The sequence below is a fragment of the Hibiscus syriacus genome, unplaced genomic scaffold, assembly GCF_006381635.1.
Source record: "Hibiscus syriacus cultivar Baekdansim isolate YM2019G1 unplaced genomic scaffold, ASM638163v2 tig00112498_pilon, whole genome shotgun sequence".
NCBI classification, from domain to species: domain Eukaryota; kingdom Viridiplantae; phylum Streptophyta; class Magnoliopsida; order Malvales; family Malvaceae; genus Hibiscus; species Hibiscus syriacus.
In genome coordinates, this window is record NW_024063347.1 from 784,753 (window position 1) to 856,841 (window position 72,089).

Below are 72,089 nucleotides of genomic sequence, written 5' to 3' on the forward strand. Positions count from 1 at the left end.
TTAATGGGTATGAATTCCATTAGATGTGTTTTCTTTATGCCTCACTAAGTTATCGACTTAGCGTGTGAGTGTTTCACACGCAGGTTACAGAAAGTGAATATGGAAGCAGTGAGGAGCAATACAGGTCAGCATCTCCCTTACAAGATTTCAGATCAGAAAATAGATGAGTTAAATGATTTTTGTTATTTTGAATATAGTTGGCATGTACTAATTGATTGAGTTAAATATGCTCTGGTCGATTTTGGTTATTGTGGTCAAATTATATAACTAAACTGCTTTTACTCTAAGGAAAGTTTTAATTTTTCTTTGAATTTTGTCAATAGTCAAAGTTTGAAAAGTCAATGTGACACCTCAGACTCATATCCGGGTCGGGTACGGGTTGGAGGTGTTACATTTAATGGTATCAGAGCTAAGGTTTAGCCGATTCTCGGCATAAACCGAAGTCCAAAGTGTCATAAAATGTGTACATGCCTACATAGAGTGAAAAATTTCTGATCTGATAGTGTAAGAAGTATGTTGTCTTGCTAATAGAATAAGAATAATTTAATACAGTAGAAATTCGATCGTGATAATTTCGAAGTAAGTGAAAGGTGATATTCCTGACTGTGATAGCTATTCACCTGCCCTGGCCAGGCAGGATGAAGAGCAGACACCTCAGGAAATGCCTAGTAAGATTAAAAGTTGATTTCAGAAAGCTGAAATCATATCTGAATAATGATAGAAAATTTTCATTGTTTTGAATCAGAAACACGATATTGAGTAGTTTTGTTATTATGTGGATAAGATAGAATATGGTAAACAAGTGTCACTATAAGATTGTTAAAAAGATCAAGGGATGTGGTGAATATTTGTATAAGAATTTAAGAATAGATGCATCAGTGACAAGTGTATAAGAGATATGGAGATAGAGTTTATGAATTTAAGACAAAGGGATAATATTGTGTATAAGCAAGAGTGTGGTTATAATAAGGGTTTGCATTCTAGATGAAAAGAGTTAGCATTGACTAACCAGATTATGTGATGGAAAATGTATGTGAATTATAAGATTTTGAGATATTGTCAGAACAGAAAAACCAAAGATGAGGTGGATCTGGATGCAGTTGTATATTTGAATCATAATAAATGTGGATTTGATAAGTTAAGTAAACTATTGCTGAGATAATTCCGACTGGAATGAATGTATATGAATGGTTCGATGAAGGTTTATGCTTTAGATTGGAATAATTGGTGGTGGCTAACAGAATTATGTGATGGTAAGTGTATCAAAGGTAAAGGATTAGAAGATGATGTCAGGGTAAATTAATTAAGTAGGGTGTGAATTGAGACACGATTATGTATTTTGATCATGGAAATGTAAGGTAATAGAGGAAACAAGAGAATAATATTGTATACGGATAAGAGTGTGGGCTGGATAAGTGAGTAAATTGCACTGATAGGATTTCAACTGAGAAGATGAATATGATTAGTCTGATTAGGGCTTATGCCCTAAATTGGAAAAGTTGTGACTGATTAATTGTAATAGTATGGATAATAAAGTTCTAAGATTTGAAGAAAATATAAAGTTAAGTTAATCAAGTATGATGTAGATTTGGATATGGTTTTGATCATATAAATATGATGTAGGCAAGGAAATAAGTATTGGTATGTTTAAAAAGGAGCTTTGAGGAAGAAAATACAAGTACAAGAGATGGTAAAAAAATGAGATTCTGTATAAGTAAAGTAGATTATCAAATTTATGAAGATGCGATGAAGATCAGTAATCAGGGATAAGTATAAACGATATGAAAAGAGTATGAGAGCCTGAAGAAAAGATGTGATCTATGTTATAAGGAGATTGTGATGTTGGAAGGAATGAAAGAATAAAGGGATAGGAAAAGACAAAGATGGAGGTTAAACGATCAAGTAAGACAAGAGGTATATTGAGATATAAGTTATAAGTTGATATTGAAATAATACAATTTTCAATTATTAGAAGAACGAGAATGGGTGATTATTATTTGAACAAATACATAAGGGTTATATGAAAATATTGGGTGTATAATAATACTTACAAGAATTAAGAAATGAGCAAAAACTTGATTTATGTGCAGAGCACATAGAGAATGATGAAAAAGATCAATTTATCCATAATAGTGAGGATTAAGGATTTGGGGTTGCTATCTATATAATGAATAATATTATATGGACTTATAAAGATGTGGACGTATATGAAGAATTGCGTATGGGAAAATGGTAGGTTGTAGCGGTGGCAGGAAATATTAAGGGAAGTAACATAAAAATATTAGAAGACGTGATATTATAAAGGCATGCAATGAAAATTCGAGGATGAATTTTCTTTAAAGGGGGGAAGATTTGTAACATCCTAAATCAGGGTCAGTGACTAAATTACAAACTTTGAAAGTTTTGTGTTCAATTTAGAAATGAAATTAAAAGTCTCGGGATATAAGTAAAGAATTTTAATATTGGATTAAATAGCAAATATGGATGAACTAAAGGGGCAAAATGGTCTTTTCATGGGAAAGATTTTTATCTTCCTTTTTGAGTATTATAAACGTGGGAAATATGAGAGAGTTCCAGACTTCTCTTCTTCATTCTCTTTCTTTTCCACCGTGAAGCCATAAGCAAAGGTAAGTTTCTTCATTAGTTGATTATTTGTTCAACTAAAGGTTTGGTTATGATTATTGGATGATAATTAAGCTTAAGGAAAGCTTAAATCATCTTAAAAACAAAGGATAGTGGAATTAGGAGGGATTAAAGATTAAGAGTTTTTGAATGAAATTCTGGAATAGAGTTCTTTACTCAAATTGGAAGATAAATTTGACTTGTCAATGGTTGAATTAAGAGATATGAAGTGATGGAATTGAATTTAGAACAAGAAGAAAAATTAGTGTGATTCTTGAATTCTATGTAGAGAATTAGATTTTGAAGTTAAAGATGTATTGAATGAGTAGTAATGAGTTTAAGCATGTATATATGTAAGTTAAGAATAAGAAAGGGGATGATATATGAAGTGTTTGAGAGGAAATGAAGTAATTTTCGTGCTGAAAAATGATTTATGGGTTAGGGGGAATCGGTACCCATTCAAAGGGGTACCGATATCCTCTCAAACGACAGAATTCCAGAATGTCATGAGAGTATCGATACCCCCAGTAGGGAATCGATACCCCCTAAAGGAAAATTGTGAATATAGGTTTAATAAGTTTGTTTAAGTTGCTAGTATCCAATTACAAGGTGTAGGTATCTAATGATTGCCTCAAAATGTACATTTATGTAGATTCTGCGCGTAAAGCAATTCCGAAACATTTGGCAAGTAAGATCGATCAAGGGAAAGATAAGATATTGGAATTGACTAGTGAGGCCAAGGTGAGTGCATATTCAATAGTATATGGTGTGATGGGAATAAGACTTGCGATGAGTCTATTTCCTGAAGTGTTACATATGAATTCATGATTAAAGGCACGAGTTGAATATGAGTGTATGTATGTTTGATTATCTGAATTGATATGTTTTGTATGTGCCATGTGGTTTATGTAAAAACATGATTAAGTGTTATTAAGAGAATATAAAATAAGTTATGAAATTATAGGAATATAGAAGATAAGTCGAGAGATGTAGGGAAATAGAAATAGATATTTATTAAGAGTCATAAGAGAACAAATATAAGTAATATGATGATAAAATATAAGACTATGTGAATACATGGTTATGAGATAAAATATGTAATAATAGGAAAATATGATGAAAGTGAGTTTATGAGAAGTGATATGAACTAGGTAAACATGGGTAACAGTATATGCATAATGGAAACATGAGTTGGACAAGTACATAGTGGTATGATTTATTATGAGAATTAGTATAATGGAGCTATATGAAAAGATTATAATGAATATATGAAATTGAATTAAGTAAAGAGATTAAATTTGTACCTAAATAAAAATACTATTAAATGATATATGTTTAGAAGTACGATATAATTTATAATCTAAGGGAATACAAAGAAATGGAGCATAAAGTAGATAATATGATATCCGTTATTATATATCTATATGATATATGTCATCAGGTAATATGAAAGGACTCTGAAAATTGATATAAGCTATGAGAAAGTGTTCTAGGTGTTTCTATGTGTTATATGAAGCATATATGATCATATGTGAACAAGATATGATATGTATGTTTATATGAATATCTGAGAAATGATCTAAGCTATATGATATGATATATGTGATTATGTGCACTTTGAGATATATGTTATATGATATGGATCTATGTAACTACGTGAGAAAGTATATAAGATATGTGACATGTTAATGTGACTCATATGAAAATGTTCTATGAGTAATTGAACTATGTGTTATGTGAAATGATAAGTATAAAGGAAAATGCCTATGTTATGTGTCTTGAGAGCTAGGGGTATAGTTGGCATGCCAAAAGTCGAGGGTCTACGCGATTCTTCGGGACACATATGTATTCTTTGGAACACGTGTGAAGTCTGGTGAGACACATACTTGATCCTTGGCATATGTATATGATTCTTAAGGAATGATATGTGGTCCTTCGGGACATATATATATTTCTTTGGAACATGTGTAAAGTCTGGTGAGACACATACTTGATCCCTAGTATATGTATATGATTCTTAAGGAATGATATGTGGTCCTTATGGACATTATTATATGGCACTACGGTGCAATTCTACGCGGCACTCCGGTGCAATTCTACGTGTCACTTCGATGCAATTATACGAGCTGTGGTGACAACATAGTGCACAACCTCTATAGACTCACATATCTATAGTTCTCATATGTGTACATGGGCTTTGAAAAGAGAACATAATTTGATATAATGATATGTGTATTTCTCGTGACATGGTAGAAGTACATATATGTCATGGTGATATGAGATGCTATGTGTTTATATATTATATGATTATAGAAATTAGTAATGTATTGTGGTTTATTAAAAATATATATAATATGTTTATATTCATTATATGCTCATATGACGGAATTGAAGTAATGACAAGGGAATTAGTAAGGATAAACAGGTTGGTGATATGAGAACAATGTATGTGATATATGTATATGATGTGTGATATGATGTGTGCATGATATGATATATGTGTGATAGGGGTTATGGTATCTGTTACATAATATACATGAATATATGTTGATGTATATGTAAACGAGTTGTATAATTTGATAGCATAAAACAATCATGCATGATTAGTGGGTATGAATTCCATTAGATGTGTTTTCTTTATGCCTCACTAAGTCATCGACTTAGCGTGTGAGTGTTTCACACGCAAGTTACAGAAAGTGAATATGGAAGTTGTGAGGAGCAATACATGTCAGCATCTCCCTTACAAGATTTCAGATCAGAAAATAGATGAGTTAAATGATTTTTGTTATTTTGAATATAGTTGGCATGTACTAATTGATTGAGTTAAATATGCTCTGATCGATTTTGGTTATTGTGGTCAAATTATGTAACTAAACTGCTTTTACTATAAGGAAAGTTTTAAATTTTCTTTGAATTTTGTCAAGAGTCAAAGTTTGAAAAGTCAATGTGACACCTCATACTCGTATACGGGTCGGGTACGGGTTGGGGGTGTTACAAAACATCCATAAATTCAAACAAATTCAAAGTCAAACAATCCACAAATTCAAACATTCCAAAATATCCAAAATGTTAAAACAATAAGTTTGAAGTTTTGATCCATTAAAGATAAGCAAGAACAGGGCCTAATCGTCCATCGGTGCATCAGGAGGAGATAAATGTGAACAAACATTGGTCACATCACGTGAAAGTGCATCGACCCTTTCGTCCAACGAATCAAAACGATGATTCATCGTTTCGGTGGTAGCATTCAGATTTGAATCGATAGATGTAAGCCTCAAATCAATGTTCTCCATAAAAGATCGAAAGTATGGAGGCATTTGATACTCTGGACGAGGTTGTTCCTCTGGAGGTGCTTGTTCCTTGTGCTGCTCTGGCTCATTGTCAGCGTCGTTTTCTTCCGGAGGTTGCTCACTGGTACGAACCCAAAGACCAGTTTCTTCATTGATCTTCCATCCCGATTTAGTTAAAGAAAATATATTGATTTGGTTTTTGAGGGGAAAGAAAGCATCAAGACCAACTTTAAGCCCAACCTTCTTAAACAGATTACTAAGAATACAACCGTAAACTAAAGAAGAACATAATTTCTTATTGGGAACAAGATTTACGGTTTCGACAAGTTCATCAAAAATAATCTGTGGAAGGTTAATTTTGAGATTATTTTGGACACAATGAAGCCAAAATATATCTAAGGCTAGAAGAGTAGAGTAACGGCCTCCGGATGGTCGAAACCACCAAGAGATCATTAGGTGAAGAAAACGGTCATGAAGGTCTAGAACACTTGCACTATCCCTTCACTTATACTGAGATCCTACCGTATGTTTTTCATTGTCTAACCCTTCATTATCTAATCCTAATGCTTTGGCAATGGATTCCGAGTCAAGATGAAAGAATCATCATAGAAGATAGGATCGGATTCCTATGGTTAAGGTTTTCTCTCGGTTTTTAATGTAAACGACATTAGAGTAGAAGATACAAACAAGTTGATGGTAGACAATTGGTTCAAGCTCGAAGAGTTTGTCAAATTTCCACTCATGAAGAGTAAAAAGATGATGGAAATTGATGTCTAACATGGCTTGAAGAGATGGGATACGTTATTCCCGAATTTTTTAGGACTCAAAGTATTGACAAAACCTAAAGTAGAGATTTTGTTTACGATCGGGTTCATTGAAACAAGAATTGCGAATGGTCATGTTTGGATCATTGGGATTAGGAATAGGAATTTGTGAGATAGGTGGAGGATTTGGAGGTGAGTTTGGAGGTTGGCTAGAACAACTAGAGGAGGCCCTAGAACATTTATGAGACATGATTTAAGATAATCGGAATGAAAAGATAACCTGCAATTTTTAAAAACATATGTATGCAAAATAATCAATCCCAAAACTCATTTGAATTCTTAATATTTCAAGGTTCTTTATACCAATCATAATAGGCAAAGTTTTTTAAAACCATTGAAAAATAATGTTTTGAGAGTCAATATATGTATAGTTTTCATAACAACAACATAATTCAATCAAAACACAATAATTTGAAAAACAGTTTTTCCCCCCGAAAATTTCAAAGAACTTTGGAAAATTCTTGTGTTTTTGATGAAATTAGTTGTAAAATCTAGTTTCTAATCACTAAACAATCAATGCCCGATCTAAAGTTCAACCTAGAACTAATTAAAACTAGTTCTAAAATCAAAAATTGATGAAAAAGAAGTTTTAGAAAAATACCTTGAAGATTTTCGGATTTGAGTGAGATTAGATGAAGTTTGCACGATTTTGATGATTCCAACAGGTTTAGGAGATGATATTTGAAGAGAATTCCGATTAAAAATGTTGTTTTGATGAAATATGGAGGTAGGGAGAGAGTATAGAGAGGAAAGGTGATAAGAGAGAAGAGAGGGTTTGAGGTTTGGGGGTGTTCTGCCCGTGTTAAAAAAACATAACCCCAGTGGGTATCGATTCCCCTACAGGGGGAATCGGTTCCCCTTCAAAGGGGGAATCGGTTCCCCTTCAAGGGGGTATCGATTCCCTCTGCACCAAAACTGATAAAATCTGATTTTAAACACTCAAAATGCTAAATTAATTTTCTCTAGTGGTATTGGCAACTCATATATTGAAAATTAATCATGTTCAATCAATCAAATTTATCATTAAAATTTATTTGAACATAAAGTTAATTTTCACCAAGAATCATAAACTCCCCCTAACTAAAAGTAATGAATGCGATCAAAAATACTATTATATGCATTTTTCATTTGTTCTTAAAAGTGCTAAAATTATTTTAAACACTAAGTGAAGATAGGTCAGTTAAACCTAATTCTCTCCTAAGTGTACAAAAACGTTCATTGTCTAAAGGTTTTGTAAAGATATCCGCTAATTGATGCAAAGTATCAAACAATTCTAGAACTACATCTTCCTTAGTGACATGGTCTCTAATGAAGTGATATCTTATTTCAATGTGCTTAGTTCTAGAGTGTTGGATGAGATTTTTAGTGAGACAAATAGCACTAGTATTGTCACACTTGATAGGAATGGTACCTACTTCAATTCCATAATCAAAAAGTTGTTGTTTTATCCATACAACTTGTGCACAATAACTACCAGCTGAAATGTATTCGGCTTCAGTGGTAGATAATGCAACACAATTTTGTTTCTTTGAAAACCAAGAAATCAGTATATTTCCAAGGAATTGACAAGTACCGGAGGTGCTTTTCCTATCTAATTTGCATCATCCATAATCCGCATCAGAAAATACATGCAAGCTAAAGATAGAGTCTCTAGGATACCAAAGTCCTAAACTAGGAGTGTCCTTAAGGTATCTAAAGATTCTCTTAACACCTAGTAAATGTGATTCCTTAGGGCATGATTGAAATCTAGCACATAAGCAAACACTAAACATAATGTCTAGTCTACTTGCAGTTAGATAAAGTAAAAATCCAATCATTGACCTATATGATTTAACATCCACACATTTATATCCTTCATCTAAGTCAAGCTTTGTTGATGAGCTCATTGGAGTGTCATAAGGTTTTCCATTTTCCAGCCCAAACTTGTTGAGCATATCTTTAACGTACTTAGCTTGATTGATGAAGATGCCATCTTTTCTTTGCTTGATTTGGAGTCCCAAGAAAAATGAGAGCTCCCTATCATGCTCATTTCGAATTGGCTTTGCATTAGCTTAGAAAAATCTTGGCAAAGAACATCATTAATAGAACCAAATATTATATATCATCAACATAAATTTGAACTACTAATAAATCTTTACCTTTATGCTTTAAAAACAATGTAGTGTCAACCTTCCCTTTTGAAAAACTTTTTTCAATTAAAAAGTTTGACAGTCTTTCATACCAAGCTCTAGGAGCTTGTTTTAAACCATAAAGTGCTTTTGTCAATGTTTTTGTCAATTTAAGAACATGATCCGAAAATTTTGAATCTTCAAAACCTGGAGGTTGTTCCACATACACTTCTTCTTTAATAAAACCATTTAAAAATGCACTTTTAGCATCCATTTGATATAATTTAAATTCATAAAAAATGCCTTGTTTCTCACTATATTACCACTCTCATCAAGCTTATTCCTAAATACCCATCTAGTACCTACAATAGATTTATTACTAGGTCTTTCAACTAATGTCCATACTTTACTTCTCTCAAATTGATTTAACTCTTCTTGCATAGCCATAATCCAATGTTCATCATTTAATGCTTCTTTAATATTCTTAGGCTCTATGCATGAGATAAATGCAACATAATTACAAATATTTCTAAGAGAAGATCGAGTTGTAACCCCTTTGGATGGATCACCTATTATTTCACCATCCTTGACATAGTTCTACTCTCTTGGGTAATATACTTCCCTTTCTTCAATGGTTGGATTCTCGAGAGGATCATGAGTTTCCTTATCTTTCGTTTCTTCCTTTGATGATGGTTCTCCAACGTCATGTCTAACGTCATTTGTATTTATAATACCTACATCATCATTCATCGAAAACAACATGTATAGACTCTTCTACAACTAAAGTTCTTTTATTAAATACTCGATAAACTTTAGAACTTAAGGAATATATAACCCAAAAATATTCCTTCATCACTTTTAGCATCAAATTTGCCAAGATTGTCTTTACCGTTGTTTAAAACAAAACATTTACATCCAAAAGGATAAAAATAGCTAATGTTAGGCTTTTTATTTTTAAAAAGTTCATATGGAGTTTTCTTCAAAATAGGCCTAATCATCACTCGATTAATAACATAACAAGCAGTATTTGTGGCTTCCGCCAAAAAATATTTTGGCAAATTGTTTTCACAAAGCATGGTTCTAGCCATTTCTTCTAAAGTTCGATTTTTCCTTTAAACAACTCCATTTTGTTGAGGGGTTCTAGGTGTTGAAAAATTATGACTAATACCATTAGAATTACAAAATTCAGTAAATCCAAGATTTTCAAATTCAATTCCATGATCACTCCTAACAATAGTTATAGAGTAACATTTTTCGTTTTGGATTAATTTTGAAAACGTGATGAATTTTTCTAATGCTTCATCTTTAGTACTTAAGAATAGAACCCAAGTATATATCTAGAATAGTCATCTACCAAGACAAATGCATATTGTTTTCCACCCAAGCTAGTAGTTCTAGATGGCCCAAAAAGATCTAAATGGATCAATTGCAATACTCTACTAGTTGATACATCATTAATGGATTTAAAAGAAACTCGCTTTTGTTTTCCTTTAGCACAAGCATCACAGATTTTATCATTATCAAATTTTAGTTTAAACAGTCCTCGAACCAAATCTCCTTGAATTAACCGTTGCAAAACACTCATACTAGCATGACCTAGTCTCCTATGCCATAACCAACTATCATGCCCATCCTTAGCAATTAGGCATAAATTAGTCATATCAATAGAGTCTAAATGCAACATGTATATGCTTCATATTCTATGACCAACAAGCATAATTCGATTAGATGCAATGTCAATAACTTTACAACCATTGGTTTCAAACATGACATTGAATCCTTTATCACATAATTGACTAATACTCAAAAGATTATGCTTTAATCCATTCACATATAAAACATTCTTAATTTGTATGGAAGAGGTATTACCTATAATGCATGTACCTTCAATGTGACATTTTGAGTTATCACCAAAAGTCACTTCTCCTCTATTTTTGGCGTTAAGCTCAATGAACCGGCTTTTTTCCCCGGTCATGTGTCTCGAGCATCCACTATTAAGGTACCATGAATTTGAATTTGTTTCCCGTGCCTTGTAGCAATGCTCATTTTCCTACAAATATATATTAATTTCTAATTTTTGGTACCCAAATTCTTTTGGGTCCATATTCATTAGTTTCCAAAATCCTAGTCCCCTTAGGCATCCATTTGTGTATGATATCTTTATCTTTAGTAGTAACGAGTCCTTTAAGAACCCATATACTTCTAACGATTTTTCCATTAGAGGTTCTTCGGGGACCTCTATGATTGTAGTTTTTAAAACTTTTTCTAACAAAGTTGGATTTTGAATTTTCTCCTTTTTCAAAACGTTTTGTTCCAACTTTATCAAAAGAAGCTTTAAGATTATCAATTTTCTTTTAATGATCATCATTGACCTTTGAAAGTAAATTTTGCAAATCCGAATTTTTCTTTTCAAACTCTTCTAGTTTGATTTACAAATCTTTGATTTTATTTTCAAGATCGTTTTTGGTTTTGGATATGAGTTTATTTTCATTTTTCAATTTTGAAACATCATTTTTATATTTTAAAAATAATTTCTCATAATCGAAGCCAACCCATTATATTCCTCTAATAGCTCATCATAAGATAAATCATCAAATTCAGATGAGTTAGAGGTTACCTTAGAATCTTCCCCGTATGCCATCAAGCACAAGTTTGCTACTTCTTGTTCCTCTTCATCGGAACCTTCTTCATCGCTCCGTGTAGCCACATGAGTCTTGTGCTTATTCTTTGATTGACTCTTTCTCTTCAATTGTGGGCAATCATATTTGACATGCCTCGACTTTTTGCATTCATAGCAAATGATCGGGTCATTCTCTTTTGGTTCATTTTTTAGGCCTTCATTTTGTTTGAATTTTCTTCCTCGGTAAGGTCTCATCATTTTTCTGAACCATTTGGTAAACAATGCCATTTCCTCATCATCGTCATCTTCATCCGAATCACTCTCTTCTTTTGTGGATTTGAGAGCAACTCCAATGTTTTTCTTCTTCTCCTTCTTCTTTGGTGTCTCTTCAATCTTATCGAGGTCCACCTCATCTTCAAGCATCATTTCATGAGTGAAGAGGGAACTGATTAGCTCTTCAAGAGTTAAGAACTTTAGGTTCTTAGCCTCGATGATTGTGGTCTTCTTAGATTGCCATGATTTTGGAAGTGAGTAAACTAACTTCCTCACAAGCTTTTCGTTTTGAATGATCTCTCTATATGATTTGAGACCATTGACAATAGTTGAGAATCTATCCGTCATAGCTTTGATATCTTCATTTGGTTTCATCCTGAAATTTTTATAGCTATGTGTTAAAAGACTAATTTTAGATTCTTTTACCTCGTCGGTGCCTTCATGAGTGACTTGTAGTTTATCCCATATTTCTTTGGCGGTTGTACAAGATGAAACTCTTCCATATTCATCTGGTCCAAGAGCACAAAATATAATATGGATGGCTTTGGAGTTGAGCTGGAACATTTTCATATCTCCTTCGCTCCATAATCTTGGATGAGTGAGAGGCTTGATATATCCGTCTTCTACAACATTCCATGCTCCCATGTCACTTGCTTGAATAAAATACATCATCATATTCTTCCAATAGGCATAGTTAGCACCATTGAAGAAAGGAGGCTTGTTGACGGGCATTGAATTGAGACCGGAGTCGAAGTTTGAAGTGGAGGCCATTGATGACTTGATAATCGATGTAACTCTTCCCAAATTGACTCAAGAGGCGATTAAACCTTCAAATGAGTTAGGCTCTGATGCCAATTGTTGAGTTAATCGATCTATGAATATGGCCAAGAAGGGGGTGAATTGGCAAATAAAAATTCCAGTGAAAGCTTGTGCAGAAAATTGAAAGTAATTGCGCAGCGATTTAGAGTGGTTCGACTTTCTCAACCAAAGTCTACTTCCACTACCTTAGTTATCCACACTAAGGATTTTCCACAAATTCACTAATTTGTCTTTCTTTTGAGGACAAAGAGTAACCTTACAAATCCCTCAAGAATTATACCCCAAATTCTTGAGAATACTCTCTCCCAAAGAGAACAATACAAATTTTGCAAACTTACAAGAAAATCCTCACAAGGCAAGATGTTTGCACAATTCTAGAACAAAGAAAGAACACTCAAGAATAATACAATTGAGCACAACAAGTGTTCTTGAAAGCAAAAATGAATATTGAATGAAAATAGGCTTGAAAATGCTTAAACTTGAGGTTTGATGCTTTCTCTTTGATTCTCTCTTTGATTTTTGTTGATACTTGTTTCTTGTTGTTGATCAATGGCTTCTAAGATTGTTTAAATACACCTTCAAATGATTCTGAACGTTGGGGATGATTAGTGGAGTCAATAGAGCTGTTTTAGTGTGAAATTAATTAATAAAACAAATTGGAGCGTGGGGGGAATCGGTACCCCCTCATGGGGAATCGGTTCCCTATGTGTAAAATTCAAATATTTCAACCGTTAAACAGGGGGAATCGGTACCCCCTTGAGGGGAAATCGGTTCCCCTCCGAGCATTCTGTTTTTCTCGGAGCCAAACCATTCAGGGGGAATCGGTTCCCTCTGGACATTCTGGAAATTTTGGCTTTGAAATGATTCGAAATACTTTGTAAAATTATTTTGAAATAATTTTAAGATTAAAACTTAATTTTACACTTGAGTAAGGATTAAAAATGACTTTTGAAAGATTTGGAGTAATATTTTGATATTCAAATAATTATATCGAATATACCTAGAAAATCTTTTTGGAAAAATCTTAAAATTCATTTATCTTAATTTGTTATATCGAACTATCAAAATGTTTTCAACAGCCTTCCAGTTCAAGGGGAAGGCATGCAAGTAGTAGGTTCTTCGACCTAAATGTGAAGAGTATGGAGGAACCATCATCTCCACCAGAAGAACCGCTTCGTGAGCCTGGTGCGGATGGTGATGAGACTGGATTATTCATTCACCAGAATCATCGTAATTCAACTCCGATGATGATGAAGTTCCAGGAAATGTGGCACAAATTGACCCTCATGCACACATGTATGAAGCTGATTATGGTGCAATGTACGGGTCAGAATTTGCGGATATGCCTCATCTCGGTGACTATGGATATTACTCATCAATAAATAATGGTGAATTATATTTAGGCATGGAGTTTTCAAGCAAAGAAGAAGCGGTGATGGCTATAAAAAATTACAATATCCGTAATTATGTTCAGTCCAGAGTCAATCGATCGACGACCGAAAAATATGTATGCTATTGTGCCCGATGCGAAAACGGATGCAATTGGATGGTCAGCGTATCAAAAATGAAGAGGAAAAACAACATATGAGAACTAACAGTTTACAACGGTCCTCACACATGTTGTGCTAGAGGGGTCAACCAAGATCATCCCAACTTGGACTCTGAAATGATATGCCAAGCCATCATGCCCATGGTAAAAACAAGCTCTCATATAGCTGTTGCGGTGTTGATTTCAGCTATACAATCGCAATATGGGTACATTGTCTCCCATAAAAAAGCTTGGTTGGCAAAACAAAATGCCATTGTCAAACTTAATGGCGAATGGGATGCATCTTACAACGAACTTTCAGGTTGGTTTAGGCTGGCGCGGACGTTGAATCCTGGGACAATTGTGGACTTTGAAACCTCCTATGCATACCATAATGATCGAGTTCTTCACGATTGAAGCCAATTATACCGGGTTTTTTGGAGTTACCCACAGTGCATTAATACTGCCAAATACTGCAAGCCTGTGGTCCAGATCGACGAGACTTTCTTGTATGGAAAATAAAAGCAAGTTTTATTATTGGCAGTTGTCCAAGATGGCAATCGCAATATTCTTCAAGTTGCTTTTGCTCTTGTCGAAGGAGAAGATACAGATTCTTAGGCTTTTTTCCTCCGAAATTTACGTGCACATGTTATCACGAGGGAAAACATCTGTGTCATTTCAGATCGCGGAGCTGTGATCAAAGCAGCAATGGAGTCTTTGGGTCCAATGTGGCAACCACCCTTTATCCAACATAGGTATTGTCTCCGACACATCCGCCGATAGCATTACGCCTGTAGTCAGTAGCTCCACACATCTCCCTGTACAGCAAAGCCAAAACTACCAAGCCCCAACTGAATGATCCGGCCAGACAAAGTCGCTAAGATGTCGCAACCACATGCAGTGAACTAGGTTGAACGATTTGTCTAGCATCAACAACCCTCCTATCAACTGCAGTATGCATGCCCGTGCATACATTTTAACTTCATCCTCAGAGGCGTCTGCGCTCAACTCCCGAAAATTGGCATCTAACCAATTTAACGGTATCCTACCTCCGATAAAACTTTCAGGGACACGTCATAGATTATCCCGGCACAAAGTAGTCCAGGAACCCTGCGAGATCTCTGATATCACATCTCCATCCACCGGAAGCCCTAGGTGCATAGCAACATCCTCAAGTGTAATCGTGCACTCTCCGCACGGAAGATGGAATGTGTGGGTCTCCGGCCTCCACCGCTCTACTAAGGCAGAAATAAGGTATGGTTCTATCTTACAGTGACCTTGATATCTACCTATATAACCAAATCCAGCCTCTACTAAATACGGCAAGACACGGCTAGGTATCACTAACTTAAGATTCCTAATAAAAGGATCTAATACACGGTCCTTCTCCTAAAATTAAATAATTACACAAATTAATTCTTAATATAATAATCATGCATTAAATAAATCAACAAATTATTACAAATAATTTAAATTAAATTAAAATGTTAAAATGTTACCATATCAGCAAAGTGTCAAGATATATGATTTCCATCCAAGCGAAGTAGACCGCCTTCCATTATATATCTGCAAAAAAATTATATTAGTAAAATATTAAATAAAGAAAAATACTTAAATAAATTAAATACATAATATTAAAAATATATCTTAAATAGAGAGAGTATTTGAGAGTATTTGAGAGAATATGATGTGATGAAAATAATAGAGGATTTGGGTATTTATAGGGAGGATTAGGGGGTAATTAAAGGTATAAGCCGCGCTATACTCCACGTGTCAGATAAATAGCTATAGCGTAGATCAGGGATCGCGCTATACCCACGTGTAAGCCATGTCAGCGTATAGCGCGATACATGGGGTGCGCTATACCCTACGTGGCGCCAAATCAGCATATTGCGCGGGGTAGGGAGCGCGCTTTACTGCTATGGGTGTTAGATCGAGAAATATAATCTGACCAGTGTTAAATCGATAAATATACCGGTCACCGATAATTTTTCGGGAAAAACGCCTAAATACATCATACTAAATTAAAATAACTCACCTAGAAAATGAGTGAACACACAGCTTAATTAAATTAAATTTTGAAAATGCTGTAAAATTTATTCAATAACTTTTTTGGGTACATTCGAGTTCGATATCTTACAGTTGAAGTATATAAAAGAGAAAAACACCATATTGCTTGCTATAATTGAAGCATGCATGGGAAGAATCATTCTCATATATAATATTATTTACTTTTAATTCAAAATAATCGTCTAAATTTATTTCGTTGTAAAAAATTAATAAATAACGATTATAATAAGAAATAAATTAAATTATTGTGGGTATAATTTGCATTTTCTTTCTCGATGGAAATGATGAAAAGGCACAAGAATTTAATGTTTAAACTAGAAGCCGAAGTTGTTATTCTTTATTTTTTTTATGTCACATATCAGTAGTTTTAATTGTTTTTTCTTTTATTTTTATTGAGATTGGATTTAATATTGTCTCAACTAATCAATATGACGTCTATTTGTTATTCTTCATATATATTCTGTTTTGGATAATCGAATTAGATTTAAATACACAATTTGATTCAAATATAATTTTTTCACGACGTTCGATTTTGATTTATGATTGTTAATGATATTTAAATAGTTTGATTATCTATTATGATTGCTTACCGATAAAATCATATATATTCATATTTATATTTTATTCGAGTTGGTTTTATGAAATTTTAACATTTTTTTATATTCATTATATGACTCCAAATGAATGATTCATTGTGTCAATTATAATAAAAAATTGTCATAATTATATGTTTGATTTACGTTTACTATAGGAACTGTTAATTGCATTGAATTTTCCCACAGCAATTTGTAAGCCGTTGATCTGAAAAGTTTGAGCTGGATTTGGAATGATAGAGTCTGTGGACGAAAAAGAAAAAGCACCTGCCAATTAAATTGGTGGATAAGATTGAAAATAAATAAAAAAGAAAATTAAAATTAAAAATACGTTTTTCAAAAATTACAAATGGTTTAAATTAGAATCAAAGAGTAACAGAAAGGAAAAGAAGAAGAAAGGGCCTCCATTCCGTGGTAGTCGCCGTCGCAAATCAGCTTGAGGCGATGGCCGCGACGGGATGAGAGGCGGAGATGGTGAGAAAGGGAGAGAGAAAATGAACAATTGGACCGCCAATCTTTAAAAGTTATTTTATACTAACAAAAAACGGATGCAAATCTCGAGATTTCTCATCCCATTGGATTCTCTCTTTCTCGCTATCTTTGTTCTTCCCATCGATTGGAGATCGTGTGCATTCTCCACCGATGAACCCATCTTCTTTTCTGGAAATTACTGATATTTTTCAAAATTCCTCTTTGCATTTTGAATTTTTTTTAAGATCCTACCTCAAAAGGTTTCTCTTGCTAGTTTGGATAACAGCGGAAGAATCCAAATCTTTCAGGTAAACTTTGAAATCAAAGAATCAAAACAATAAAAAACTTTTCAATCGTATTCTTTTCACCTTTCATGATTTATCGTTAATAATTCCAGCTCTGTTAAGCCAAAATCAAGAAAAATGCCGTTAAAAGCCTTTATTCGGGAGATTGGAAACATATCAAAGAATAGTCCAGGGAGGAAAGATAACAGTATGCGTGGACGATCCCATATTGCACCAGAAGCTTCTTCTTCTTCTCCATTATTATTAGGTGGTTCATCAACTGAAATCGAGCAAGGACATTGGACAAATTTGCCCCCGGAATTACTGCTCGATATTTTACAAAGAGTGGAAACAAAGGAAAAATGTTGGCCGGGAAGGAGAGATGTGGTTGCTTGTTCTGCCGTTTGTAAGTCATGGAGGGAAATTACTAAAGAAATTGTTAAAACACCTGAGCAATGTGGCTTCTTCACTTTCCCCATATCTCTAAAGCAGGTGAAATTTTAGTCTCTTTTTTTAACCTTTTTATTGGAAAATTTGGTTTGATAGTTTATTGTTGTTTCTTTCTTGGGGAGTATAGCCTGGACCAAGGGAGGCTCCAATTCAATGCTTATTAGGAGGGAAAGGGAAACTTCAACGTATCGATTGCATTTGGGTCTCAGTCCTGGTAAAATTTTCATTTCTCTATCATTATTTTTTGGTGAAAATGAGTGTTTTGATTCTTAGAACTATGATATGAATGATGAAAATGAAGAAGGATGGAAATTTTGTTAATATTCAAAGTAAAAAATTGGTTATGAATCTTAATCATTTGATTAACAAAAATTTCCATATTTCAGTCCATGCAAAGCCTGTATGTTTCAGCTTAGTAATGGGTTTCTAAGGACAACTTTGATTTGGTGTGTATTGTGTAATGTATTATTGAAATTTTAATTTGATTTTTATATATCACTAGAATCAGAGTTTAACTTGTACATTTGCACAAAATTAAAATTATCATATTGTTTTACACATTAAATCAAAATTTATTTAAACATTTGAGACTTATCTCTTCGTTTATATAACTGATGTCTGTTAGTTATTTTTTTCTTTTCTGAATTTACAGCTTTGTCTGGTGACTTGAGCAAACAACTATTGGTGGCAAAGAAAGTTAGAAGGGCTACCCACACTGATTTATGATTTATTTGAAGGGGGGTGATTTCTCAAAATCAAGCAACGATTACATCGGAAAACTCAGGTTAGCTTTTAGATCGGGTAAAGTTATTTTTAGTTTTTGATACTTTTTTAAGGATTGGTTGGTTAAAGATGGAAGCTTTAACAGGTCTAATTTCCTGGGGACCAAGTTCAACAGTTTCGAGAGCCAACCTCAGCATGATTCTTCTGCACAATCCGGTTATCGATCACATTGGAAAACCTACTTGAAGTCTGCGCCTCCGAGGGTCCCTACGACTAAAGTTAATACTGCCAGTATATCTTACGAGCTCAATGTTCTTCGCACCAAAGGTCCGAGGAGATTGAAGTGTGTAATGTACTCTATCCTGTCTCTGCGGTCAAAGAAGGAGGAACTGCCCCGACTCCAATGGCATTTGCAAATTGCCCTGAAGATCATCCTTCTCCATCTACAGATTCGAAAGGAAAAACCCCATGCGTTGGATTCAATTCAAGTGTCTGTTGTGAGCCTGCAAAATCAGGGCAAAGTACAGCCTTAGTTTTGAAAAATAAAGCACCTAGATGGCATGAACAGTTGCAGTGTTGGTGCCTAAATTTTAAAGGACGAGTTACCGTGGCTTCTGTAAAAAATTTCCAGTTGGTGGCCAATGTGGAGCCGAGCCAAGACATTTCAGTAGCAGAACGAGACAAAGTGATTCTGCAATTTGGGAAGATTGGTAAGGACATTTTCACCATGGATTATCGGTACCCACTCTCAGCATTCCAAGCATTTGCAATATGCTTAAGCAGCTTTGGCACAAAACCGGTTTGCGAATGACAAATACTCCCAGTTCGTCTACTTATATGCATGATAGTACTTTCCCTCTACTGCATGCTCAAGTTAGCATCCGCAACAATTTGGTTGTGCATAATTATCGCTGGAAGCATGTATTTCTATGTTATACATCTATTTATATTCAAAATTCAAGCTCCAGGGTCTCCCCGAGTATGTTGCTTCATCACATTCCACGACTTTTGTACCTTATGTCAAGCAATATACGAGGGCACTATATGTTATGTTGCAGGGTAGATTTTATAACCCTGGTGAATATCAATGAATCTATATTTTTTTATTGGTTTTAAACCTAAGTTAAAATATTCTAATGCTCCTCTGTTTTCTTTCTTCCTCTTCTTTCATTGTCTCTGGTTTTGTTCCAGGATTGCAACAGCAGGAAGTTTAAATATTTGGTCTCTGCTGTGGCTTTCCATCTATAGCATTCTCAGCTAGTATCTGGTCACATTTATCACCAAATGTTGGCTACTAGCACTATTTTCACAATACTAATATGAACAAGAAGAATAAGTTCAATTTCAATATAAATAATCCCCCTTTAAATAGAGTATGCAACACAAGTGTACATGTACATATATTTGGATGTATCCAACGGAGGGGTTGAACCAATATGCTTTAAGTACATTTTTAATGCACATAGCTCTTGTTTTCTTACAGGTTTGTGAAGATAATCTATAGGTGGAATGAAGAAGTTTGAGCTACGTTGTGAAAGGATCTGTAAAAACTATATACATAAAGAAATGGAGAATGGAAGTCGTGATTCTCCCTACAAATGGCTCGTTCTAAGTATGTAGGATTAGCCTGTTAATATAATAAAAAAAATGGAACTCTAATTCTTCATCATCGAAACAAGCAAGGAGAAAGAAGCATAACAGTACTTGAGTTCCAGCCTCCAACATCTAAAGAGAGAACCAATCAAGGAAAATACTGGTTTGAATTTTGATCAGAAAGAGTGATTTTAGAAAATAAGTTGTCGTTCAAAATTTTAATTTCGCCAAGGGGAGGGAATCGGGGTCTTTTAAGGCTTACGAAAAGGTTGCAAAAGCCAAAAAAAACTTTTGTTTTTCCTCTTCAAATTAAATAAAGAGTTAAGACAAGCGTAGTATAATTAAAAATTGGAGATGCGGGGTATCGATCCCCGTACCTCTCGCATGCTAAGCGAGCGCTCTACCATCTGAGCTACATCCCCAAGACAATGAAATTATAACTATTGTTTTTACAAAATTAATAAGACTTGTCATATTCCAAGGATAACCAATAAGAAAAAACACTAACGATCCAAAAAGTAGCCAGGCGTATAATGGAGAAGCAGTACAGATGGGCATAGACACGGAGATATGTCAGAAGTTGAAATTGAAATATCCTCGATCAAACGGCTTGAAAGCTTTGGATGCCATTTCTCCTTAAACGTTAACCCGTTTTACTTTAATCTCTCGTGAAAAGATTAAAACTTTAAAGAAAAGAAGTGAGATGATCGGTGTTTGGATTATTATTTCAATTTTTTTTAATTTTTTTTTGTGTTTCATCTTATTACATGTTATCTCAACACACATATACTCATATCTATAATGTATTCTGTAGCTCATGTAAAAGTTAGGAAGAAAATTATTTCTTTCTTCTTTTTACTTTTTTTGTCAGTTTCTGGATAGTATTTAACCAAAACATGCAATGTACTGAAGGAATTTGATGCTTAATAATGTGTTATTGGCATTTATTATGTTATTACATCACTACTGTTTGTTTGGCACCACTAAGCTCAACTGGTTCAGTGTGCAGATAAGTTTCCATGCACTGGTAGCAGGTAGTAGATTAAGGAAGTTTGAGTCTTAAGCCATGTTAGAGGATACAACACTTCTTGAAGTACTTTTGATCTCTTCTAGTAGTGGCATGTTACTTTTGATCATGTAGTTATGTGTAGATGTTATGAGTTACATTCAAAGCACACGCATATATATTTATTATCATTAGAAATAACCATGATGATTAGGAAATGAAAAATTAAATAAGAGCAGTATTCTATAGTTGCTGCTTATCTGCATTTCCTTTTATTAAAGCTTATTTCTACAGGCACCTTCTTTTAAAACCTGAGATTACTCATCCTGCAGGAGAACCACAAGAGATATGTTAAATAATATTGGAAACTGATCCGAATTTAATTCATTTAATCATAAGATAGCATTCAATAAATTCAGCGTTCGAAATTAAGTTATTTTTAGTTTCTTTTCCTTAAAAAAGCTAGCCATGCATTTAGAATGAAGTGTATGAAAAGCAGCAATTAGGTGAACTATAACCTTTGTTCATCATATATCCTCCAGCTTTCTCATAAGGGTGCAAAGGCACATGGCCGGACTCAATCTTCTTGATGTGTTGGACAAGATTCTCGTAATGCAACTTCACTTCCTCCACCGTCTTCCCTCTGACAGCGCTCGCCAGCTTGTGTACCGCTCGGGTGTGTCCTCGTCATAGATAGCCAAGGCGTTCTCAAACAACTTGTTTTGATTTGGCTCCAGCTCGAACCTGACGCCATTGCATAGAAATTAACAATCGAAATCAAGGGCCAAAAACAGAGGAAGAAATATATAGAAGATTGTATGATCAAAGTACCGTGAATGACTGTCTTTATAGTAGGAAGAGAGAGAAAATGAAGATCAGAGAAGTGAAGAGTTTTGAGTGGCGCTTTCTGTCTATTACTTTGCTGTTGCTTTCCTTTGCAAAAACAGCTTGACTTGGTAAAAACAACTACGTGTTGTTTCACTTTACTTTCCGAGTTGACGTGGATTTACTCGTAAGAAATGATCAAAAACGTGCTTTTCCACAGAGATCATACTGTATAAAACCTCGTGCTAAATGCGCTCAAAGAGATTATCTTTGTGGAAAACAACATTTCGTTGGAAGGATCAAAATGCTTTTTAATGAGTTAAACGTGCAACTATATGAGTTATTTTGTTTTATCTACTTAAACATGACGATATTCTGTAAAACACGTTGCTTTAACACTAGAATTTAAAAAAAAAAAAAACAGCTTTGAATTTGTTCAAACACTACATTAAGAAAAACATCTTCCAAGTGGATTTATCGAGATTCGAGAGTACATTCTGTTGAGTTTGTAATCAGTTTTTTCTGTTAATAGTTTGTTACAAGTAGTTTTAGTTAGTTAGACAGTTAGATTGAAAGGTTATATATATGTATAAACAGATTGTGAATATTGAATGAAAATGAAAGTTATTTTTTCCTACTGTTCTCATATTACACTTTAACATGGTATCAGGCTAACCCAATTTCACTGGGACTTTCTTCCTTCTCGGGCCTGCTCTTGCTTAATTTCTTTCCTCCTTACTGAAGCAGATTACCTTTCTTCACCGCCGCATCTGTCACAATGCCACCCACAACAGCCCCGATGAGCAAATCAACGCTTCTCGATTTCAATCACCCACTATATCTCCATCCCTCGGATACTCCGGGAACGATTTTGATCTCGCATCAGTTGTGTGGACCAGATAACTACACCGTCTGGAGCCGCTCAATGCGAATCGCACTTCTCGCCAAAAACAATTAGGGTTCATCGATAGAGGTTGCTACCGCGATGATTTCCAGTCCTCTCTTCAAGACAATGGACAGATGCAATGCCCTTGTGTTGTCATGGCTCATCAATTCCGTGAGCAAGGATTTGTCTGCTGGAATTGTTTTTGTCTCAAGCGCAGCGTTTGTTTGGGCTGATCTTAAGGACGATTTGACAAGATTGATGGTTCCCGGATATTTTTTCTTCATCGTGAGATTACCACGATGGTCCAAGGCGAGCTCTCCATTTCTGCGTATTTTTCGCGGTTGAAGCTTTTGTGGGATGAGTATGATACACTGGTACCTTACTCGAGTTGTACTTGTGAAAATGCTCAGTCCAGTTCACAACATGTTTCTCAACAGAGGTTGTTCCAGTTTCTCATGGGGCTGAATGACTCGTACACTGCCATTCGAAGTTAATTGCTGTTGATGCAGCCCTTACCTTCAGTCAGCAACGCCTATTCCATGATAAGTCAGGAGGAATCTCATCGCCTTCAGTTGTCCGGTGTCGTCCCTCTCGTGGACTCTACCGTACTATACTCCAATGCTTCTGGAAACCGTCGACGGTTTACTGGCATCTGTGATCACTGTAAAGTGAAGGGTTATAAAAAGGAGAATTGCTATCGCCTTATTGTCTTTCCTCCTGACTTTAAATTCAACAAGAAGAAGGGTTCTCAAGCTGCTATGGTGACTCCCTCTGATCATGAGATATTCAATCTAGCTCCACCAGTTTTCACAAATGCACAGTATCAGCAGCTTCTGGAACTTCTAAATCGATCTTCAGCTCAAAGCTCCAGTCCAGATTCCTCTGTGAATCTGGCAGGTACCTTCTGTTCTCTTACTTACAATTTAATTGAATGGATTTTAGATTCTGGAGCAACTGACCACATCTTATCAGACTTAAAATGCATGCTTGATCCTGTGCCCTGTACATCCACGCCTAAATTTGTTCAGTTGCCTATTGGAAAATCTTTTGTTGTCACACATATAGGTCTGTTAGACTCCCAAATGGTCTTCAATTATCAAATGTTCTTCATGTGCCTCACTTTACTCATAATCTCATTTCTGTTTCAAAACTGGCTCATGAGTTAAATTGTGATGTTTTGTTCTATCCTGACCTTTGCATATTACAGGATCTTTGCAATGGCATGATGAGGGTGATTGGTAAAGAATATAGAGGTCTATACATGCTCAGGTTTCCATCAAATTCTATTTTTTCTGTTTCTTCCTTAGAACATCCTGTTGATGCATGTACACCTTTTATTAGTTCTGAAACTTTTCTCAATACTTGTAAATCAATTGATGTAAATAAAACAAGCCTTTGGCATGCTCGTTTAGGACATGTTCCAGCTTCTCAACTAAAAAAATTGCCTATGTTTCAAATGAGAATTTGCATCATGAATCTATTCAAAATTGTTCTATCTGTCCTTTAGCTAGACAATCTAGGCTTCCATTTCCAGTTAGCAATTCCAGAACCACTACTCCCTTCACATTGATTCATATTGATCTGTGGGGGCCTTATCGAATCTCCACTCATGCTGGTCAACGTTTTTTCTTAACCATTATAGATGACTACACTAGGATGTCTGGGGTGCACTTATTGAGGCTTAAGAATGATGTTGTTTCCTATCTTCGAACCTTTATCTTAATGGTTCAGAATCAATTTCTGTCTCAGTTAAAATTGTTCGTAGTGATAATGGCCGTGAATTTTTTAACTCTGTGTGTTATCCCTTGTTTGCATCGTTGGGAATTATCCATCAAAGTACTTGTGTACGCACTCTTCAATAGAATGGGGTTGCAGAACTAAACATAGGCATCTTTTAGAAGTTGCTCGGGCTCTTCGTTTTCAGTCTCGAGTCCCTTTTAAATTCTGGGGATAATGTGTGTTAGCTGCTTGCTATATTATCAATAGGTTTCCTTCTTCAGTCCTGTCTTGGAAAACTCCTTTTGAATTATTGTACCATAAACCTCCTTCTTATGAACATTTTAAAGTGTTTGGGTGTCTCTGTTTTACAACAAATCTTACACCTCATGATAAGTTTGATGCTCGAGCCTTTGCTTATGTCTTTTTAGGATATTCTCCAACCCAAAAAGGTTATTTACTGTTTAATCTTGACTCTAAAAAACTATTCATCAGTAGGGATGTTAAATTTCATGAAAATCAGTTTCCTTTTCATCAATCTTCTTCTTTTTATAATTCTGATCCAACATTCTTCCCATCTACTACCCTTATTCATGATGATGATTTATTGGTTTTAAATACTCCATGTCCTCAACATTCTAGTTCCCTTCATAATAATCCAACTAAGTTGAATACTACTAATGATGAACACACTTCTCAAAATTCAGTTCAGTCTTCTACTTCAATAAGTGCACCTGTTCCTTCTAGGAAGTCCTCTAGAGTATCAAAGCCTCCTAATTGGTTAAATAATTTTGTCTGCTCTTGTCAATCCTATTCTTCAAATTTCAGTTCTCTTTCTTATTGTCACTTATCACTTCATACTCAAGTGTTCTTGTCTTCCATTTCTCAAATTTCTGAGCCTCAATCTTATTCTGAGGATGTTCAAGATCCACTTTGGGTTCAAGCTATGAAAGAAGAAATACATGCATTGGAGTCTAATAGAACTTGATCCCTTGTTCCATTACCACCAGGAAAAGTTCCTATTGGATGTAAGTGGATTTATAGAGTTAAGTACAAAGCATCAAGTGAGGTTGAGAGATATAAAGCTCGCTTGGTTGCTAAAGGCTATAATCAACATGAGGGAATTGATTTTGTTGACACATTTTCTCTTGTGGTAAAAATGGTTACTATTCGAACCATTCTTGCACTTGCTTCTATTTTTCATTGGCCATTATTGCAAATGGATGTATTCAATGCTTTTCTACAATGAGATCTTTATGAGGAAGTCTATATGCAACTACCTGAGGGTTTTTGCAGTCAGGGGGAGAGAATTATATGTAGACTGCAAAAATCATTGTATGGTCTCAAGCAAGCTTCCAGGCAGTGGAATCTGAAATTAACAGAGGCATTGGTCTCAACTGGTTATGTTCAAAGCAAGTGTGACTACTCATTGTTCATCAAGAGATATCAAGGTAAAATGGCCTTGTTATTAGTCTATGTTTATGATTTGATAATCACAGGTGATAGTAGTGAATTGATTGTTGAATTGAAGCAAATGTTGAATAGCCATTTTAAGATGAATGATTTAGGGGAGTTAAAATATTTCTTAGAAATTGAGGTATTGAGGTCAAAAGAAGGCATACTTTTGAATCAAAGGAAGTATGCACTCTAGTTAATCAAAGATATAGGTTTGGAGGGAGCAAAGCCTGCAATTACTCCTCTGGAGCAGAATCTGAAGTTGACTACTTTAGATTATGATAAGATTGTGCAGCATGATAATGAAGATGAACATAGTCTAGTTGAAAAGTCAGTTTATCAAAGACTTATTAGGAAGCTGATTTACTTGACATATACAATACTTGATATTACATATACAGTGAATCTTCTTAGTCAATTCATGCAGCAACCTAAGAGGTCTCATATGGAGGCGGCTTTAAGAGTAGTTAAATATGTCAAGAAGGAACCAGGACATGATATTTTGTTGAAATCTTATTTGATTTGTCAACTTTCAGCCTATTGTGATTCAGATTGGGGGTCATGTCCAATGATAAGAAAATCTGTGACAGGTTTTTGCATTAAGATTGGTGATTCATTAGTTTCGTGGAAATCAAAGAAACAAAATGTTGTAGCAAGGTCTTCGGCAGAAGCAGAATATAGAGCTATGGCAGTGGTCACTTCTGAGCTGGTGTGGTTGCAAGGTTTGCTTACAGAACTTAGTATAAAGGGTCTGGAGCCTTTAAAACTTCAATGTGACAACAGAGTTGCACTTCAAATAGCAGCTAATCCAGTGTATCATGAAAGGACAAATCACATTGAAATTGATTGCCATTTTGTGAGAGAAAAAATACAGGAAGGGATGATTCAAACAAAACATGTGTCAACACATGAGCAGCTTGCAGATATCATGATCAAGGCTTTGGGAAGTCAGCATCATGGTTATCTGCTATCCAAGTTAGGGGTTGAAAAAGTTTTTCAACATCCAACTTGAGGGGGAGTGTTGAGTTTGTAATCAGTTTTTTCTGTTAATAGTTTGTTACAAGTAGTTTTAGTTAGTTAGACGGTTAGATTGAAAGGTTATATATATGTGTAAACAGATTATGAATATTGAATGAAAATGAAAGTTATTTTTTCCTACTGTTCTCATATTACACTTTAACACATTCACTATAAGGTTGTGATAAAGTTAAAGTTGCAAAGCAGATGTGTAGTACAGTAATGGCGATGCATATACATAAGTAAACTACAAAGTTTCATCAGGTGGGTCCATAGTTTAATTCACCATTACTGATCAGTGAAAAGCTTCAAAGTCGAATAGTGCTATCCAGATGTAACCAGAGTAAAAATCTCACTCATTTTAACCTTTCGCCTTATATTTTGTTGTTACTCTCTTTCCCAACAACATTCCAATTTTTTTTAGCTGGCTTGCTAGATATTTCCCTGTACAATTTTTTTGTACCTGAATAAGTCGATAGCTTATCTTTTGACGCCAGACAGAATAACGATTATCCTGCAGGCTAGTTCCAACAGATGATTCACAAGAGAAAATTCACCCAAAAACCAGAGAAAAAAGTCTCTAGGGTTTAATAAATTATTATAAAATAAAAAACCATCCAAAATTAGTCCACAAGCCGGACTGTTATAGCCAAAAATCTTATTTATCGGAATTTTAGCAAAAATAGCAAAATCCCGAAAATCACTCTAAATTGAAATTCAAAATAAAATAAGTAATCTGCAAAAAATCCGGCCGAAATCGGATTTAAAATGATTTCCTAATTGACAATCGAAATATTACCATAAATAGTAAAAAAAATATCTAAATCTAGTGATTTAAAGGGGAAAACAACAGAATTTGAGGTTGAAAAAAAGGCCGCATAGAGCGTGGCTCAATATAGACAGCGTGCGCGTCGAAAAGAGCTTTCCGGATTGGGGTCTTATGCGCGATTCTGACACTCGTAGCCAAAGTTATGGCCAAAAGACTGAAGCACACTCAAAACGGCCCCAATGAGGAACATATCACAATCAATTCCCAACTTTGCGCTGATCTGCCAACTCATGATATCTTAACACCATCAAGGTGCAATCTGACAGCTCAACATCATCTATCTCGATCCCCTGCATCATCTTTTCTACCAGGTATAATTTCCCTGAGGACCATGCTTTAACAATCGGTCAAATCTGTTGTAAAATTGTGTATCAATATGATGAGACAATAGTACTCATATTCTTGTGGTGAATATAGGAGACAAGCCATGATATTGTACTTGATTTACAGTGTCAATGCTGGAAACCAAACATATTTGACTGTTTTTGACAGATGTTGTACCCAAACTCCATGGAAACTATAGATGTGGTCCCATAATTAAATCACGGATCTGCAAAAGCTAATCACAGATTTGGTCTCAACTAAGTTGAGCTATTGCAGCTGGAAGTAGACCAGCCACATGTTCCATTTGTTAATAACATAAACCAAGTGCAAAGCGAGGGCGACCCAAAATAGCCCCTTGATCATAAGTAGAATTTGAAATGTTTATTGAACGACTCTATTGAGAAACAGAAGAATATAGACTGGTTTATTGATACTATGAATGTATGTATGAGTACAAGATTAGTGCTCCTTATATACTACTGCTCTTAGCTGCTAATACAACCACCTTAACTGAACAACTAACCAAAACTAATTTGCTAATAACCTTAGCTGTTATAACAGCTTCAACTTCAGGAAGCTTCTAAGTGTACTAATAATGTACACACTGCATTAGCTGATTTAGTACGTAACATTCCCTCTACTTCTTCTTCTCTTCTCACCTTGAACACGCTATTACAACAAGCTCTAAAAACTAATTACAACTAATTTTTAACATTCAATCTTCTTGATGAAAAGATGAACAATTGAATCGAAAGTGCTTATGCTTCCTCCGTTCACTTGAATCGAAAGTGTCGATGCTTCCTTTCGTTCTTCTTGAATCGAAAGTGCCGATGTTTCCTTCCGTTCACTTGAATCGAAAGTGTCGATGCTTCCTTTCGTTCTTCTTATTCACCATCTTTTCTTTCTTCTTCACCTTCTTTTATTTCTTCTTCATCCTCTTTTACAAGGTTCCTTGACATATATTTTTTCATGACACTTTGAGATAGTAGAAATAGATCATGATGATGCACAATAAAAAAAATAACCAGTAATGCAACACCGTACAACACATTCACAAGAAACTAGTTTGAACAAAATTTGTTTCCAATGGCAAACCCGATAATGACTTCCTCGATTTCAACTCTGGATGGTGGATTGCCCCTACTCATGTACAGAATAAAACTCGGATCACCTGGAGAAGACTTTCTAAATTTGATGTTCGGAAGATAAATATGAAAAGTCGGAGAGTCACTTCTGTAATGCACATATTATTGAACAACTCAACGATGGAATTCTTGTTTTCTTGCTCCATTTCTAGCAACTCATTACTCTCTTGGCTGCTCTTGAGTGAACAGGTTCCAGACTTGATCTTTTAACCCTTCATAGACCAAGGAATGACATGGCGCCCAACTACATAACCAAGAGATTTCAGGTGCCTATATGCCTCAAAAAGCTCCCAATTGCAACCACGCTTTCCATCTGAAAGCTTCTCGTATAGTTCTTTTAGAGAAAAATACACACCACTTTGATCTAAAACATGCAAGGCCCCTATTTCAACTAAAAACAGAGTTTCCTCGATGGAGCAATATGTGTTGCCATTGCGAACGGTCCCACAGTCACCCACATCTTACCCTTCTTTTCAACAACCTTGGCCTTAGCCAAATCATCAATCCATCGAGCCTTTGAGTTATCTTTCCTAAACTGTAATGTAGACACAAACCCGGATGAGTAGCAATCAACAGCTTGGCCGCAAGGGACTTTACGGGCAGCTTCCTCGATTGTAACCCTAACAGGCTTTCCATCGAATAGTTTCCGGGTAGTTACATTCGGTGCACAACAAGAAGGCAGTGAAGGAAGCGAGCCATCAAGAGAGAGTGTGAAGGACACCGCATTCGTTAGATACAAAGGAATGGGCAATGCATCAGAACCTTTGGCGGTATCTTCCACTATAGGAATGCCCTTCGTTTGTCTGACAGCATGAACCGATTTAGTCTCTGTACGCCGCCGACCTTCCATTTTAAGCGGCGCTGGAAACGGAAGCTGACGGCAACGAAGGAGGAGAATGCAGCGGACGAACACCAAGGTTAGGACCGCGAATGATGTCATATTGAGAAATAGAAGAATATAGACCGGTTTATTGATACTATGAATGTATGTATGAGTACAAGATTAGTGCTCCCTATATACTACTGCTCTTAGATGCTAATACAACCACCTTAACTGAACAACTAACCAAAACTAACTTGCTAACAACCTTAGCTGTTATAACAGCTTCAACTTCAGGAAGCTTCTAAGTGTACTGCTAATGCACACACTGCATTAGCCTATTTAGTACGCTAACAGACTCTATTGTAAGTTAAATGGTGTTTGATTCATGCTCGTTAAAAAATTTATTGTTCAATTTGACTCGTTACTTATTAAATTCGATAAAATTTTATTCGACTCATGTTCATTAAGAAAACTTATTGTTCGACTCGACTCGTTAAGATTTTGAGTCAAATTAATTTGACTTAAGAGTTAAACAAATTTTAATAAAGTCATATTCGAGTAACTCACGGATTATACAAGTCATTAAGTATCCCTACGTAGAATTGATCAAAATGAGGGTATGTATTTATTTGTACTCGCTTCCTCCGTATAGCTTACTGTTTGACAGGCTGCAACACATAATACTATTTTTTTTATACGGAAAAGAAAGATTCATGAAAAGCAATTATACTGAAAATGAAATGGTTTATATTCACTAGTATTAATCGGTCTATTTTGTACTGAAATGACATCTCAGTTTAAATGCGAGTTAATTGTATGAATTATGAAATAAATTATACGCACCTGATATTGGTGATCCATGGATTAGGAGCTTACTCCCAAGCAATTTGGATATAGCTGTCATTATGAAGCTTCTAAAAGCTATTGATCATAAACAATATGCTTATTTAGGATAGAATCAAATTATAATAAATATAAAATTTCATCTAAATTTAATTATGTCAAATCATTAAGAGTATGATATTATATTTATGAAAATATACTTGAATTTATTGATAAAAATATTCGATTAGATGATTATGATCTTCTAAGAATGTATATTTCTTTTTTTAGAAAACATAATTCTATCCTTATCAAATTATAGATATATTTTGTTTTGGTACATCAAATTATAAATATAATTTATAGTATCTATACTTCTATTTTTATAACATTATAATAAATAACACGTATAGGAAAACATCTTTCCATATTATATCAATAATATGTGAATGTCTATAGAACAACATTTATATTTGAAATAAATTTTAAACATGAACATTTTAAAAGTTGAAAACGTTGTCCATTCAATCTATGTAAATGTCAATTTTAGATAATCAAATGATAAAAATTAAATCTAATTAAAGATAATAACATGAGAAAATCATAATATTTAGTATGTTAAATATTATTCATTGTGTTTGAATATTGTAAAATACAATTACTAGGGTGATAATTATAAGAAAAATCATATTTTTTAATTATATTTAATTAATGAAATGTAATTACATACAATTTAATAGGACTCACTTATTAAAAATAAATAAAAACTTTTACCGATGTCAAGTGTGCGACGTGGGCCAGTCCGAATTAATCAGGACAAAGTCTTGAGAACAGAGAGGATAAAAAAAAATCATTATGACTCGTCCATGCACATAATTTCTTCAATTCCATGACTCATAAATTATGATAAATCACAAAATGTAAATTACGGGAGAGTTATAGTTGTATTTATTTTTGAGTTAACATGCTTTCTAGTAATCTTAGGTCTTAACCACATTGATCCAATAGTTCAATGAAAGAGAGATGGAGGCAAAGAAACAAGGAAAGGCCCAAAAAGGAAGAGATTGGGAACGAGAGAGATAGAGATCTTGAGCTGCTAATCCCCGTAAGAACAATCGCTGAAGACGAAGCCTCCAAGTTCTTCTCTCATATTGGGTTTATAAAGGGACATTGTTTGAACCATCGATTAGGTTTGAAATTCGAACTGAAAATATATACAAAACATTATCCTCTTGTGATCTATCATGTTTAAGATGGAATATATCAGATAGTAAAAAGTTTATAGAGCTTCTTGTTTGTGACTGTAGTTTTCATTTTGTTTTGAGTTCCTGGTGTAGGCATTTTTTGAAGTCATCCGCAGCTGGGTTTGGAAAAAGCTTATGACAGAATGGTAAGCCCCTTTCATACATATTTCTGCTTTCATGGCATTTAAACTGTTTATTTCAGTTACTAAAACATGTCACTCCAACTCTATATTTTTCTATAAAAAAAAAAAAGATTTTTGCATTCGATGTATATTCGGATATGGAGATGGAGATCTTGGTTGAAATGTGATATTACTTTGCAGTGTCATTATTTTTCCACTAGCCATTACATTGGGGTTTATTTCATCTCGTTGATGGTTTCTCCTCTCCAGTCTTTGATCATCTAGGCATCAATACTTTTGGTAAGCTGAATTACCTTCATTTTCATGGATTTTAGTTTTTTCTTATTATATGTTGGACCAAGCAAATCAATCTTTTGAGAATGAAGGGCGAGAGGAGTCTTTATCTCTTTCAGGCAACGTATAAATTTATGTGTATTCATACACTGCATATGTTACTTGAAATTATCTCGATACTAAAAGTTGGCTTCCATGAAAAATATACTTTTAAAAAATATTATAACAGTCAACAATGTCTAGAGCAATTAGTTAAAAACTACTGTGTTAATATATACATTTGCAACCAATTTTTTTGTCATTTTAGTACTTAGGATTTCAAAGTAAACTTGTCGGATCATTTTAAGAGGGTTGATTAACCTAATTTAAGTCCAAAATGGTTATTTGGGCTGTACAAAATCCCTCAAAAACATCATACAAGTATGCTAAACTTCAAACGGACTTTAAATACATTAATACAAAAAACTTCATTAAAGAAGCATCAAAAAGCAAGTAAAGACGTCATAAACATCACAATACACATTACTTCATTCATGAAGCACTTTGAGTTAGACCAGTATTATCTTCTAAGCTCAGAAATCAAAGCTTCTCTCTCTACTCTTCAATGGCCAAGCCATTTCCCTTAGTTTTAGAGAACTCTTGTTTTTCCGACTATCAACAACACACGAAAACTGTTTCTAACTAATTAAAATGATCAACAGAAACCGAAAAATGTTTACAATGTGAAAACGAGATGAAATACTCACCGGTGTTCTCAACACTAAAAGTACCCCTTAAACCCTCTAGTAGTTTTACACCATCGTCCATGTAGATGGTGTGTAACACCAGCGCGGCGGGTGCACATATATTTTAGGGTGGGCATGTACCCATTCTGAAATTTGATTTTTTTCGATTAGTTATTTGATTTATTAAAGGTGTCCATCCCATATGAAAAATTTATGTTATTGATATATATGTGCCTACGTTCAAAAATATTTTTGGATCTGTCATACTGTAACCCCTAAAATTTCGGTATCAAATTTCATTCTCTTCACATATTAAATATCACTTTAATATCATATATTGATTTTTTTTATAATTCTAAAACTTAAGACCTATTCTATGCATACCTATTCTCAAGTGAAAACAAAAGCAAACCACCTCATTCATTCATACATACATATGAAAAGGGTAAATCGTTAAGTGCCACAAGTATAGCAATTCTTATTTTTGGAGTCTTCCATGTAATCCTTCATAAATACGGCCGGAAGGATTGGCTTCACCAATCAAAACAATTTATATATATATATATCAGGTTCATGATGTACAGATAAACTTCAGCAAAATGAAATATTATAAAACTAAGGCTCCCAAATTGATAGAAAACTCGACCTTTTCTTTTTAATTGGAGGGATCTAGCCATTAGATACAAACCACCTATTTAAATGTGGGATACAAATAATTAATATACACACATATATCTACAATATCACATCATATATATATGCTAACGTGTGAGCATACAAGTATAATATTAATAAAAATTAAGTAAGATGATTTTCAGACACTGACCACTCACCTAATACGCAGACGTTTTCGAACACAACGTTTCATTAAGGACTCTTACGTAGCTTTCAAACTGTATAAACTATAAACTTGGTTGGATTTGGTCAGTCTAATTATATGGGAAATTTGGAATAGAATCATATATAGCCGGCCCTTTGTTCAATTATATAATCATATTAGAACAAGAAAATCTATTGATATTGGACTATTGAAAGCTTGAGGACTCCGTAAGCAATGAAGCACCAACTTTTACTGGCTAAACGTTATTTCAAGCTTAATTTTTCTTGTGTTATACCTTATTTCCAGCTATGTCGACCAAAGAAACCTTCCAAGTTGCCGCGGACTTCAGTTCCGGTAATTCAATGGTGCTTTTCTATAGTGAGTCATAAGGCATCTGGCTATTCGGACCTCAGCTTCCCCGCACCGCCGCCGTCGACGCCGGACTTCTCTTTTGTCAAACACCATTTGTCACCAAAGATAGCTTCAGTTGACTGCGGGTGCCGAGCAAGATCATACAGAACTCAATATTTATCCCCGGACGTTAGCTTTGAGTCAACTCGGTTGCAGAAGACGGAAAAAGCTCACAGTTCTGAACTTCAATGGAGAACATGTGAAGCACCGGCTTCTGATGAGACTAAGGGGAAGTATAAGGTCAATAGGAAGGAAAAGAAGAAGGTGAAAGTAAAGGCAATGGCGACTGTGTCGTCAACCGACAGTGCATGTTTCAGTAGCGAATTAGGTGACGAAGATGAAGAGACTGAAACGCTACTTTCTAATTCAATAAGCTTCTCTGACGGTTCATCTTTCGATTTGGATCACTCATTGGCCGATGAAGACTCTCCCATGGAAATCAAGAGGAACAAGAAAAATGTTAACGGTAAGAAGATGAAGAGACTAGGAAGCTTTGGGTCAAAGAAATACAAAGGGTCGTCAACAGAGAACACTGAAACTCCATGGAGAGGTTCGATTCTGAAAAGGACGGTGATGATACCGCCGCGTTCGGCGGAAGAGAAGGTGGCGGAGAGCGTTGCGGTAGTGACGAAATCGGAAAATCCTTATGAAGACTTCAAGAGGTCGATGCTGGAAATGATAATGGAGAAACAGATGTTTGAAGCCAGAGATTTGGAGCAACTTTTGCAGTGTTTTCTTTCTTTGAATTCAAAGCAATATCATCGAACCATTGTGGATGCTTTCACTGAGATTTGGGAAGCTTTGTTCTGTGATTACGCCATGAACGTCCAGTGACAAATAAGCCATTGGTGAGGACAGAAGACCTAATTTCTCTTTCTCATAATAATTAACGATTCATTACCGAATTTTTCATCTTTGTTTGATAATTTTATGTTTGACCTTTAAAGGGTTTGATTGAGTTTCTCAAGTCACAAGATCAAGATCAAATATAAATGAAACAGGCATCTTTCATCGAAGAAAGTATATATATTCTTTCATTGCTTTTCCTTTTAAACATTTTAGTGTGCCCTTCGATATATATATATATAGAGAGAGAGAGAGAGGGCAGAGAGCAAAATTAATGTAATTTTTTTATTTATGAATTGTTCAAAACTTGAAATAAAACACATTCATTATAATCAAATTTAAAATATTTTATACTCGAACTCATCAAGTGGTTTCAATAATAAAAGATAATGTTATTTTTATTAGAAGTTTTAAATTCAAGCAATTACATCTCTATGATATATACACATTGTTAATAAATTAAAAAAATATATAAATATATAATATATTATAATCATCTCATACAATTAAAATTTAAAAATACATTTGGTAAATAAGTTTTTTCGGTTAAGAGAAAAATAGAGAATCATATTTATCGTGAGAATTATAAACCGTCGTCCAATTTGGAAGGTTTATACTATTTGTTAAGGTTATATTATTTGTAATCTTACCAGTAGTGGCTTTCTTTAATTATGGTTTTTTGCATCATCAAAAATTCTATGATTTTATTTTATTTTATTTTATTAGTATTTATTTTAATTTTATAAAGAGAAAAGAATATTTCGTTGCGTTCATATTTTTCTAACATTAATTTAATTAAATTTATTTTAAAATAATTAAACTTAGTTTATTAAATACATTTTAGTATTAATATTATCATTTGATTTTATTATTTGATTTTCAAATTATTATTTAAAGCGAATATAGCTTGATAGGTATAAAATAACTATAATTTTTAAAAAATATATTTTATATTGGGGTTTTCACCAATTTTTATAGGTGTATCATTATCGGGTATTAATTAATAAAAATTAACCTTGATTTTTTAAATATAGTGAATAAAGCAATGGATAGGGCTTAGGGAATTAATCTCTCCTCTCTCCTTTTAGGATAGTTATTATTTTCTTTTCTTTCTTTTTATTTCTATTTATCAAAGTAGTGTACGTCACATCTATTAAATCTATATTTTTTCATAAATTATTAATATAAAATTTTGATAAATTAAAATGACATTTTGAAGATAAGAATAAAATAAACTACATTAAAATGACATTTTGAAGATAAGAATAAAATAAACTACATAATACGAACGCTACGGTTCAAGAAAGCGATTAAAATTTTTAGCATTATTATGCCATTAACTAAGGATACTTGTACAATTTGTTTACTTCAAATTTGACTGAAGTTAACTATATTATTTTTAATTTGAATCTATCGGATGGCCTCAATAGTTAAAATGAATATTATTCTCCTTAGATGTCTTAAATTTAAGCAATTGAGTTTGTAAGACGTGTGTTGTCTACAGTTAAAATATATTCTAAACAGATATACATTTTAATCATCTCATACTATTTAAAATATATATATGTGTGTTATGAACGGCGCACACACACCGACACACGTACATCTCTTTCATTTGAATTTTTCTTTACTTCAATCCACAAGTGACAAACATCAATGGTTCAATAGAAACCAGAAACAAATTTCATTCTGTGAGGTTTCCCCAAACCTGTAAAAGAACCTAAAGGAAAGATGAAACAATTCTGTCAACCAAAGAAAAAAGCTGACTGTATCTAAAAAGTATAGATTTTGATTCTAAAAACAACCCAATTTCCCTAACAATTCAACCAGAGAATCTGAGCATCAACTTACAAATATAAAACAAAGAACAATTGCAGATGAAAATGTAACTCTTCCAACCGTTGGTTTAAGATATTCTCCTGTGTCCTTCGATATCTGACTGCGATAATCTGGAAGGCCTACACTTTTTTTCTTAGCATACATGCACAACAATGTCTTGAGTCTGTTGGCCTCATTTAACAGTGAGCCTTCCCACTTCCAAGTGTGAGCTCAAGATCATCCAATCCTACTTCATGGATCCTCTCTCCTTCCCATGGTTTCACTTGTCCACTCTCAAACTGAAACTCCGAACCATGCCCTTTCTCTTTCATCAAATCATTGGGCAAACTTTGTGGAGCAAAGGGTTTCACGAGATTGAACGTAGGAGAAGTTGGCATTTGAGATGTAGAAGGTGCAAACTTTTGAAAGCTGATCCATTGACTGGGTTTAACCGTTGACATATCAGACTCGTCGCATTCAGGTATAGTATCTGGGGCGTGAAAATGATGATGAGTTGGACTAGCCGGAGCAGAGACTGCATACAAAGGGTAGTTAAAAGAGGCCATGGACTCTTTGGCAATGGCCTCCCAGTTTGGAATTGGCATGGGATTTCTTGGCGTTGGAGACGAAATGGGTGATGTCACCGGGGCACTGTTTGAGATTCGGAGAGGCGGCAGAGATGAAGGAATGGTGCTTCGAAGGAATGGGAGGAGACTAGAAGGGTTATTAGCATCTAGCCTAGTGGGACTAGGGAAAGAAGAGGAGGAAGGACTGACTTGACATGAAGGAATGGGGCTTGGAAATGCAGAAGACAATGGACTCGGATTTTGGGAGGAAAATGGGGTAATTTTAGCTGAACTGCCTAGTATATCAACTGAAGCTGGTGGTGGCTTACACCCCTAACAACAAATGCAATTAAAAACAAAAAAATTACCAACAGTACTTGCTTTTATCCATCAAGAGCCAAGAGAATACAGGAAATAATGAACCGTAAAAAAAGAAGAAAAAAACAGAATGAGGCAATTAATACCAAGCTAATCAAGAAAAATTGTTCAATGCACATCAATGTTTCATTTCAGCTATTTAATGAAGTTCTGATTCTAACACGGATCAATGAATGACTGTCTATTTCACAAATACTAGTTTGAAGAACAACGAGTTCCATATTTTACCCAATATTTAACGTTTCATCAATGTTTCATTTCGGCTATTTAATAAAGTCCCAGTTCCAACACAGATCAATGAATGATTCTCCCTAATTAACAATTGCTAGTTCAAGACCAATAGCTTCCATTTTTCACCCAATACTTCAAGCGAGTAAATAAACGCAAAATCAAAATAGAACAGATCAAAAAGACCCAGAGAGCAAAAAACCTAAAAACAAGTTGGAACTAAATCCGAGTAAATTTGAACAAAAAATTGAATATATCTACAAATGGGTAAGTAGTGAAAAAAGAGGAAGCAAATGGTAAATTAGATACCTTTCGATAAGTGGTGCCATCTTCTTCAACAACCCAACCAGCCTCGGAACAAAGAGCTTTGAGAACTTCATTGTTATCACAGTGGTTGGGTAGATTGTAATTCCCTTGAGCTCTGAGCCCAGTATATATCTTAGCAGCCATAGCTCTTCTCCTCCTCTCTCTCCTGTTATTCTCTCTCCTTCAACGAAGGCTTCCTCCTAGCCGCCAGCGGCGTCGACGTCGCCCCGTCTGACGCCATCTCTCCGATTTGCAAACCGCTGTGAAGAGGGTGGGTTGGGTCACGAGGAATACGCTTTTCCTTTGCTGGAAAAAGAACGTTAAAAATAAAGAAAGAATCTCACTCTGTTGAAGACCCAAATGATGAAAAGGAGAGTAAGAAGAAGAAAAAAACACTTGGACGTATCCGCGAGATTCGGGGTAGCCGTCCCGTTTAATGAATTCGTTTTTATGATAAAATGATGTAAACTACGATTTTTGTATTAATATATACCGAATTTCAAAAATAAATATTAAAATAACATCAAATTTTATTATGTAAGATTAAAAATATTCAATCAATCTTTCATATTTTAGAAAATTTATTTGAATAAAAATATTTTTTTGAACGTGACAACATTATTGAGAATATAAATTTTTTATTAATTATGTGTGTTTTTCTCTATATTGTAAGAATAAGTATATTAAAGTATATTTTGATAAAATCTAAACTAGTTGTTCAATTTGATGAATTTAATTCTATAATAAAATAATGGTAAATTTGTAATTTGAGTAAAATTTTAATTTGGTTATTAAAATTTTAAAAGTTGCAGTATATTAAAACTATCGATAAATTATAAATTGATTGTTTAATTGTTAATTTAAATTAACTTGATGATAATGTGCACGAACCAAGTGACCTCTGTGATTAAAGAATTATTATTATTTTTTAAAGTTTTGGATTCGACACCACATATGTAAGGTATAAACGTTCAATGTCAAATGATTAAGAATTTTTGAATATATACTACCTTGTATTGCCCTAGATTAATTTTTTTTTAAAATAACTTATGATGTGATGCATTAACGAAAAAATTAATGCCCAGTTTTAATAGTAAAACTATAACTAACAATACAATCCATTAACATAATTTTAACTGTAATTCCAAGAAAATAGTGTTAATGAAAATTATTTGGTCTCGTTTTTCGTTGGTTATTCGTCTATTTTAGATTGGAAGGAGAGTCGTGACCGATAAAATAATGATCGTTTGCCAGTGATTCTCTGTGATGAGAGATGAAAGCATAAAGGGAAAGATGAGAGTGAAAAAGGAGAAGAAAGCATAGAGGATCCCTCCTTTCAGCCTTATCTTAGAATATAAATACCTCAGCTATAGGGTGATCGGTGTTAGACCTATAATGGTGATGGCTATTCGTAAGTTGACTTAAACAAGATGATTATAGTTGTTGGAGCAGGTTTGACTCTGATAAATCACATATAACCGTTAGAGGTCTAATTGTATGGTTATAATCATTCAAGAAGTATGAGACTCTAGATGGATTATAGGGCAAAATACTATTTTCAGAGGTATAACACTTGTCCCTTATAGTCGAGTGAATGTCATAGTGTGGTTTGATATGAGACTTGTGGTAGAAAATATAATGACCATCTCTCAACTTTTTCAATAGTGGAGACATTTCAACGTTTTCATTTTAGGGATAAAGGCAACTCATTTTCCTTTTTACAAGAATTCAATTGATAGACAAAATCATCATTGTGTTGGAAAAGGCATATCGACGGTCATGCTCAAGCAGGGGATAATACCCTTGAGCGGGACGATAAAAAGTACGTATGCATCTGAACACCATATAATAATAATGGATAATCTTCTACTATCGGGGCGGATGTAAGGAGAGGCAATTCAACATATTCTAAAGAAGTCCAAACAATGAATAAAGGCGTCTTTATGCCAATAAATAGGTAGGAGCCTCTTAACGCTTGCAGAAGCGAAGGATAATAATCCAAACATATAAGTTACGACTTATTTGAAATGTATCTCCAAAGGCATAAGCTCACCTTAAAGGATAAAGATTCTTGTAGAGAATGACGTTTATTGTAGAAAATAACATTTCTTTTACATATTAACATCTTACGTGAAGAATAACTTCTCTCGCGGAAGATAACATCTCATGGGGAGGATAAGGGAGAGGATGTCAGCTACAGGATCATCATATCAAGAGATAGAATCAAGGATTCCCAGGACCCTCGATCGAAGAGAAGGCAACTCAACACTTTCGAATAGAATATAATTATCTAATTATTATTTTGATGTGATATTGATTTGTTAGTTATGTAAAAATGAAATGACTAAATTGATAAAAAAAATATAAAGATCAAATTCATTGAATAAGGATAAACTGATAAAATGAGTAAGGTTTAAAAACTAAAAATATTATTATAATATGTCACATTAAATGAACATTCTAATTTAACAATGGAGTGATTTATTTTCAGTAATATTTCAACTAAATAATTTAATTATAATTTTTTAAAGTGTAATATATTTATTATCAAATTCATAGTTAGATGGTATTATATGTAGTTTATCAAATATTCTAAGTATAATTAAAATATAAAGGCATAATACAAAATGTGCTTAAATTATATCTATTTTCTTATTTAGGTGTCTAATTTTTTCGGTCAATCTATATGTCTAACGTTACAAATATTATCATTTTAAGTGTTTTTTGTTGTAACCGCAATTAAAAATTTTCGTTAAATGACACATGTTGCATTTATATATTTTTTAATTTTTTATTTAAAAAAACTAAAAAATACAAAAAAAAATCCAAAATTTATTTAAAATTATAATAAAACCCCAAAAACCTAAAATTTCTAATTAAAATATGAGGGGGTTTTCTAAAATAAATATATAATTCAAAAAATATATAAACATAACACATGTCACTTAACAAGTTTTTTTAATGGTTATTACGACCAACATACTTAGAATAGTAACGTTTATAATTTTATACATTTTAATTGACCAAAAAATAATTTAAATATATAAACGATAAGAATGATATAATATGAATATTTATTTTTATATTAAGCCTAATATAAAAGAAAAAATACGGATATAGTTCTATTGTTATTTTTAATTGGATAGTTCTAAAAACTTGGGATTACTTGTTAGGAAGAAAATTAAAGAGAACAAATAGAGTGTTGGATTTGGAGGTGCAAACGGATTGATAAAGACACGTGGAAAGGCGGGAAAGAGAAAGGGAATGGCGCGTGAATGCTCCAAACTACATAAATTTTCGAGTAAGGGGTGGGACCAAGTCGTCGAAAGGTTATGGGACCCACAGGAATCAGACAGATCATCTAATCTTTTCAGTTTCGAATGTCAGATGTTCGTTTGTCACTTTCACTTTCCCTGGTTTCAACAAATCACGATTGATGTTTCGGGAGAAGTTATACAGTGTGGCATTATTTATATACAATTAAAAAACTATTTAAAATATTATTATTTTTACTTAAAACATCAATATTTTTTAATATTTTAAGTAAAGTGTTTAATAATAACAAAACACGTAAAAAAGTAAAATCCATAAAAATAATTTTTTTAAACCGTATATTAAGGCTGTCGCGCATGATCATTTTCCATGTTTCGCCATTAAGCTTTAAATATAGATTTTAAAATAAGATAAAAGTATATAAATGATCTCTTATTTTGTTAAATTTTGTGTCTATTAAAAGTTATAAAATGATATATTAATTATAAATAATGTTATTTTGTTAAGTCTTTTAATTATTAAAAGTTATAAAATAATCTTATGATTATTCTTTAGGTTCAAAACTTATCATTTTTAATTAAAAATTACCATTCGTCTGAGTTATATGTTAACATGTTGAATGATATATGATAGTCATTTGAGATTATGAAATCAGATTTTATCATATTTCAATCAACAGATTAATGTCCATCTTAAACTACCATTAATTTTTTAATAAAATTGACGAATTTAAAACATAATGAATAGTCGAGTTACCATTTTATAGCTTTTAATAGTCTAAGAAATCAAGCAATATCCAATATTCAGTGGACAGTTAGTGTGCTTTACCTTTTAAAATATTCCATTTAAATATCTTAATTTCTAAATGTATGAATTTATTTTTTTAAAAATAAAACAAAATATTTAAAATTTAAAACAATTCAAATATAGTATTTAAATAATAACTTAATTTTTTAATGTGTTTCTTAAATTAAAGGGTAAACTATCCATTTAGTGACTAAACTATTAGTTTTAGTTCGTTTTATTACTTAAGTTTTCATTTTTTCAAAATCATACTTAATATTTAGTTTTGTTTCATTTTAATACCCCATTCAAAATTTAACCTTAAGTTTTGAAAAAATTGAAAGTTTAGGTACTAAAGCGGACCAAAATTAATAGTTTAGGTACTAAACGCGTTATATTTTTAATGATAGGGTGCTAAAATGAAACAAAAACTAAACATTAGGTATGATTTTATAAAAATTGAAAGTTTAAGTATTTAAACGGACTAAAATTGATAGTTTAAGTATTAAACGCATAGTTTACCCAAAAATGATGGCTTATACAAAAATGGTTGTCCCTTGTTCCCATATGTAATGGGGTTAAGGGGGAGGTAAGATAGTAGGCTGCCCCCAACACTAGGTTGAGAGCAACTTCCGTAGGAGACCTCCGAATTATGAAATGCCCTCCATGAAACTCGATCCCCAACCGCAATACCAACAAGATTAAGATGAAGCTTTGATCCTTGGAGAATCAAAAGGAAGTCCACAATATGGCGTTGTCTTCATCGTTGTCGTTGTTGGTATTTTGTGAGTTATCAAATTAACTTGTAACCGAAAGAAAAAAAAACAGATTGGTAGCTCTGCGTATTTATCATAAAGTAATAAATATGAATGAAAGGATCAGTAGAGGGATCAGTAGAGGTATCAAGCGTATTAAAATTTACTGCAGTTTTTGCTCAATTCATGACAATTTTACAAATAAACTTTAACTTGGTCTGTTTGATCCAAATGCTTTAATCTTATAACCTGTGATGGTGCAATATTATTCTTATAGGGTTAATTGAAGTTTGTGAATCAAAACCGATTAAAGTAAGGAAAACTATCGCTCCAGTCCAATAGGAAGCAGTGTGTTGCTATAAAGTCCAAACTTCCATTGCCGGGAATTGAACCCGGGTCTCCTGGGTGAAAGCCAGATATCCTAACCACTGGACGACAATGGAGTTGCTGAATGAACGTTCTTGTTTAAATAATATGACTTTTATACAATTTCAAACAGAACTCAATACATTATGGAATTCAATTGAAAAACCACATAAAAACTGGAAATAAGCTTTAATGATAGACACCAAAGAAAAAGCAGATTTTAGAGGAAAATATTGTGATTTCAAAATGTGAAAATATATTTATATAAAAATGTAAGAAAATTTTGAAAAGGAACAAAAATTCCTTTGAAGTTAGTTTACCCAAGGTGTTGCATGAGTGAGGCAGTGGTAATGGTAGCGGCACGGCAACAACGGCGGAGTGTGGTTCTTAGAAGAACGGTATAATTTTTTTTTAAAATAATACGGAAAAATATTCATTTGTCGAAAATCGTATCAACAACGTCTTGCTAATTATAGATTAAACAAACACAGTCGAAACAATCTTAAAATCTTACAAATGATCGATCAGTTTGTAATTTCCTATTTACGAACCTAATTACTAGTATTTTTCTTGTCCAAATCCTGATTCCCAAACTACTTACTTTGTAGTCAATGAGATGTATCTATAAGCATTAACATTTCTTTCGATGCTTTTAATCTTCAGCTGAACTGATTTGTCCTGATTACCACGGACTATGTAGTAGTTCTCATGTTCACGTGTCCGCGATGTAAATTGTGATTGCAATTGTATTATATTTATTGTGATTACAAACGTCATTATCTTTATATAACGTCATTATTTCGATAATTGACCACTATTTAAATACTTGGTCGGACAATGTCTCAATTCTTAGTACTTTTAATGGAGACTGTGCCAATGGAAAATGTCATTGCTTTCCTGGGTTTCATGGTCATGATTGTAAGAGAAGTAAGCTCCGGGGTCCTTATCGGTTCCATTATTTAGCTGTGTACAAAACAAATCATGGTATGCGAAATCTGTTCCAAGCTAATCCTTTTTAATAAACTGATTTTATTTTAAACCATCACTTTCTTTCTCCCCAAACAAACTAAATCACAATCTTTAAAACAGTAACTAAAGGACCCTACTTTAACCAAAATATAAAAGCAAACAATTGATTCCAGTATCTTAACTTTAACATGACACAATCAATCAAACAAATCCCATAATCCCAAGCGTTCAAATTAACCTAACAAACTACTAATTAAACACCAAACAAGAACTAAATTAATCAAATCATGTTCAAGACTCGGTTGGACAAAATGTGATCAAATAATCCGACCCAGAACAAGTTCGAGTACTCGAGGCATCATCGTAAGCATAACTATATCCGGTACGGCAAGCATCCTTGAACATCACCGAGTATTGATTCGGCGAGCAAGTTTGAGGCGTAGCATGATCGCCAGTGCAGCAAAACTCTGGCGTATTGAACGCAGCGCAGGCGCTTCCATGACCCGCAACTCGGCCGGGCAGTTGGAGTTAAGATACTAGACACAGCCTGCATATTGGCAATCTCCTGAACCACCAATTGCCTTGACTCCTAAGGCAATGTTGTAACCATCCACGAGACTAACGTCGTAAAAGTCCTTATCACTAGAGCCTCCGCCTGCAATGGTGAATTCCACCTGGGTGACAGGTGGCGCACCGCCCCCAGTACACTTCAGCATGCCACCACAGTCACCGGTTATGCATTTTCCCAAGCCGGAGTCGTCAAATGTGTTCGACCCCAGAGTCGACCAGACCATCCAGGGGGAGCCTGGAATTGAGCTGATGAGTCTGGTGCCAGTACAAATCCACCATCGCCCAGCGCAGCTCCGTTACCAGAGATTGAACCAGCCCATACCGTGAAACTGCAATGGTTTTGCAGCGTAAAAAGCGTCGCTGAAGATAACATCGTCCCTGAAATCGTCAAATTGCAACTGAAAAAAACTTTTTTTTTATATAACAATCAAAACAAACAACTTGGATACTGTATAAATGATAGGTTTACCAAAAAAGAAGAGATTCAGAAAAAGAAGATAAAGCCCAGAAATCGCCATTAATGGTGTTTATAAGGAAGGAGAGATTGATAGAAAATGGGAAGGGTGAGGAGGTTAACATAGAAAGTTGTTGTCTACCCCTTAAATTTTTGCTTGCAAATATAATATAAGTTTGTCAAACTTTTCGTGAACAATATTAGATTCTCACGGTTCTCTTTGAGAGCATTGGGTGAACTGAATTATCAAAATAGTTTCTTACATTTATGGCTTTGTTCTGTCTTTTCGTGGTCGGTTAAAATACTTTAGATTATTAAGCTCCTGCTTAAGTTCCAGAGACCTGGTAATTCGTGTATTTATATAGTTGTATTTTTTTAAACTATTAAAGATCCGACATGAATAAGAGGTTTAAAACTAAAAGTACGTTTGGTTCACGAAATGTAAGATTATCAGTAGGAATAAAAGATTACTAGGTAATAGGATTAGTGAAAATGTTGTATTTTGTGTTTGGTTGGTTTAGCAGGAATGTAAGATTATCGTGTTTGGTTAAAGGAATAAAATATTATTGGAATGTATATTTGACCAAATTGTCCTTATTATATATTTGTGTAATATTACAAATTATAAAATATTTATATATTTTCTTTAAAAATATAAATTCATAATATTTATATAATTTTTTTTACAAAATTAAAAATATAAAAAAAATTTAATGAAAGGGTAAAATTTTTTTAACCTCTTAACTTCATATAAAATTTTAATTATAGAATTTTTTTGTATATCTAAAATAATTTAAGGATAAATTTGTAATTTAACCTTCGTAGAATTTTTATTATTCAATGACAGAAGAATGATATTTTTGAAAAAAAAATAAAAATTTAAGGGTATTTTAGTCTAAAATGCCGGTAATGTTACAATACCTAAGAGAAAGGAGGTAATGACATTCCCAGTAATATACCCCAAAAAATCTACTACTGGTAATAAAACATTACCGGGAATGAGATTCCCGACCAACCAAACATGGGAATCCCACAATCCTTAAACCAAATACCCCTTAATTGTTTTAGATGAGAAATTGGATTTATTTTTTGAAGGCGGGAAGATTAGATAATTTAGATGAACTTTTTTTTATGGAATCCATACACTTTTAACTCTAGATGTTTTTTTTACGATCGATCGAGTTTTAATTAACTTACTAACACTTCTTAAAATACCTCAATTATATATAAAAAAATTTTAAGATATATTATTTTTAATAAAGACAATGTATTAAAAAAATTCATGAGTCAAATACAATAATTTTTAATATTTGATTCATCTTCAGTTACATCATCAGATTTGATGAATATTTTTCTATTGACATAAGTGGTTGGAGATATCCGTGTTTCCTATCTATTCATCGTTATTTTCAATTAGGTTGGCCTCATAGACTCTCACGATGATCCTTTTACTTGTCTTTAAAGTAACATTGATTGTAACACCCCAATTTAGGGGTTAAAATTAAGAAATTATAAAGTGATGGATTTAATTGGTATTTTGAAAGAAACTGTGGGTTAAATTGTAAAATTTTAAAGTTAGTAGATCGTTTTATGAAGTGTAGGAAGTTCAGTGGCTAAACTCTTGGTTTAACCATTTTTAAATATGAGATGTTATAAACCCCAATCCCCGTATGTTTTCTGGAAATTTTTCCAGTTTTCCCTCTCCCTCAACCCAACTTCCAACTCCGATCTACTCGCCGTCCGACCTTCAATCGATGAGCCGAAAAAATCATCGTGTTCGTTGTCAACCGAGGAACAAAACCCCTCAAACCTTTCGTCGTGAATCATCACCGTTCGTCATGAATTTCAGTCGGAAGTATCATCAGTAATAACTCGATTATAGTTGGTTTCTCATCGATTCACGACGATCGGGTCATCCGTTTACGACACCTCCCGCACCATCGTGTTCCTTGAGCCGTTCCGAGTCCACCGGTGTCCTCCCTTTTCTCCGGCGGCGGCGGCGCATGTGGAGGTGAAGAGGTCAAAGTTTCCGATTCGTTGAAATCGAGCTCTCCGCCTTCAAAAAATTGAACGCTTTGTAAGTATCTCGAAATCGATTAAAATAATTTTTAAGAATTTTTCCAGGAATTTTCGATATCAGTGCACTGTTCACGCACCCCCACGCGCCGCCACTGCGCGTGGGGAAGGAAAAATGACCGGTTTGACCGGTTTTGTAACCCATTTGACCGGTTTGACCGGTCACAACCCGACCCGACCCGACCCGTTTACCCGACCCAACCTGTTGACCCAACCCGTTGACCCGACCCGTTGACCGTTGACACGTTGACCGACGTTGACCACTATTGACTAAAACTTTGACTGGCTTTGACCGGGCATTAAACGACCTTTGACTTTGACCGAGTATACCTATCCTGACATTTTTCACCGTTCCAAATCCGATTCCGCAGTCCGTTTCTCGAAATTCGAATCCGAAGGACTCAAAATTGTCGGTCAAACCCGTTGACTTTGATTTTGACCGAAGATTCCAAATTTTCGAAAAGCCATATTTTATGCTTTCGACATCCTGAATCCGAATCCGAAGTTGGTTTTGCCAAATTCGAACCCGATAAGCTGTTTTTGACTGATTTATCATCCGATTCGATCCGTTTTTCAGAATTAAGCTCCGTTTTTTTATGTAATTTTTGTTTATATGGATCCGAGGAAATATTAGAAGTTGAATTGAAGATCAAAGGTGTTCGAATGGAATTTTTATGGTCGATCAATATTGCATGGAAATCGAGGTAATACTTTACTACCTCTTTATGCTTTATGGAACATGTTTATATTGAATAATGCATGAACAAGATAATGTTGGTCACTTTGGTGGAGTTGAATAATTTATACACTCGATATGATGTGATAGAAATTATGTAACTAATTACGGATCGAATGACTAATATAAGAAATTGAGGAATTGTTAGATTAAATTACAAGGTTGTGATTAGTGATAAAGAAATCAGCTCTGTATCTGCAACTTATAATTTATTTCATCAAAGGTTAAATGTTAAAGGTACTTGGATGAGAAATTATGAGAATACTCTGGTAGGGTAAAATTACGAAAATACCCTTATGTTATAAAAAGACAAGATTTGAATATGGAAGTTAGATAAGAGGATTTTACGGACATATTGATCTGATAAAAATATTGATGTGCATAAGAAATGTTAGTTTTATTTGGAAATTATGGATAACCGATTTTAATCCTATGAGAGTTTGTGAAAGATACTAGAAGTTTGTTAAGAGAACCGTTTCAAGATCAGAGAGTATTCAAGAAAGCAATTAATCATAGGATCTCTAAATTATATTATTTTCGTTAAGAGCTAATATCGAAATTATCTGGTTAAGAAATTACGGAAATGCCTTAAGAGGTAGAATACTCTGAGTTGACTCTGAATGAGAAAATACTTAGAGGATTCGTACTTAACTCGATTAAGTACGGATTTGATTGTTAAAATCCTGACTTAGTGCAGGAAAATTCCTGAAGTTCCGTTTGTAAAATCTGAGAAGGCACTTGACCCGGAAATATCCGAGTTATGAGTAAATACCTGAAGAACAGTTTGTCGGGGGTGTTCTGTTATCAGAATTGTTCGAAAGAACTAAAATAAATGATAAGATTGAATTTTATAGTAAGATCAGACGGAAGGAAATGATTAAAGTACACTGAATTTGTACAATGACCAAAATACCCCTGTAATGAAAATGACCCAAGAATATCACCAAGCTCAGGAATGATTGGATATCCTTGAGATCTGAAATAAATGGAATAAAACTGAACACCAGAATTACCAAAATAACCTTATGGCCTAAACTAAGTAAATACCTTGGATTAATTAAGGAATCCAAATAAGCATAGGTATTGGACTACCTTTAAAAGTTATGGAACATAACTTAAGTGAGTCGATCAACCTTAATAATATGTCAGTACCTGAACGACATAGATATTACTTGAATGCATGTTTGTCTACTCAAGTTTAGCTCAATGATAATTTTGGAAGTATTCAGCTCAGCTCAACTCTAGATTGCATTCGGTACTAAGAATTGGATATTTGTTCGACAAATCAACCACGAAGACCAAACTGAACTGAACTGAACGGAAGTACAATATGTATCTGAAATTCAGAAACGTATGGAATTACTCTGGAAAATCCCGAAGTAACTGGAATAGACTTGAATGCTAAATGAACTAAGCAACCTCAAGCACTAAGGATTAAGTAAGTGATGTGAATGAGTCTGGAAACGTTAATGAGCATACACAATGTACTGTTCTTCTGGGATCATGAACTACAAATCAAGCACGTCAGTATTTCATGATATATTGAAAGCGTAAAAATAAAATAAAGACATTGGAAGATCTATTCAGTGATGATTCCGAAAATGATCTATGGATAAGAGTTTGTGGTATTAAAGAGTAAATACCCTGGAAGAACAATGAATTGATCAATCGACAAGCATTAATTTTTTGGGAGCTATTCATTTAAGAATTGTTTGATAATCCAATCAATCGACATAGATTGTAAATATTCTGAATCTTCATTTCTTCCTTACAGCTCAAGTCATATTCTGAATAACTGATGATTTTGTCAGTTATTGAACTTTTCCAATAGTGATTCTGAATTCTGATATTCTACCGGCATACTGAATAACTGTGTTTCTCTGCCTGATACAGTACCTCTAAATAATACCTGTAAACTCTGGTGTGTTCCCTAATTATATAAATATTTTATTTGATTTCCGAATTGAATTCTGTTCTGATACGTTATCTGAATTCTGTTCTGATTCTGATCTGGATTCTGTTCTGATATCTTATATGAATTCTGTTTTGATTTCTGATATCTCCGTTTACCGACGGAGAAATGTTTTATCTGGGGGGTTTATTGTTGGAGGAAGATTACTGCAGGCTCCTCGGCTGTGTGCTCAGAGCCTTACTGTTACTGGTTGTGCGGGGTGTATGGTTCCGGGGAACCTACACAAACAGATTGTGAAAGGATGAGGGTGTATGTATATATGCTTTAAAAAAAATATGTATATTTTTACTGGTTTTATGGGAACACACTAGATAAACTATTCTGATCTCCTGAACTCAGTCATCCGAAATATTTCTCTGAGCTGAAAGCTCATTGTCCGTTACCACCTGAAATATCCGTAGGATCTCTGCTCAAACATAAAAATCTGTAAATGTTCGGAAACAATAAGGAAATATATATTTATCTCTATCTGCACGTTCATCAGCATCATCTGGTAGTTCTGTATTACTGAACTTTCCAAAGCTCACTCTATTACTCACCTTTTCAGGTTAAAAGAATTGTACCAGTGCATCTATCGACTTCTGTAAGGGAGTTCGTCCGGCGTTGTTGCAGAGTATGGTACATGTGATTAGGGGGCATGTAATTGTATTTTGATTTATATACGAGTTTTGAAATCTGTTTTATTTTTAAATAGTGAAAACTGATTTTATAAGTTTACATGTTCTGATAAAAAGTTTTAAATTTTCTGCTATAATTACAGTAGGTCGCTCCGGTGACCCTAATGTGACTTCCCGGATCGAATCGGGCTACCCGCATCGGTCTGGGGGTTACATTGATGACAAAACAGTGAGAGCAGTACTGGTTTTTTCTGTTTTAGTTTCTTGAGGAGATCAAATATGGCAATAGCTTGTTAAGTTTGCAGTTGGAATGTTAACATCACATATAATCAGCTGAGAATGTGTATGCGTCAATTCAAATGAATTGATATGAATAAGGTATAACAGCTTTACAAAGGCCTGCGAGGATGCGATTAAAAGCATCAGCTGAAACCTGGAAGCATGCAATCAAAGTCCATCCAACTTTTACTTTCGTTCCATTTTGGCCACTTAACTATTTTTTTCTTCAAAATCATCAATAACTATACATTTGTATTTTATTTTGATCACTCATCGTTAAAAAAATAACGATGATGATGATGTCTCACCATAAAGTAATATCAAATCATTATTAAGAAAATATAAAAAATACAATGTCAATAGTTATGTTCTTTTTTCAGCGACGGGTGACTAAAATTAAAACCTAAACGTATAGTTAGTGATGATTTAAAAAAATAGTTAAGTGATCAAAACAAAATTAAAGTAATAATTGAGTGACTATATATGTCGTTTACCTTATTTGAAATTTCAAACGGATCATCTTGCTTATAAGTTAGGATAAATAATTAACGGTTTTTAAAATGTATTTAGATAGAATGTTAACGGGGAGTAACACATGAATACGGATGAATTGGACTCCATCAGGTTCAAATCGAACAGATGTAAAACTACTAATTGGAGAATTGATCTGGAGCATAGAGGCCAACAATGGGGGATCTAGAGCTGGATGTACAGATTAGCCCAATGGAAAGTTTAGTTGAGCTTAAAATTAACGTGGGTTTCTTCATTAAGTTTTTCTTTATAATCTTACAAATATTTTTTTTGGTTATTTGAGTATTTTGTTTTACAATTTTAATATTTTTCATTATAATATACTTTTGGTTATCGAATGATCTTGATAGGAGGAGTTTCCCATCATTTCGTGGTATAAAGACATCCATTTTTTATGTATTTGGTATATTATCCTTTAATATATTAATTATATTTGCTATTCTTTAATCATGTGAAAATTTAAAATTATATTAAAGACAATTATTTGGCCTTTTTAGAGGAATAGTGTATGCAAGAAGAAAAAAGGAAAATGTAATATGAGAAAAAAATAGTACATTATAGGGTGATTATTATGGTGGATGGCAAATTCATTATTTCAGTATAATGAGTTCTATTAAAGAATACTATTTAAAATATTTTATTTTTAAACAAGACGAGTGTCATAATTATTTTTTCGTAAAACAATTATTTATAATTAAAAAAAATAATTATGAATTTTATTTTGAAAAATTGATGAATTTGAATTAAATGGAAAGGTAGTCGCCATCGACCTTAGGACCAGGTAGGTCGAATACCTAAAAACGTCTTTTAAAGCTAATTTTAAGAAAAAATCATTTTTTAGACAAAATTTGGTATGCGTTTACTAGAAACTCAATTTTACGGGTCCGAGTGTAACACCCTTAACTCATATCCAACCCGAATACAAGTCCGAGGTGTCACATTGACTTTTCAAACTTTGACTCTTATAGAAAATCACGGGAATTTTTAAATCTTTCATTAAAATGAAATACATTAATTTACATAAAACCATAAAATACAAAATCGATCAGAGTATTCGTAATTAACACCTATTACATGCCCACATTCTATACATAACCAAGTACATACTTTGTCAATTACTTCTGATATGATCTCTTAGTAGTATTGCTGTCCGTGCTACTTTTATTTCCACTTTTCCTGATTCTTTGTACCTACGTGTTAATCACTTACACGCTAAGTCATAGACTTAATGAGGCAATAAATGAATATGCAACAATAAACTTATGAATGTTCATACTTACCATTGGATCATGACATTTCAAGATGCATGTATCTATCACACGATAACATATATAATCATATAATGCACATACGAAACTTACCTTCTTGTATCACTTTCACTTTAATTCGGTATTTCAATTGCATTGCCCATGTATATTATTGAGAATAGAGGTATGTGAGTGCATTGAGGTTGTGCACTAATGCTGTCACCACAGCTCGTATCAATTCCCTCATAGGGCACCGAACCTTAGTTCAGTATTCGTCCCGAAGGACCACAATCCAGAGGTCACAATATAAACTGTTCATATGTGCCTTTAAACATATATAAACTGTTCATATATGTCTTTAAACATATATAAACTGTTCATATGTGCCTTTAAACATATGTAAACTGTTCATATGTGTCTTTAAACATATGTAAACTGTTCATATATGCCTTTAAACATATGTAAACTGTTCATATGTGCCTTTAAACATATGTAAACTGTTCATATGCTCCTTTAAACATATGTAAACTGTTCATATGTGCCTTTAAACATATGTAAATTGTTCATATGTGCCTTTAAACATATGTAAACTGTTCATATGTGCCTTTAAACATATGTAAACCCTCGACTCTTGGCATGCCAACTACACCTATAGTTCTCATATCGTATGCTATGGGCATTATTCTTATACCTTTCATATCACTTGTTCTTTCTCTTCTGTCACATACCACATGTATGTGTAATTATATATTTCATATCATATCACATGTATCACAAGTGCATACATTCACGTAGATCATGTAGCTCATATCACTTAATTCATATCATGTTCTCATATCACATACCATATCACCATAATTATCATGTATGCATGTTCACAATCATTGTATTATAAAAATCAACATAAGGATTAGACTTATCACAAGTCTTATTCCATTATACTATACATATAGTATGCGCTTACCTTAGCTTTGCTTTGATTCGATTCTAATCCTTTGATCGATCCAGAATAACCTTACTTTTAGTATTTACATAATCACACATGGATCTATATCAGTATTATAACTAATATACTCTAATGGTTCACTCTTTAGACTAAGAGAAAAGTCAATTTCATCTTTTAATGAAGGTATGCATCGATGCACTACTGATGCATCGGTGCATAAAAGGTATTCGATGTAGTAATATTGCTGGGATGCATCGATGCACTCCTTATGCATCGATGCACCGATTACATTCGATGTTTCACTATTAATGGGATGCATCGATGCACTACTTATGCATCGATGCACGAATTGCATTCGATGTCTTTATTTTAAAAGAGTGCATCGATGCACTACCAATGCATCGGTGCACATTCAAACAAATTTCTGGGTTTTAACCTTGATGCATCGATGCACTATGAATGTGCATCGGTGCACTCTACCCAGAATCCTCTTTTTGAACCCGAAAGTTCATTCATTTTGGATTAAATCCTTCATGTTTCATCCCCTTTTTATTCTTAACTCTAGTACACATCCTTAAACCAATTTATACTCATTTATTTCATCTTTAACCTTCAAATCATATCCTTCATATGAAATTCAAGAATTACATCAATAATCCAACATGTTTGAATTCCACTTTTAACACTTCATATATCTTAACTAGATTGATGACAAGTCAAATTTAACTTTCAATTCTAGTTATGAACTCTATTATAAGATTTCATTCAAGAACCTCTAATCTTTAATCTTCTCTATCTCTTTATCTTTTGATCTTAAGATAACTTAAGCTTTCCTTAAGCTTAGTTATCATCTAATGATCAAAACCCAATCTTAAACTTAACAAATAATTAACTAAGTAGAAGACTCACCTTTGAGTTTGGAGATACGGGAGGAGAGGAAGGAGAAGGAGAAGTTCTGGAGAAATATATCCCTATATGCTTATCTCTTAATAAAGAGATAAGATAATTATCTTTTAGATAAAAAGACAATTTTACCCATTAATTCATTCAATAATTACTAAAACTTTTAGGATTTATCTCCAGATAAATCATTAAACTAATTCATTCTTCTATTTTAACCACTAAATTCTGAAACTTTACCATTTAGTCACTAACCCATAGTTTGGGATGTTACACCGAGGGTCGGTTACGCGTAGGGAAAGATAAGCACCCCCACAACGCCCAAAATTGGTACTTAAATCTCTTACACATTGTTGTAATTGTGGAAGTTGTGAATCATATATAAAGTTAAAATATGACTCATTTATCGAACATTGATTAATTTGCTTCGAATTAACTAATTAGAGAAAAATCTTTAACTTGAAAAGAAATCTCGATGTTAGCAATCCTCCATTGGAAAAACTATCTCATCTATTTCTTATCCATAAATAATATTCCCTCCTCGATAAATGTGTATCAAATAAAAATTGAAAATTGACATTTTCGTAAAAAAATGTAAATTGCCATTTATAAACATGCAATGCATTATTTGAATTAAAATCGATTAATTAGCACTAAAAATAGCTTTAATTCATTTCAAACTCTCATTTTGTTCGAACGTCGTATCGGATTGCAACACTTCGATTAAGTGATACTTTCCACACCCGTTCTACAAATGCAGTTCTTGAAAATATTCGAATAATATTAATATGTAAGGAAATACCATGTAAACAAATGTGATTGAAAACATGCGAAATATAATATTTACCATGAATAGGGCTAAGCATATTTCTTTACATATAATTACAAAATATGTAAAATAAATACATATGTAAAGGACTCAATCATAAACAAGAAAAAATACATATCCAATTACAATCAACAAAAAATAAACACATTATGTAATTTTGGGGACCAAAATGGTACCAATAGAAAGTTTAAAGGACTAAACAACAAATATAAACAAGTTAGATTCCCAATGGTCATCTTAAACAAATAGATATACCAGAAACACAAATAACCCATAAATAATGTTTAAGGACTAAAATACACTAAATCAGAAACATGGAAGGGTAAAATAACAATTAAACCCTAATGCAGTAATATGAAAAGTAGTGACTCAAATGAAATATTTGTAAGTACTGTGACAAAATTCAAACATTAACCAAGATAACATAATATATAAGAACATGACTAAAATATAAATATTGAAATATAAGTGCTCGAAACCAAATACAATGAAAATTCATTAAATGGCTGAAATATGGAATTACAAAGTCAGAGGGACTAAATATATAATTTTCCCACGCGCTAAAAACACGCTGACCCCCCTTTGCAAAACGACATCATTTTGAAGATGATATAAAATCATCTTTTGAGGGTAACCCTACTTATTTATTATCCCCAATCGTTCTTCTTTCTTCCCATCTCCTTTTCTCCTCTCTCATTTTCCTCGCTGCCAAAGGAGAAAAGCACAATCCCGACCACCGTAGATCAGTTGTAACACCCCCAACCCGTATCCGACCCGGATATGAGTCCGAAGTGTCACATTGACTTTTCAAACATTTATTCGTATAAAATAGTGAGTAATTTAAAAACTTTGATAACATTTAACTTATTCAAAACGTTTACAAAATATATCAGAGTTCATACAATTTATATCTTTAGACTACATGCCAACTACACTCTATATACAGTACCTATATTTTCTGATCTGACATTTGGTAAGGAAAATTGACCTGTCTTGCTCCGCATTACTCTTTACTCTTCTCGAAACCTACGTGTGAAACAATCACACGCTAAGTCGAAGACTTAGTGAGGCATAAAAACTTATAATGCACTTTATAACATATATCAATACATGCATGTTTTGTTCTATCATGTTATACCAAATTACATGCTTTCTTCGTATCATATAAAATCATATCAGATTAATTACAGTAAATACATACATACACATAACTCATCATTAACAGTTTATCATGTAATCACATACTTTTATGCTTAACCTTTTCAATCAAACACTATACATACACAACATCATATCATTTCTATAACATTTATCATATCACTAACATATATTTGTTTATATCTCTTGATTAGCCCATATACATATGTGAGAACTATAGATATGTGAGTTTATGGAGGTTGTGCACTAATGCTGTCACCACAGCTCATATAAATGCACCGAAGTGCCATATAGAATTGTACCGTAGTGCCGCGTAGAGTTGCACCGTAGTGCCATATAATAATGTCCATAAGGACCACATATCATTCCTTAAGAATCATATACATATGCCAAGGATCAAGTATGTGTCTCACCAGACTTCACACATGTTCCAAAGAATACATATATGTCCCGAAGGACCACATATCATTCCTTAAGAATCATATACATATGCCAAGGATCAAGTATGTGTCTCACCAGACTTCACACATGTTCCAAATAATACATATATGTCCCGAAGGACCACATATCATTCCTTAATAATCATATACATATGCCAAGGATCAAGTATGTGTCTCACCAGACTTCACACATGTTCCAAAGAATACATATATGTCCCGAAGGACCACATAGACCCTCGACTCTTGGCATGCCAACTATACCCCTAGCTCTCAAGACACATAACATGGGCATTTTCTTTTATACTTATCATTTCGAATAACACATAGTTCAATTACTCATAGAACATTTTCATATGAGTCACATTTACATGTCACATAGCTTATATACTTTCTCGCGTAGTTACCTAGATCCATGTCATATAACATATATCCCAAAGTGCATATAATCACGTATATCATATCATATAGCTTAGATCATTTCTCATATATTCATATAAACATACATATCATATCTTGTTCACATATGATCATATATGCTTCATATAACACATAGAAACACCTAGAACACTTTCTCATAGCTTATATCAATTTTCAGAGTCCTTTCATATTACCTGATGACATATCATATTATCTACCTTATGCTCCATTTCTTTGTATTCCCTTTTTCATATCATCATACATTTAAATATTCTTATATGTCCTATCAATATCCTATAAACTTACTCATATTCTCATATATCATATTTTAATATAATTTGTATAGTAATACTCTATAATTGTATCATATAATGATTTTACCCAAGTACTCCTTTATAAAGTTTATATTACATGTTCAATTAGTCTCATGCTATCTTATAAATAATTTCCACTTATTTTATATCATTTTCCTTTTCCACTCACATAAACCATCTATTTATTTAGTTCAATTCCTCATGACTTCCACAATACTCTTTAATAAAACTTTGTAGCTCTTCACTATAATACATAAACCATAGTTTCCTTTAATTTATCAATCTTCCCTATATAACTTATGTATCCTTATTTATGCCCTCGAATTCATACTATTCTCTTAGAGTCTCCTAACATTTCTCGTATAATCACTTATACCATATCATATAACTTATACTTGATTATCTTATTCTCTCATGTTCATTTCATTTCTTATGACTCTATCATATAACTTATTCCATGTTCTTCCATTATTACATAATAAAGTCTTACATAAATCATATAGCATATACAATGCATGTCATTATCTTTAGTCATGCATACGTACAATCAATGTAATACAGATAATCACATATAATTATAACCACACATAATCATGTCCATGACTTCATGCATATTACTCTAGGAAATAGACTCATCGCAAGTCTTATTTCCATTAAACACTACATATCACTAGTATGCACTCACCTTAGCCTCACTAGTCAATTCCAATCTCTTATCTTTCCCTTGATCGATCTTACTTGTCAATGATTCCGGAACTCGTTTAGGCTTTGAATCTACATAATTATATATTTTGAGGCAATCATTAGATACCTACACCTTGTAGTTGGATACTAGCAACTTAAACGAACTTATTAAACCAATATTCATATTTTTCCTTTAGGGGGAATCGGTTCCCTACTAAGGGGGTATCGATTCCCTCATGACATTCTGGAAATTTTTGTTCGTTTGAAGGGGTATCGGTTCCCCTTGAATGGGTACCGATTCCCCTTGCCCAGAAATCATATTTTTAGCTCGAAAATCACTTCATTTTCAGCTCAACACTTCATATATCATCCCCTTTTTCATTCTTAACTCTAGTACACATACTTAAACCAATCTATATTCATTTATTTCATCTTAAACCTCAAAATCCTATCTTCCATATGTAATTCAATAATCATACTCAAATTTCAACATGTTCTAAATTCCTTTATATCACTCCAAATCTCTTAATTTAACTATTGACAAGTCAAATTTAACTTCAAATTCTACTTATCAATTCTTTTCCAAAATTTCATATAAAAACTCCAAATCTTTAATCTCCCTTAACCCCTCCATTCTTTGATTTTACCGTAACCCAAGCTTTCCTTAAGTTTATCCATCAACTAAAGATCAAAACCAAACTTAAAAATTCAAATAATAATCAACTAATAAAACTCTCACCTTTGCCTTGCTCTCCCACGTATTAGGAAGAAGAAAGGAGAAGAGAACTCTGGATGTTTCTCACATTTCCCACGTTTATATTACCTTTAAAAGAAATATAAAAATCTTTCTGGTCAAATGACCATTTAACCCTTAATTTCCTTTAATAATTACTAAATAACCTTAATCATATAATTTCCAATAATCATTAAATTATTTCATTCTTCTACGTTAATCACTAAATTCTGAAACTTTTCAATTTAGTCACTAACCCGGTATTGCGGATGTTACATCAGTGGCCACAGGGATTTACACACCACAACAACCTCTCCATTCTCTCTTTCTCCTCTGAAAACCAAAAGCTCTCCCCTTTCCCACAACCGACTTGAAACCCGAACCCTCAAAGGTAGGAACTTACCTTCGAAGGCAGAGCCAGGTTCCTCCGATGAAGCAACGATGACCAGATCTTGGTAAGTTTTGGCTCTCCCTCTTTTTGTTTTTTTCTTCTTTTATTTGTGTTGTTTTTTCCCGAAATTGATCCTTTTTCATTTCTGTTTTTTTCTTGGTTCCTTTTTTTTTCAAATCCCCTTTTGCATGATGTTTTTGTTTGATTTATCATTGCTTCTCGTTAGGAACAATGATATCTATTTGGTAGAGGGTTTGATTTCTCTGATTTGGTCGGTTAAATCTCGATTTTTTAGGATTTAGGTATTGTTTTTAGATTTATTCTCTTGATTTGATATTTTTTTACTGATTTGGGTGGTTGTTTGGTTACTGTGGATGACGACATCGATTGGGAAGAGTTCGGCGGTGGCTCACGCGACTGGGGAGACGAACAGTGGGATTCACACGCCGGTGGGGAGTTGAAGATACACGCATCGACGGACGGTTCCTCTTCATCTCATGACGATGATGACTAGATTAGGGTTTAAAAACCCTAATCTATTTAGGTATGCTAGTGGGCCTGAACTGGGTTAAATTTTGAGGTTGACTGTTGGGCTTCAGGTTGATTTAATGGGTCGGGTCTGGATCCGAATTTGGTTTGTATCTCTAGGCTCCATTTGGGCCTGTGTAATTTAGGCCTGCAAAAAATGCAATGTATTAATATTAGTAATAATAATAATAATAATGATAATAAAATAAAATAAAAAAAGACCCGGACAAAATCGGGTGTCTACAACGAGTTTCACTGAAAAGTTCTCATTAATTCATCTTGTTGGAACGATGAGTTCTTTTAAATAATTTTTATTGAAACTCATCATGTTGAAGTGACGAGTTTACCCTCCACTGTAACAATCGCCCTAAATTAGTTTTGGTGGTTGCATTCTCTATTTTTTTCACATAGATTATTTAGTTAAAAAATTTAATTATTATTATTTGATTAATCTAAGATGATTACAAGTAATTTATATTATAAAGATTTTAAATCATTTGTCAATAAAATCTTAAAAACATTTGTGGCATGGTATTTGAACATGAAACCTCTAAGGATAACAACCATCGCTTTAACCATTAAGATATTTTGGTTTGTGCAAAAAGCTTAATTATTTACCATACTGTAAGAGTTTTTTTTTTCTCTACAAATAAGGGTAAAATAACGATAAGTATCCTTGTGATTAATTGAAGAACACGATTATCACTATTTTAATGCGATCTGTGAAAAAAAAAATACTAATTCTTGTATAGTAATAATTACGATATTAATATGAGAAAATTTCAGTTACAAAAAGATGTATAAAATACTGGTAAAGGATGAACAAAAGTTTACTACAATATATGATTATAAGAAACATAGATAAAAATGTAAGTATTGAAGCTTCATATTGACTTGATTTTGTTCACGTCTTACCTTATCTCTGATTTCTTGTATCGAAGCTTACAATGTGGATACCAGTTTTCATAAGCTTTGGAGATGGTGGTTCAGCAATGACATCAGGATTGCGTTTGCTGGTTGCTTAGCCATAATTTTCTGAGACTGCGATTGTCCAACCTATCTAAAGAGTTCATTTCTTACAATGAGCAAGCATCACCAACCATTGTCATTTCTGTAAAGTTTACATCCTTATTTCGAAAAAGAAAAGAAATAAAATTGATATTCACCTTTAATTATTATTTATTTTATCTTTTTAATATCTTTCCTATTCAATTTATACTATTTATTTGTAACCAATACTTGAACCAAATCCTGCTTTGTTGCTTCACTGACAGAGCCCTCCTTTTCATTAATCCACCTTTCAATACAAGTGTCAAAGATGCCTTTTCTTTTATATTGCTTTTGCTTAAACATTAATCAAAATATAATGTCTAATTTGGTTTTATTAACACAGAGGAACAAACCCACTGTCTTGACCAACAAATAGAACCATATTCTTAATTTGGAATTAATGTTAAAATTTTCAATAAATAAAGAAAATAAATAAATGATTATGGTATATCGTGGACCTCGTGATATTGAACAAACAATGAAGTTTACCTAAAAACTATATTAGAATTCTTAAAAATATAATTATAAAATTCTTAACAATAAAGAGAAGAGGATTATTATTTTCTCAAAATAACTCGAGTTTGAACAATTATACTTATATTTATATTTAAAAACAAATATAAATATTATATTATAATGTCTAAAATATATACAAATTTAATTTTTTTAAAAGGGATTTCTTAACTTAAAACTTGTCATACTTGATCCCAAATTTTACCATTGGAGAGCAGCTCTATTCTTTAAGGAAATGCAATTTTTTAATAGTCTTTAAGAAAATGCTAGCCTCTCCTAATTGAGTGAAATTGAGAACATCTGAGGAGTTGAGGAAAATGATATAGCACCGTACTTTAAAAAAAAAGCATATATGATATATTTGTTGATTAACTCAAATATATTTTAAAGATGCTGATAAAAATCAATTTGAAATCCGGTAGTTTTTATAAATAAACTTTAATTTGAAAAAAAATGATATATTATTTGTAAATAAATTGCAAAAATCAACGATGAATAGAGAAAGAGTAGGTAAATAAACGTAAATTTCATATAATATATTTTCGTATTTTCAATACCATATTATTAGCATATTTTAAGCCTGTGAATATTAGTCCATGTTTTAAATTCTTAATTTGAATAAAACAGATTTGAGCTTCCTAGTCACAAATCAAAAGCAGCCCCTTGCATTAAAAGTTTAAAATCCCAATAGCCTTTAGCCTTCGCCTCTGAACAAAATCTTTCCAATGCCTAAATTAACATCCTTCTTCGATTTTCACCTTCTCTTACTATTCCTTGTCATTTCCGCCGCAAATGCCTCCGTAGTTACATCGCCGATAAGCCAACGATTCAAAGAAGCCCCACAATTCTACAACTCTCTAAATTGCCCCAAGATAGTTGGCGAAGGTAAAGATGGATTATTTTTATGCTCGGACGAAGCTGTTCATGTGGCAATGACCCTTGATTCAGCTTACATTCGGGGTTCAATGGCGGCTATTCTTTCAGTGCTTCAACACTCCTCTTGTCCCCAGAATATCGTCTTCCATTTCGTTGCCTCCGCCACCGCCAACGCGTTGCTCTTACGCGCCACCATCTCTTCCACCTTCCCTTACCTCAACTTCCAAGTCTACGCTTTCGACGACTCTTCTGTTTCACGTCTCATTTCGACCTCTATCCGCTCAGCACTAGACTGCCCTTTGAACTACGCTCGAAGCTACTTGGCCAATATCCTTCCTTCATGCGTCCGTCGAGTCGTCTACCTTGACTCAGACCTGGTCCTTGTCGACGATATTTCTAAACTCTCTGCAACTCAACTCGGAGACAACTCAGTCTTGGCTGCACCAGAGTATTGCAATGCAAACTTCACCTCTTACTTCACTCTAAAGTTTTGGTCAAACTCTACTTTATCCTTAACTTTTGTTAACCGTAAAGCTTGTTATTTCAACACCGGTGTCATGGTGATCGACCTCGATCGATGGAGACATGGAGATTACACGAAAAAGATTGAAGAATGGATGGAGATTCAAAAAAGAGTGAGAATATACGAGTTGGGTTCTTTGCCACCATTTTTATTAGTTTTTGCAGGGAACATAGTTCCAGTTGACCATAGATGGAATCAACATGGACTCGGAGGCGATAATTTTAGAGGTTTGTGCAGGGATTTGCATCCTGGTCCGGTTAGTCTTTTACATTGGAGTGGGAAAGGGAAGCCATGGGCGAGGCTTGATGCTAATAGGCCTTGCCCATTGGATGCTTTATGGGCACCTTATGATCTCCTGCAAACGCCATATACGTTGGATTCTTGATGGCAAAGTTAGCAAGCATTGAGATATGCTTGTTACCAGCTCTCTGGAAACTGTTTGTTTGATGAGAAAGTGACAGAAAAGCCAAGAAATTGGTGGATCGAGCTGTGTATTTGCCGGGACTACACATTAAAGATGAAGAAACTGAAAACCCAGACAAGAAATAGTATTGGGTTCATGAATTTTCATCTCCGATGTATGATATTGATAAGTGTAACAAAATACCTGCAATGCAAATCGAAGAGCTGTTTATGGTGGCTATAATTTACTTGGATACTTTTTGTTCAATAAAAACAAATCTATATTGTAATAATTACAATTCTTTTAAAATGTACTCATTTCAAATTAAAATTTATTTTGGAGTAATATTTGATCCACATCACTAAAGTCAACAAATATCATAGTAATATATCTGGGCCTAATTATTTAGGCCACTATAAAAAGATCCATTATTGTACATTGGGTCGTACTGCCCAATAGTTCATGTTCACTAAAATTTGAGTTTGTTTTCTCTCAAATTGTGTTTAATGTTATCCTAAATTTCTTGTTTGCGCACGTGGAACCATTTCATACTCCGTATTTACAAATAGAAAATTACACTTAAGTCAATCTCACATTATAATTTAATTGTTTTAATAGTCGCACGTGTGAAATGTCAATTTTCAACAAAAATAAAATAAAAGCTATTGATAAGGATTGTAGCTTTGTAAGGGAAATCAATGAACATGATTCGGTTGGTTTCCTTCATTAAATTCTCAAGGAATGTTGGTAGTACAATATTACACGTTTATACAATTGTCAGCCGCAATATGTACAATCTTAATTTTATTTTATTTACTATTTCCGAGAGATTTTATCGTGAGGCGGTTAAAATACGATTAATAAAATATGTGAACGATTAAAAACGTTACTGGAAATATTATAAATTTTCACCGAAAACATTATTTGTGTTGATAATAGTAATGATGATAACCGAAAATATTATCGTTGTATGTAAAATAAGCCAAAAAATATTGATGTTAATAATTTAACTTAATTATTGAAAACATTATCAACCTTAAGAACATAACAGGTTGCGCCTAAAATATTATAAACGGTAAGAAAATAAGTTAATTACTTATTTTGTTATTAATATTATGAACATATTATGTTACACCTAAAATGTTACCAAAATTTAAGTTGATGAGGCCTTAGAAATCACACGATAAAAAAAATAAGTTAATTATTATTTTGTTATCAATATTATCAACATATTAGGTTGCACCTAAAATGTTACCAAAGTTTAAGCTGATGAGGCCTTAGAAATTTCACGACAACAAAATATGTTAAATACGTATTTTGTTATAAATAAAGATTAACATATTAGGTTACGCCTAATAATGTTATTGTGAATAAAGAAGTAGGTTGCGACGATCTGAAATGTTAAAGTTGTGTTTAATAAAATTGATAGTGATTTAATATGTAATTGTATCTCTGGAGGGAAATTGTTTTTAAATAAATATTGATACTACTATGATCTAATGGTCGATACTTTAGCAAATATCGATATTGTTTATATGATGTTTGATATTTTAGCATTTTAGAAATTTGATGCAATTTAAAATATCGAAACTTGTTCATTTGAAAAAAAATTGAAATGTTAAGATTGACAGTTACTTATTTGACAAGTTCGATTAAAATTTCTTTGTAAAAGTATCGATACTTACGAAAAATATCAATACTTCAGTTTCTCCTACTTCCTTATAAGTAATTGTTATTGTTTTAACTAAGGTAACTGATAAAAAAAGATATGAAACAAGATTAAAAGAATCGAAACTCTTATACTCAGTATTGATACTTAGTGTAGATGTATGTAAATTATTAATATCGATACTTAGTGTGTCGATATTTTAATTTCCATCAACTTTCTCAAATGTTAAAGTATCGAATATAATAGAAAAAAATTCAATATTTTACCATTCATCAAATGTTAAAGTATCGATCATCATATCATAATATTGATATTTTTTTTAAATATATACTTTGCACCCTTCTCATTTTCTAAGGGATTTTTTAATTCGAAAGTATTGATATTTGTGAAAAAATATTGAAACTTTGCAGCCTTTCTCATTTTTCATTTTTTTAAAATTCGAAAGTGTCGATATTTATACGAAAATATTGATATTTGTAGGAAAGTATTGATACTTTACAACCTTCTCATTTCCCATTTTTTTTAAATTTGAAATTATCTACACTTGTTGGAAAAATATTGATACTTACCGATCAAATAAGTTTGCCGGTTACCCATTGTAATATAATATATTAGGTATAAGCTAACATTTCCAGTTGTGCTAAATCGATTTGTTAAAGTTTTTTTTTTTAGATTTTCGATTGTGTAGAGGAAAAAGTCACGTGGAATTGATGTCAAATTAGGCGGCAGCCGTGGGGAATGTTACGGCGTGGAAGAGCAGTTTGACCTGAGTTTGAAGCTTCAACTTCTTAGACTTTCAAACCTTTATCAATAGTATTAGCCAAAAGATTAATTTAGTTTTGAACCTTTTCTTTTCGGTCAACTACCTCTGTTCTTCTTCTAGAGTTATAGCCTCCGCAGATTTTATGATATTCATGTTAAATTAAGAAAATGATTAAAAAAATTGCTTAAAACAAAATACGAATACATAAAATATTAAAGTTTTGGGTAAACTACATGTTTAGTATTTAAACTATTATTTTTGTTCTATTTTAGTACCCAAACTTTATTTTATTTCAAAATCATACCTAACATTTAGGCTTGTAAACGAACTGAAAACACGAACGAGGGTATATTCATGTTTGTTTCTTTAACTTTAGTCAAACAAGCGAACGAACACGAACAATTAAACAAACGAAATTTCTTATTCGTGTTCGTTTGTTAAGGAATGTAGCTGGCTTGTGTTCGTCCATGCTCGTTCGTTAAAGTGATAAACAAACACAAATGAGCACATGTAAACGAGCACAAACAAACGAACATAAAATTAATTGAGTTTGTATTTGAGAAAATATTTCCCCCAAATAACTTTAGGGTTTATATTTTTAATTGATTTGGATATTTTTATTTGGATTTAAAATTAATTGGATTTTAAAATATTAATGAGTTTAAGGTTTATTAGGTCCTAATAATTTTAAAAGGTTTGAAAATTGGTTTGAACATAAATGAACAAATATAAACGAAGGAACATTAATTAACGAACAGATTACCAAACATTTAGAACGTAAATAAACGAAAGAGTCATTTGTTTGTGTTCGTTCATTTAAGTAAACGAACATAAAATCTTGTTCATGTTTGTTCGTTTAATAAATAAACAAACATAAACGAATTTCCCACCGAATGGTTTGCTGAACATTCGGTTCATTTACAGACCTACTAACATTTAGTTTAGGTTTAATTTTGGTACTTTGGTGTGAAAAAATTAACATAACTGTTGATGTATTTTTTTTCAATGATGATGTGGCATTACCTTACTGTGACACATCATACTACCGTTAAGTTTTTAACGACAATATTCCAAAATGAAACATAAAGTAAATGTTAGATATACTTTTAAAACAAAATAAAGCTTAGATATCAAAACAAAACAAATATAATAATTTAGGTACTAAACATATAGTTTACCCTAAAGTTGTATCACATAAATCATTAAAATTAGTTGGCGCGACAATTAAGGGGTCAAATTACGAGTTCTTTCAAAGCCTATTACGGCGTTGATTAACCTTAAAATAATTAGGTTTTGGGACCCCTCTGCACAGCATCATCAAACAATCCCAACTCAGTTCGTTAGATAATATTATTTTAGTAAACATAATTTAATTTTGGGGATTTTTAATAAAAAGAACATTTTCTATTCCATTAACATAATAATTTTTTCATTAATTATGCTTGGAAAAATGATTTTAATATTGTGTTTGAAAAAAAATTCCCCAAATGATCTATCTCAACTTTTATTTCTCAGATTAGGGTAGTTGCTACAATAAATTTAGAAGACTCCAAGATTATTGTACATTTTCACTATCATCTATCTTTTTTTCCCCTACAAAACTGAAGATGTATGACAATTCATACGTCTTTCACCGAGAAAAATAAAAGCGCAGGACAATCTCAACATCTTCTTCTTAATACTATAGCAATAATCTTATTTCAATAAATAATATGATAAATGCCTGAAATATTTTTTATCACTCTCCTATGTGAGCGAGGGAGCCAACTACACTTAGAACTAAAGCAATGTTTTCAATGCATAATAAATCCTTTATGATCTGATTTATCGTTCTCCTGTTGGATTTATTAGCCAAATATATTTATGAAATTAATAATGTTTATCAAAATTAGCACTTAATTTCTATTTTAAATTGATATTTAAATTTTAAAAATCATTATTTTTAATAAATTTAAGATGAACATAAGATAGTATACTTTCAATAATTTGATAATGAACACTCATAATCCTAACATACATGATGCTTGAATCTAGGATCTCGAGGAATAACAATAAATCTCTTAATCACCGAGGTAGTTTAGTTTGTGAAAAAAACAATTCTTCATCTATGTTGAACATACTACCTTTTTTTATTAATTTTAAGTAATTACAAAACAATTTATGTTCAAAGATAATTATTAACCATTTTTTTGGATAATCCAATTTCATTAACCAAGAAAGCAGAAATCTGCTACAAGAGAACCAGATTCTTACATAAACATCAATATCTGCTAAGCTTTAAGCCCTCAGCTAAAACACAAAACAAAAATCCAGCAAATACAATAGGAGTACAAGGAACAATAAGCAAGGAATCCGCTCTACAGTTTCACGCGATGCTTCAGCTTATGCAGGGGGCAGCATTTCTCAGGTCCATTATGTTGATAGGCCAGCCACTCAACCTAATTCGAATAGCGTCTTTAATGTCCTCCAAGATTTCATTCATCAGTCTAGCTTTTCCCCCAAACAACCTACTATTCCTCTTTCTCCAAATGCCATACACATAACTCGACAAAGTGAGCTTTAACACTCTCGTGATGAGAGACTTACCCTTAAAACAGTGTGTGGCCCAAGCTAACTCACCATCCCAGTGGCATACACTGTGATTGACACCACAAAGTTGGAGAATGACCGTCCATAGACTTTTTGCGTATCCACACTAAAGGAATATGTGGCTCCTAGTCTCAGGCTCCAAGTTACAAATAAGCATTTGTCATTCTCAATGACTAATCCCATCCGCAAAAGCCTCACCCGGATAAGGAGTGTAACATCCTCCATGCCGGGTTAGTGATTAATTTGCAAAGTTTCAACATTCGGTGATTTAAGTAAAATGATGGAAGAGTGTAATGATCTATTTGAGTTATTTGGTGTAGGATTGAATTATAAAGAAGGGGAATTAAGAGGGCAAAAGAGTAATTGAGTTAATGAAATAATTAAATATTCCTTAGGGTGATATTATAAATCACGTGGGCATTTGAGATAAGCATTCCAGACTCTTCTCTTCTTCTCTTCCTTCTCCAACCGTGAAGCTTGCAAGTAAAGGTAAGAATCTGAACTTGGTAGTTCCTTTGATTTTTAGCTTGGAAATTGAAGTTTGGATGTTATATAAGCTAAAGGAAAGTTTATATGACATTAAGACAACAAGATAAGTGTTTTAGAGATAGATTTGGAAAATGAGTTTTTAGATGAAATTTTGATATGGATGAGTTTTTGAAGTTTGAATAAGATTTTTGACTTGTCAATAATCTAACTAAGAAGCATGAGGTGTTAGAATTCAAATTAGAACATGTTGGAATTTGGGTTAGATTCTTAAATTCTACATGGAGAATTAGATTTCTAAGTTTTAGAAATATTTAATGGATAATAATTAGCTTAAGTAAGAGTATGCAAGTTAGGAAATAAGAAAGAGGATGATATATGAAGGATTAAGCTGAAAAGAGTGGATTTTCGGGCATAAAAGAGGATTCTGGGCAGAGTGCATCGATGCATATTCATAGTGCATCGATGCATAAAGTTTAAAACCCAAAAATTATTTGAAGGTGTATCGATGCATTGGTAATGCATCGATGCACTCTTTTAAAATAGAAACATCGAATGCAATTAGTGCATCGATGCAGAAGTCATGCATCGATGCATCCAGTAATAATACAACATCGAATGCATTTTATGCACCGATGCATCAGTAGTGCATCGATGCATACCCTCATTAAAGGATGAAATTGGCTTTTCTATGAGTCTAAGGAATGATAGTTTAGAATATATTAATTAGTATACTGATAAGTATCATTGAATTATTATGTAGATACTGAGCCTACACGAGTTCGGGAACAATCTACAAGTAGGATCGATCGAGGAAAAGGCAAAGAAATATAGGTGAGTGCATATGCATAGCATAATTATAGAAATATACTCCATTCTAGACTTGTGATAAGTCTAGATTTTATATCTTGGTACATGAGCATATTCTGTATTATGAGACATGACATGAGTTCATATAAAATGCATTATATGACATGACTATGTGGGAAAAGTTATGAGCTATGTGAAAAGGTAAGAATTTACATGTCTACGCGATATAGACTCCGTGAAATGTAAAAGCCCATGTTATGTAGATGAGAACTATAGGTATAGTTGGCATGCCAAGGGTAGAGGGTCTATGCGGTCCTTCGGGACATATGTATATTCTTTGGAACATGTGTGAAGTCTTGAAAGACACATACTTGATCCCTAGTATATGTATATGATTCTTAAGGAATTCTATGTGGTCCTTATGGACATCATTATATGGCACTACGGTGCAATTCTACGCGGTCCTTCGGGATATATATATATTCTTTGGAACATGTGTGAAGTCTTGAAAGACACATACTTGATCCCTAGTATATGTATATGATCCTTAAGGAATTATATGTGGTCCTTATGGACATCATTATATGGTACTACGGTGCAATTCTACGCGGCACTTCGGTGCATTTATACGAGCTGTGGTGACAGCATAGTGCACAACCTCACATTACTCAGATACCTTCGGTTCTCAGTATGATATCATGGGCCAATAAACTTATTCATACAAATTCATGAATGCTAAAGTAATATGCTTACAGGTATGGATATTGATGATGTAGACTACATTGATTAAGTACATGTTTGCATCTCATTTCATATCATTATGACATGGTTATTACATTGCTTTGTTATTATTATTACATTGCCTCACTAAGTCGATGACTTAGCGTGTGAGTGTTTCACACGTAGGATCCGAGAAAGTAGACGAGACAGGTTAAGCAGCTTGACAGCATTACTCCTGCAACCACCAGATCAGAAGCAACTTAATCAGTAGGTCATTTTGTTATGTAAATGGTAGTTGGCATGTAATTAAAGGGTTAAGTTGTGTATGCTCTGAATATTTTGGTAAATTTATATTACAATATGTATATTATCGTATTTTCTTAATATAAGTTCAAATATTTTGCTATTATTTGTTAAAAGTTGTGTTTTAAAGTCAATGTAGTATCTCTGACTCATATCCGGGTCGGGTATGGGTTGGGGGTGTTACAAGGAGTCTATCCAAGATGGTCATCCATAAGATTATGATATGCTTAGGAATAAGCCCAGATAACCAAACCAGGTGGTGCCACATAACCTTCGGTGCCATGGGGCGAATGTCCTCCCAAATCTGCCTTGTGTTAAGTTCTTTGTCTCGGTCAGCAAATAAATGATGGACAGAAAGCCTCAACTTTAGCAACTTCCTGAAGCTCCAGCTGGCATTTGAAGGTGAATTCATCTGCCAAAAATTAGAGATTTTACTATATAGGAATGAATCCACGCCACCCATCCGCCAGCAAGCTCCTGATCAGTTTCACAGTACAAGCCTTGTTCCAGCCAAGAATATCAATAACCCCGAGACCCCCTTC

The 72,089-nt window shown here is 33.3% G+C and overlaps 2 protein-coding genes, 2 non-coding genes and 4 pseudogenes across 4 annotated transcripts; 3 read left to right on the forward strand and 5 right to left on the reverse strand.

The window, feature by feature from the left end:
- Window positions 1-12,619: 12,619 nt before the first annotated feature.
- Window positions 12,620-19,737, forward strand: LOC120180559 (annotated as a pseudogene).
- Window positions 19,738-19,798: 61 nt separating this feature from the next.
- Window positions 19,799-22,028, reverse strand: LOC120180629 (annotated as a pseudogene).
- Window positions 20,618-20,690, reverse strand: TRNAA-AGC. Its single transcript has one exon. It is a non-coding gene; the product is annotated as a tRNA-Ala (tRNA).
- Window positions 22,029-34,555: 12,527 nt separating the features above from the next.
- Window positions 34,556-35,727, forward strand: LOC120180578 (transcription repressor OFP7-like). The gene has a single exon (XM_039185892.1). It carries the CDS (start codon window positions 34,556-34,558, stop codon window positions 35,564-35,566), a length of 1,011 nt encoding a protein of 336 aa, XP_039041823.1. The 3' UTR covers window positions 35,567-35,727.
- A 1,519-nt stretch (window positions 35,728-37,246) lies between these two features.
- On the reverse strand, window positions 37,247-39,232 carry LOC120180577 (annotated as a pseudogene).
- Window positions 39,233-44,056: 4,824 nt separating this feature from the next.
- On the reverse strand, window positions 44,057-44,128 carry TRNAE-UUC. Its single transcript has one exon. It is a non-coding gene; the product is annotated as a tRNA-Glu (tRNA).
- A 1,092-nt stretch (window positions 44,129-45,220) lies between these two features.
- LOC120180594 lies at window positions 45,221-46,108 on the reverse strand (annotated as a pseudogene).
- Window positions 46,109-63,075: 16,967 nt separating this feature from the next.
- On the forward strand, window positions 63,076-64,434 carry LOC120180655 (probable galacturonosyltransferase-like 1). The gene has a single exon (XM_039185940.1). The coding sequence runs from the start codon at window positions 63,131-63,133 to the stop codon at window positions 64,187-64,189; it is 1,059 nt and encodes a 352-aa protein (XP_039041871.1). The 5' UTR covers window positions 63,076-63,130; the 3' UTR covers window positions 64,190-64,434.
- Window positions 64,435-72,089: the final 7,655 nt, after the last annotated feature.

Coding starts and splice junctions, on each gene's coding strand:
- LOC120180578 (XM_039185892.1), top strand. CDS start 34,556: ATGAAGCACCAACTTTTACTGGCTAAACGTTATTTCAAGCTTAATTTT.
- LOC120180655 (XM_039185940.1), top strand. CDS start 63,131: ATGCCTAAATTAACATCCTTCTTCGATTTTCACCTTCTCTTACTATTC.